Source organism: Capsicum annuum, chromosome 1, assembly GCF_002878395.1.
Source record: "Capsicum annuum cultivar UCD-10X-F1 chromosome 1, UCD10Xv1.1, whole genome shotgun sequence".
Lineage (NCBI taxonomy): Eukaryota > Viridiplantae > Streptophyta > Magnoliopsida > Solanales > Solanaceae > Capsicum > Capsicum annuum.
Window position 1 is genome coordinate 144,616,834 of NC_061111.1, and position 64,492 is coordinate 144,681,325.

Below are 64,492 nucleotides of genomic sequence, written 5' to 3' on the forward strand. Positions count from 1 at the left end.
TTTTTGTTTTGAATGTGGTTTGGTAGGTGACTTAGTTGGTTGAAAATTGTTAAGTCTAGGGACTTTAAAGGAAATTTATTTTGTTTTGAATGTGGTTTGTTTGGTGACTTAGTTGGTTCAAAATGGTTAAGTCTAGGGACTTTGAAGGGGATTTTGTGTTTTGAATGTGGTTTTGTTTTGATACTTAGTTGGTTGAAAATGGTTAAGTGTAGGGACTTTCAAGGAGATTTTTTTTGTTTTGAATGTAGTTTGGTATGTGACTTAATGGTTAAGTCTAGGGACTTTAAAGAGGATTTTTGTGTTTTGAATGTGGTTTGGTAGGTGACTTAGTTGGTTGAAAATGCTTAAGTGTAGGGACTTTCAAGGGGATTTTTTTAATTTTGAATGTGGTTTGGTAGGTGACTTAGTTGGTTCAAAATGGTTAAGTCTAGGGACATTAAAGGTGATTTTTTTGTTTTTAATCTGGTTTGGTAGGTGACTTAGTTGGTTGAAAATGGTTAATTGTAGGGACTTTAAAGGGAATTTTTTTGTTTTGAATGTGGTTTGGTAGTTGACTTAGTTGCTTGAAAATGGTTAAGTCTAGGGACTTTAAAGGGGATTTTTTTGTTTTGAATGTGGTTGGGTAGGTGACTTAGTTGCTTGAAAATGGTTAAGTCTATGGACTTTAAAGGGATTTTTTTTATTTTGAATGTGGTTTGTTAGGTGACTTAGTTGCTTGAAAATGGTTAATTTTTTGCGACTTGATCTAATTAGTTGAATCTGATTGATTGCGTAGATGGAACCTAATTATAGTTGGATATATCAACGGAACAATGATAATAGAATGGGTATTATGGAGGAATTTATTAAAGGTGTCAAAAGATTTATTGAACATGTTAAGACACTTGATATTTGGACACGTTATCGGGTTATTCGTTGTCCTTGTGTTAGATGTGATGGTATAAATCTTTTAAGTGAAGAAGATATAAAGGAACAACTTTATAAAAAGGGGTTTTACGAGGACTTTTTAAGATTGTGTGGTATTCATGGGGGATGTTGCGCAAAATAACTTTGTTGTTGGAGAAAGTAGTAGGTCTGCAGGGCATAATGAATATCAAGATACTAGGATGACGGTGCACGATGCTTTTGATTTTCCACCGAAAAACACTCCAGAACAAGAAAAACAAACAATAGTGGTGTTTAGGTTAAGGGTGATGATGATGTTGATTACTTTGGCATATATACGAGATCTTAGAGCTGGAGTATGCTGGTTTTTCAATAAAAAAAATTATCCTCTTTTGATGTAAGCGGTTTGATCCAAGCACAAGAGGCACAAGAGTACATAGGGAGCATAACATCATTAAAGTAAAGCACAATAGGTCGTATCCTATTTACGATCCATTTGTTCTAGCGCAAAATGATAAACAAGTGTATTATGCTCCTTATTCGTTGTGCAATGACAAGTTTGATTGGTGGGCTGTAATCACAACAAAGCCTATAGGCCGGGTGGAAGTTGAGAATGTGCTGGAGACTGCGTATTAAAATGAAATGCATATTGATCACCAGCTAGTGGACGTTGAATTAGTGAACGGTTTGAATCACCCGAAAAATATATTTGAAGAAGTTAATATTGGGGAAGAAGAGGCTGAGTGAGTAGGAGATAAGGAAACCTCCGAAGAGGGTGAATGGTTTTAGTTGTGTAGGTTGTATTTATTATGTATTGATGTCTTTATGTTTTGTACTATATATTTACCTTTATGTTTTTTGTTTAAGATTGATATGTAATATATTGTTTAAGTTTGTTGTTTCTACTTTTTCATGATTTATATAGTAATAAAAATATTCTTGTCTATATCTCGTATTGTATTAGAGCGATTTAAAATGTGAATTAGTAACTTGAAATTAGTTACTTGGAATGTTTTCTTATATATTCATTTTGTAGGAACTAACTACTTGTTAACTTAACATAATTTAGATGTCAGGCAGAGGTGACAAGGGTAAGGGGAAAGTTGATACTACGAAACCAAAAAAAAATAGACAACCTTCGCCTTATAGACAACCGACAAATATTCATATATCTGAGGGTCGGTTTGCTGATGCGACAGTACGACCTTCATATTCTAGGTCATCTGAGGATTCGATACCTACTCCTACGCATGTGGGGCCACTACATGGGTCTACACCGACTCATTCTACTCCTATGACCGTGCCACCACCAGCACAGTACTATCGAACGGCCGCTGGCCCCTCCAGACATCTACCATCATCGATACCCTCCTGCAACAGTCACGCAGCTTCGCACAGTGATTCTGGTGGATCTATTGGGTTGTTGGATCTTCAGATTGGAGGCACTCCATCTGGTGCTTCAGATCCGCCCACGCCAGTGCATCCACCATCACTTACTAGGAATCCAAGAGACAGAGATGGTTCTGGGTGGATTTATCTTGTTCCAGTTGCGAGAGAGTAAGATTTCTAAATATAATAACGTTACTCATTTTTTCATTACTATATTATTATGCTCTATGAAATTACTGTTTGATCTTGTGTTGTAGGTTTAGGCCAGATGCTGGAGTTGGACAAAAGACGCGAATATGCATTACTCGACACTTCAACGGCTACTGGACTAGCTGACAGATTCTAGAACTTGACAGGGATAGAATGTTTGAAGAATTTAAGGTAAGAATTTAACTTATCAACTACTTATTAACACTTTGTTAGAACAAAAAATTAAATATTATATTTTTGTTGTAGAAATTTTACTGGTGGGATGCTACAAATGCATTTCTTATAAAGAAGAAATTTTTCATAATATGTTGAGCCAAATTTAACGATCTCTTAGATTATGCCCGAAAGAAATTGGTAAAACCTAAGTGGATTCCTGAACCCGCATGACAACTGTATCTTCGCCATGAAGTAGCGCAGAATACCAATTGTTGAAGGAAAAAGGAAAAAAAGTCCGAGCATCATCCAAGGGTGGCTCCCTACATACTGCGGGTGCTAGAAGTACTCTTGCTATGCTGGAAAAAATGATATGTAACTTTTACAATTTCAATCATTTGTTTCTATTTAAATTTTTTTTATTATTTGAACATTGATAATTTTTTTATATGCAGGAAAAAGAAAAGGGTAGGCAAATACCAACTGATGAGCTATTCGAGGAGACTCATATGAAAAAAAAAATCTGACTAATGAAGATGTCTGGATTGAAGCTCGTGCAAAAGCTGTCCACGTAAGAAACAAATTTTGAATTTATGAATCTTTTTCTCAAAGTTGATATTATTCAATTATAACTACTTTAATATTTTTTGACTTTTAGTATTAACTTTACTTTGAATATAGGACGAATATACGCGCCTTGTTGGTGAGTATCGTAGTAGTCAACCTCCTGAAAGTTAGGGCGAACCAATACCCCAACATTTAGAGGAGGAGTTATGGACAAATGTTGTGGGTCCTGCAAATAGAGGCCATTTTTACGGATACCACTCAAAATTTTTGGGCGATAATATTAGGTGTTCGTCCGGCGCTGCATACTCTAACTCTTCAGTTGATAGAGAAACCATTGAAAGACTACAAAATACGATTTCTCAACTCACTGAAGAGCTTTCTGAACAGAGAGAGGTAGAAGAAGACGGAGAAGGCAACAACATCACAAATCAAGATGTTGTAGCAGCAGTTCAGCTCTTTCATTCAAACTGCGGGGGTTATTCCTCCGTGTCCTGGTGATGCAGTTCGGGCTGCAAAAGGTCTAGGCCCCCTAGATGATTTCAAACACGGATGATGATATGGAAGACGAGGACGAATTCGATGACGATGACTTTTAGTTTTTTGATTTTTATATGTGTTGTACTTTGAATTTAGACATTTTGTTATTTGAAACTATTGTTGTAGTTTTTTCATACTCACTTTTGTTGGACATTTTGTATGTGTTGTACACTTTTGAAAGTATTTACATTTAGTTTTTGGTTATTGTTGATGTTGTATTTGATTTGGTTACTGTTGTACTGCATTGTTGTTGTTGCTGCATGCTATATTTGGGTTTTGATTTTTATTTTAAAAAAAAAATCCAGAAAAATCGACCACCTTGTGGTCGATTTTTGAAATTTTTTTTTCAGAAAACCGACCACAAGTGGTTGGTTTTATATTAAATTTAATTAATTAATTTAATAAAAACCGACTACTTGTGGTCGGTTTTCTAAAATTATTTTTTTCAATTTTAATAAAATAATAATGAATTTTAAAAATATATATATATTTTTAAAAAACTACCACTACTTTACCGACCACACATTTTGGTCGATTTTATGGTCTGAAATTGAGGAGAACCGACCACATGTGGTTGATGTTTGTGGTTGATTTTCACCTTTTTTTTTAGTAGTGAGATATCTATGCTAATCTTCCGGTAATCCTCTACATAATGCTATTATTGATGATTGCAAGTTAAAATTAAGAAGGCTAGGAAATCCGGGGGTGTTCCATTGCTATAGGGAGTACAATGGAGTGACGGATGCTTTGGCTAAATGGGGTGCTTCTGAGGATATCCAGTTAGAGGCCACCTTTTTTGTAGTTCCACCAATGTGTGCCCATCTGCATGGGCATACATTGCAGGAACTCATTTTGTTAGAACTGTGAATGCATGTAACTATGGTACTTGTGGGACTCTCCCTCATTTTGTATTTAATCCCGACTAACCTTTGTTGGGAAAACAACTTTTAATTAATATATCCTCTTTTCTACCAAAAAAAGAAGTCATGGTAATTAGATGTAGGATTATGATTTTATGGGCTTACTTTGTGATAAATAATGTATACTTGCATTATTGCACAACTAGTTGTTCTCTCCAGTTAAATAATTACTTATGTGAGAATAATGTCAATCTGATGCTTTGGGGACAACATATTATTAGTTGTTTGTATTATTTTTAGAAGGCCGAAATTTATTTCAAAATTTTATTTAATTTGTAGAACGTAGAGCCAGTTCAGTATTTCATTATTTCATAAGTATTTTAAATCATTGAGTTCAAAATCTATAAATACAAGTCGTCAAATTAATATTTGTAAATATTAGAACTTAGTATTTGAAAATACTAAAATAACTAATAGTACTATAATTTTGAATATGCAAGAAGGGAACTTCACTACCAATTCATTTCAGGGAGAATTAATTATCTCTACTTTGTTATAATTATAGAAACTATGATCTATAATTTTATGGAGTATAAGATATGCAAAAACGACCGTTTGCTTAAATAATTTTTATCTGATTAAGACATTACAATAGTAATAAAAATTTATTAGTGCACAAATAAAATGTATTTGTTTTCAAGCAAGTAAGGTAATACTTGAGTTAAGCTTGTCATGGCTCTCATTCGATTTAAATTTATTTAAAAATTTATGCTAGCATTTCTTTTAATCGGTACAATCTTTTTTTACATTTATAAAAAGTTATATATCTCTCTATAATAGTTCATGAACTCAGATAGTAAAAAATTGGCCTTTTTTTGCTTCTTCGTCAGGCTTTTGAGCAGCTCTTTCAACTGCCGCCCAATCCCTCAACATGGTCAAACCCGAGGACAGTCTGCATCTAATCAAGTCTTTAACCAGAGAATCGGAGAATTTCCATCCTAATAATTAGAATAAATAATTTGCACCATAATCTCAAACTAATCTTATGCATGTAGAGAAAAAAATATTGTATTTCTTAGGTTCATTGACCAGCCTAACCAATATATAGTAATAGTTAAGAGACTGTCTTTTCATGTAATTTTAAGCCACATAAAATTTCTATTCTTTTTTATTAATTATCTAAATTTTTTTATTTTTTTTAAATAGCCGGATACATCTACAAAATCATAAATTTTGAGATACATAATATTATTTTGGCCTAATTAATGTATTATGTGTCTCAATAAATAGTTTCAAAAATGAATTTATCTTAGTAATCAAAATTATGTATCTCAACTTCAGAATTATGTATGAATGCTAATTATATATCCGAGTAAGAATTGAGTAATTAACTTTTACATTCTTAAGTTCAAAATTATGTATTCAAATGCTAATTATGTATTCAAAAACTACAAAATAAAGGATCATTTAGAATTTAGCAAATAATAAAAATAGGAAGTATTAAAAATAAACTTATTGAGATTCATAAAGTTGGACTAGCTCCACTGCTCTAAGTTCAAGAAATTTGGGCTCGCTATAAATTTTGGCCCACAACTGAAATTAATCCTAATAGTTAGCGATTTGGAGGTCCATTGATTCACCTTATGATATAAGCAGAGAACTGGATGATTTTAACAATTTACTTTTAGTGTTTTTAATTGAAATATAATTAACATTTGTAAAATAATTACAATTTAATAAAGTGCCAGACACTTGCTTCTTCTTCTTCTGCAAAGTGACCATGCATGGCAACGCATATGTGTGATCCTGGAATTTGAAAAGTGTTACGTGTATATAGACCTTGATTTTATCTTTGTCGGTAGAAAGATTGATTTCACCATACTCTTCATTCAGGAAAAGCATTTCCCAAAACAAGTTTCAGAAATTTATATCAAATATAAAAGTAAAAAGCTATGATTGAAACATTAAAGAAAAAAAAAGTATCGAAAGTAAAAATAATCAAAGTAAAAGAAATAGTAATAATAGTGATAAAACTGAAGAAAAAAGATAACGACATGCAAAGTTGTTCTTAGATTTTGTGTCAAAATGTCAGAAAGAACATATATTGACACGGCGGATGTACAAATTTACAAGTTAAACAAAGTACTAGTACTATAGAGTAATTTTTTAAGGCTATATAGAAATTAAATCATAAAGTCTAAACTTCTAGAGACAGAAAGAGTTGACATTATTCCTAAATTTAAATTGTATATGCAAAGAAAGGAAAGGAAGAGGAAAAAACTCAAAAAGCCACCAGCAGGAGCTTTGACTTTTCCTTGGTCAAATTTTGTCTACTCCTCTCTTCCTACCTATTGAGCTTCCAATATCATTGTAAACATTCTTTATTCCTTCTCCACATAATAATTTAAATCTGCAATCCCAAGAAAGATATATACATATTTTTTAATTATATGCATGTATATGTATTGATTATACACAAATTGAAACAAGTTCTTTGTTCAATTGTATTGTGCAATTAGAGGCTTTTAGCATAGTGGCAAAGATGTTGGCTTAAAAATTGCTATAGGTGGCAGGTATAATCTCTAGTGTAACATTCTTTTTTTTTTTTTTTTTTTTTAAAATCCCCATATTCCATCCATGGTTGATTGGGTAATTGGAGCCTTGATCAACTTGTTGGGAAGTATTTTCATCAACTTTGGAACCAACCTTCTTAAATTAGGCCATGATGAGAGAAAAAAGCTCTTTGTGCTAAGTAATTTTGGAACTAGGATGAAGCCTATTATATACTTCCAAGCATGGAGAGTTGGTGTTCTGTTTTTCGCAATTGGAAATTGTCTCAATTTTATTTCATTTGGTTATGCTGCTCAATCACTTCTAGCAGCTTTAGGATCTATACAATTCATCTCCAACATCGGTTTCGCCTACTTCATATTGAACAAAATAGTGACAATCAAATTACTGTTAGCCACTGCTTTTGTTGTTGTTGGAAACATTTTCCTTGTAGCCTTTGGTAACCATCAGTCCCCTGTTTACACGGCAGAACAGTTGGCTGAAAACTACGCCAATGTTGTATTTCTCCTTTACTGTCTCGGTTTGGTCTTCGTTGTTGCCTTACATCATTCAATTTACAACATAGGGGAAGGGAAAATGTTGGTTCCATTTTCGTATGCTGTTGTGTCTGGTGCCATTGGATCGTGTTCAGTATTGTTCGCCAAGTCTCTTTCAAACATGTTGAGATTGTCAATGTCATCGAGTGGTGGTGGTTATTCAACACTGCACACGGGGTTCACGTATTCAATGCTCCTGATGTTTCTAAGTACAGGTGGATTTTGGATGGCGAGGTTAAATGAAGGGCTTTCGCGATTTGATGCGATACTTATTGTCCCTATGTTTCAAATTGCTTGGACTTTTTTCTCAATTTGCACTGGATTTGTCTACTTTGAGGAATACAAGGTTTTTGATGCTTTAAGAACAGTGATGTTCGTTCTTGGGATGGTTTCTGTGTTTGTTGGCATTTATTTGCTAGCACCGGATGATGATAAACCATCAAAAGGAGGTGAAGTATTGAAGGATGGTCCTTTAGTACTTCCAAAAACTTCGATTTTTTCCGACGATGTGGAGAGTTTGTTCATGTCATCTGATCAAAACTCCCAAATTAAGGATATGGAGATCATTTGGACGAGTTATGCTGATGAGAACTGCTAATATGATTGGATCAAATTCTCAGTTGATGAGGATGATAAGACAATTCTGGAGACAAATGCAGGGCTGCACCAGGGTAACAACTTGGAGTTGGACTATCAGAGTGCCAATGGCAGACATTGGTATGTGGTGACGGAAAGTGGTGAAGCAAGAAATTTTGTTAAGGGTGTTCAAGATTTCCTATATACGTATGAAAATACTTTTTGATCTATCTATTTTTTATATTTTTATATGTTAGTATAAGTTTTCGACGAAGGATGTTCAACTGGACACTCTTCACCCCATGTGGTTATGCCACTGATGGACATGACAATGGCAGGGGCGGGGCGATATCTCTTTCATTGTAAATTTATATCCTGTACATAATAGCAATTTTTTTGCGAATATAAATTGGTAATTAAATTCCTTTCGACATAAGTGAAGCTTCTACCGTATTGGCAAAAGTAACTTAAAATTTTGTTATAAGTTGCAAATTCAAACTCAGGTATTGCATTATTTTTGCATTTCTGTGAATCTTATTATTAGAATCTCGACTCTACTGCTAACTTTTCTAGGTAACTAACTTTGTATTATTAATCACCAGAATAAGAATTACAAACTGCCAACCAACACAGTTGCCCCTACCTCTGTAGTAAGTAATCAGTTCTTCAGATCAACCAAGATTGCACTAATGGTCTCACAGCTGAGGGAGCCCGGCCATTGCGTATAAAAGCTACTTTTCTACAAATGTGATCCTCAGTTATGGACTTCTGTTCAAAGGCCCTCTGATTTCTTTCACTCCAAATGGCATAGATTGATTCAGCATATACCATTCTAAATGCTTGACTTTCAGACTTCTCCCTTTTGCATTCAGTACTGCCCATTGTATATGATCGCCCCAGGTGATGATTTGATCTCTGCATCCACCTCAGATATCTTCTGCCAGATCTGCATATGATAACTTTTTAGCAGTCCAAAAGTAATTCTCGTGATAATCTTGTCAATTAGAGGATGCCACTGCAGGAGAGTAAGTTTTTTAGTAGATAATTAAATTCCAAGGTACTTGAAAGGCATCTCTCAAACAAGTAAAAACAAGATGCTGAAGGATATCATCTTGTACTTGTTTTTTCACTCCATCAAAATATGCACGGCTTTTATCTAAGTAAGCTTTCAATCCAAAAGCTGAGGAAAACTGTTGAAATGCACCATGGAGTGCTTGGACTGACAGCAAATCCCCTCTAGCAAAGAGCAGCAAATCATCAGCATAAATCAAGTGTGTCAGATTCAGCTTAGCACATTTGGGATGATGCTTGAACAACCTATTCTGTTGCAACTCACTCGAAATTCTGCTTAAATACTCCATACAGATAGCAAAGAGATAAGGAGACATATGATCTCCTTGTCTCAACTCTCTATCAGCTACAAAAGGTTCAGTGTACTCCGCATTAATGCCAATGGAATAACTAACAGCCTGCACACACTCCATGATCCAACCAATTGCTTTAGGAGGAAAATGTAACAGCTCCAGAATTTGTTGCAATAAATCCATTCTACATTATCATGAGCTTTCTGTAGATCTATTTTCAGCATGCATCTAGCAGAGATGTGTTTTCTAGCATAAGCATGAACTAGTTCATGAGCAATAAGAATGTTGTGTGAGATCATTCTGCCAAGTATAAATCCTAGCTATAACTTTCTGCAACCTTCTAGCCAAAACCTTTATAATGATTTTATAGAAGATTGTACAGCATGCAATAGGCTTGTATTCTTTCACTGTCTTAGGACTCACTAATTTAAGGAGCAATGCAACAACTGCTCAATTGATTGGTTTGAACATCTTGCCTGTATGAAAAAAAGCCTTTGCTGCAGTAATCATATTGATAGGCAAAATAGCTTTGAAAAATGTAGCATTATATCATATTGGTTTGTTGCTCATGTATAAAGACAGGTTCATTCTTCATAGTTTGTCTGTTAATTGTTGGAAGCATCTCTGCAGTTGAGCCCATTAAACCTTTATAAAATTGTAGAATTTCTTGCTTGATATCAAAATTTGGATTTTGATATACAATCCAATCTCATTGTAATAGTCATTTATCATACCAATATTTCATTTTAATATCCTGATTTTCTTCACAAACGATTCTTCATGTTATATCTTACTTCTATATAGCATTCTACCTATAACAAAAATGCCATTCATTACAATGGTACATTATTTATAAAATTACCGTAGCTACACCCAAATATTATGCCGTAGAAATTAATATTTTAAAAGAAATATATTATATTATGTATAAAAATAAAATATTAAAATATTATGGCAATCAATTTCTTTTTTCTTTTTCTTTTTTTTTTGGTTTTCCATCCGGTGTCCGATACCCGTATTGGAGTCCGACTAATCCGGATTCGCGCTAGGTAGGGCCCCATACGGGGGGTAGCGCTCCCAACAGAATTTTCTCCGTACCCAGGATCAAACCCTCAACCTCTGGTTAAGGGTGGAGCAACCCTATCTACTGCACCACAACCCATGTTGGTTATGGCAATCAATTTCAATATACAGTACTTCTTAATAATACATTCCTTCTTCTTAATATACAAATCATTAAATTAATTTAACTAAAAACTAGAAAGAGTACATAAATGTAAAAAAGGCAAACATCATTAGCCTTTCGAGGCGGACCCACATGTTAGGATGGAGATGCACGTGGATCCATTACGTTCGAAAAAAGTTTTATATATGTACATCACCCTGAAGAACAATGGTGCATGTTGGGCGCATTGGTTCTAGGTGATGTTTCTATGACATTTTGCTTACGCAATACACCTTTTATTATTGGGCTACTTCACTCATCTATTTATATAGAGTTAAGATTTCTGTAATTTTTAGTTTATTTATTATCTTAAAATTCATATTTGGCCATTTGTATTTTCGTTATTGCTTAAATACGATTTTTGTACTTTAGATTAACTATATATATGACAATATATATGACACTAATGATGATCATTATAAATATTTTTAATATTTTCCTTATACATAATATATTTCTTATAAAATATTAACCCACAATATTTAAATAGATTATTATAGAGGGTAATCTTTCAAAGAATTTATCCTATAAAAAGGATTTTCTCCATACCAAGGTTCGAACCTAATACCTCTGATTAAGGGTGCAGTAATCCCATCACTACATCACAACCCATGTTGGTAATATTGTTACTTATTATTATACTTTTTTTGGTAGAAAACGAACTTTATTTATTTAATAAGGAGCCCGTCTTGTAGGCTCAGTTGTTACAAAAGTCGTAGCATTATAGTATTTGCAACTTGATCGTTGCTAGAAGTAGTAGCATTCATAGCTATTATATTACATATAGTTGAATGATCTGACAAGGTCTTCATTTTTTTAGGTATAAAATCTCCCTGCTTGTCGGAACTCAAAACATCCCATAGGGATGGTGGAGATTCCAAAAAAAAAAAACACCATTAATGCCGAGGAGGTGACATCAAAACCAGTAGTAGATGTTAACAATATCAATATCTAATAACTATTATAAAGAGATTGAATATGTAATTATGTATAAGCTAAATTTTTATTTACTTCTAAACCCAATCCTTTAATGAAGGAATGGGTGATTAGTATTTGGTTCGGTATTTTTAAATTTTGAATTTGATGATTTGATAGTCGATAATTTAAAATATTTATCAAATATCATATTTTAAAACTTTGATTTGGTAATCAAAAAATTAAATTTCAACTTAATATATTTGATAATACCATATTTCTATTTCGTTTAATTAAATTTTTGAAAATCATCCTACTCATTGCGGAGGCAAATGCAAATGTATTTAAGTAATTAGGGTTGGTCCACTTGGACCTTTTGGCTAATACTATTGTAAAGCATAAGTGAAGAAATATATATATATTTATAATCTATAATTTATATTTATATCTATATCTATATCTATATCTATAATATATTAAAAGTGTGAAGAGCCTTAGAAATATTGTTTGAACTTTTTGTCCTTCATTAAAAATCCTTACTTTTGACAAAATCGTCTGTTCGCTATTTTTCCTAATATTTAAGAGTTAAAACTTAATTAAATATATTTATGGTAAAAATTTTCTTTATTAGAAGTCATCAGAATTTCAATATTTTTTCCTAATTTAATAGTTAAAAATTAATTAAATATATTTATAGCAAAATCTTTCTGCTTTAGACAAAAAAAAAAATTCACTTTTTTTTCTTTAATTATTATATTATTATTTTTATAATATGATAAAAATTTAAGGATTCCTAAAAATATGTGGTAACAAGTATTAGGAGAATTGAATAATTAAGGAGTCCTAAAATATATGATAAGAAAAAAAATACAATTTAAAAATTAAGCAATCCTAAAACATATGGTAAGAGTTCCTAAAATATATGATAAGAAAAAAATATAATTTAAAAATTAATAAACCCTAAATAATATGGTAATAGTTCTAAATCAACTTATGATGTAAAATAAACAAGCACTTCTAAAGATATTGAAACGACATTTAAAATTTTCCAAATATTAGGAAGAGTAGTACTGTGTAGTATTACTTAAATTTTATTTACTTTAATATACCAATTTTGTTATAGAATTTAAATTTAAATGTTAAGCACGGGTAGCAATTATTACAAAATTTCGTTTAACTTTTTTTTTTTTTCTATTATACCAGTTTGTTACTTTAGCTTTAAGAGATTGTTAAGGATTAGAATTTATTTAATAATTAATTGATTAGTATTACTTAAACAACCTAGTTACGTTAGAAAAAACACATCTATTCTATTATTTATTATTATTATTATTATTATTAATAATAATAATAATAATAATAATAATAATAATAATAATAATCTATATTTATATCTATACTATACTAAAAATATGAAGGATCTTAGAAATATTCTTTGAACTTTTTGCCCTTCATTAAAAGTTTCTGTTTTAGACAAAATTGTCTTTTCACTATTTTTTAATATTTAAGAATAAAAATTAATTAAATATTTATAGTAAAAACTTTTCCGTATTAGAAGTCATCAAAATTAAAGGCAACTATTATTTTTTTCGTTTAAGAATTCTAAATTAACTAAAATTGATTCTAAGAATAAGAAAAATATAAGAAGTACCGATTTTTTAAAAGTTTTAAGTTTCAAATTATAATTACATTTAAATTTTATTGATTTGATCGCACCATAACTCTTAAAAGTTCTACAAAAATTATAATTTTCAGGTAACATTTATGAGTTCAAATATCTAATACATTCTTGATAATGAATTAATACATTTTTATAAGACAAATAGAAAAAAAAAAGACAAAAAAATACAAAAACTTAAAACTTTCAAATGACTATTTTTGTTCGAAGATACAACTACTAATAGATGAAAGTTTCAAGTTCATGGAAGTAGTAAAAGAAAATTTGTTATATTTTTCTACAAAATATATGTGTTCATATTATTATATTAGTGTGAAAGATCATTGAAAAGTAATTTAAACTTTTTGCACTTCATTAAAAAAAATCGTAATAGATAAAATCGTATAATTTTAAATAATTAAAAATTACACGTGCGAAGCACGTGTGATTAAACTAGTATATATATATATACATACACATATATTTTATATATATAAAGGGTGAACCTTTATTTGATAAATAATTTGATATTTCGTAAATGCTTATGAAATATCTAACAATGTTAATATCTTGTACCAAAATCGAACTGAATATCATATTTTGAAATTTTACTTTCAAATATCGTATCAAATATCGAATTACCGAATATCGAATATCAAATTATTTTATTCGATTTAATAATTTAGTTTTTGATATTTTATGCTCAGCCCCACTTTTACCGACTTCCAACCTAAATCTCTCTCTCTCTTATTTATAAGAGGCAGTTGAGCAGCTGAAGCAAGCAGGAGGCCGACATGCTTGCTTCAGCTGCTTCAACCGCAATTTTACTATATCACCCTCAAATTAATTATTATAAGTTATTTATGTATTAAAAAATTAATAATATTTAATAAAATTAAAATAGATATTTATGACATATCTTCTTCTGCTGCTTCAACCGTAATTTTACTATATCACCCCTAATTAATTATTGTATCTCTAATTAAATACTGTAAGTCATTCACGTATTACAAAATTAATAACATTTAATTAAGAAAAACGTAAAAATACACATTTATAACTGCCAGCTGCTTCAATCGTAATTTTACCGTAAGAGGGAGTTGAGCAGCTGAAGCAGACATGAGGTCGATATGCCTGCTTCAGCTGCTTCAACTAATTTTACTATATCAACCCTAATTAATTATTATAAGTTATTTATGTATTATAAAATTAATAATATTTAATAAAAAAATTAAAGTAGACGTTTATGAGATATCTCCTTCCGCTGCTTCAACAGTAATTCAGCTATATCACTCCTAATTAATTATTGTATCCCCAATTAAATATTGTAATTCATTTACGTATTGTAAAATTAATAATATTTAATTAGAAAAAAGGTAAAATAGACATTTATGACTATTTCAGCTACTTCAATCGTAATTTTACCGTATCAGCAAAGCAAGCATGAGGCTGCTTCAACTTTAATTTTACTATATCATCCTTAATTAATTATTATAAGTTATTTATTTATTAAAAAATTAATAATATTTAATAAAAAATTAAAATAGACATTCATGACATGTCTGTTTCACTTGCTTCAATAGTAATTTTACTTTTATATTCCTAATTAAAAATTATAAATCATTTACATATTAAAAAATTAATAATATTTAATTAGAAAAAAGCAAAATAGACATGTATGATTGTTTCAATCGTAATTTTACTATACCATTGTTAATTAATTATTATACATTTTTATAGTAATTTTTCTATGTCGCTTCTAATTAGTTATTACAAGTCACTTAAGACATGTGTGCTTCATTGCTTTTATCGTGATTTTACTATATCACCCCTAATTAATTATTATGATCGTCTAAGTATTGAAAAATTGATAATATTTCATAAAAAAAATAAAAGAGACATAAAATGATATGCAACATAAAAAATTTGATTGACTATCGAAATTATATTAGTGCACATAAATTGGGATGGGACAGAGGACATAAAATAACGTATATTATTTGAAAATAAAATAAAAAGTATTATAAATCACAATAATTAAAAAACTTAATATCAAAGTATATATGTAAAACAAATTTGATTGACTGTCGAAATTTTATTTGTGCCACATAAGTTAAGACAGGGATAATATTCATATATTATTGAAAAATAATATAAAAGACATTGTAAATCGCATAATTAAAAATTTAAGAAATTTTTAAAATATAAAATATTTGTCTGACTCTCGAAATTATACCAGCATTATTTAAATTGAAACAGAAGAAAAAAATATTATAAATCATAATAATTTAAAATATAAATTATTTTAATAATTTAAATTAAGATAAAAAATATAGTTAGCACGGGTTATCGGTATCTAGTATTTTTTATAAAGAATTAGTACATTACAAAATTAAAATCTCTCAGAATTATTAATGTTTTACTTTCGGAATTATTAATGTTTAAGGATCCTTGGAGAAAAAGAAAGTCTCAATTTTTGTTTCCACAGTGTTCCCAACATGCGTATGCCCTAGATTCACTTCAGAAGACAAAAGATCTATTGATTTATCAAATAAGCCCCTATATTTCATCCTAACACCCAATTAGACCCTCAATAAAAACCGAAAGTGCAAGGGCTTCCACAAAATAAGGAGCCTCCTGTTACTTCTTCCTCCATTAAACTAGAACCTTCCATTGCTAGCTCAAAAAAACAAAGCTTGTGGCTTTGTATCTTTTTCTGTTGGCTTTGACCAATTAGGGTTTTTCTAGGGTTTTAGTATTATAATCAAGAACCCTTTTTTTTTTTTGACTTCCTTTCCAGTGTAGTGAAATGGTCAGGTCCAATGGTGTTCGTCTTGTTCATCGCCTTGCACGCTGCACCTTTTCTTCTGTATTGTCCTCTTTCCCAATCTGTTTTTTGCTATTTCTTGTTTGCAGTTGTATATTGATGTTTGAACAATGTTTGAATTTGTAGGCTGCTGGATCTTTGTTAAAGGGTGGTTGTAGGGGGTACAATACAGCAGTGTGTTATCAATCAAGGGGTTTGTTTTATTTGAATTCTAATTATGGTATGTCTAAATTGGTCTTCTGTTTGTGTGTTTTAGCTTGAAATTGTAGCTATGGATGGGTGTATAGTTTTATTTGCTTAAGTATTAGTATTTTGAATTTGATGATGCTCTTGTGTGAGTTATAGGGAGCAGAGAAAGGGATTGGTTAAGACTTGGATTATTCAAAGGCAATTTTGGTGCCACCAGATCAATTCATGGAACAGGTATTACAAATATTGAGCATCGATGTTCTCATTTTGGCATATGGTATATGGTTTGTGAAAGGGATAAAAGTAGCGGCTTTGCGCTGTTTGTAATGAAAAGGAAAGAGAAGAGTTTTAGATGTTTTTTTATCAGGGGTGACTTTCTTGATAGTCGTAGTTTTATGTCTCTCTAATGCTCGCCCCATTTAATGCTCGTGATGAAATATCTGTTTTCTGTTAGTCTACTACTTTACTTGGAATATGTATTAAATTTGAATGTACTCTATGTTGGAGTTCTTGTGTAAAGCAGCTGAATTGACGGGTAAAATATTTCTGTAAATGGTTCTTACTAGCTAGTTATATCTCAGATTGTTGCCATCCAGGTATAATTTTTACTAGAGGCGTTTGATGTAATTTCTAGGGGTTAGTTTCATTTAGCTGAATAGTTTAATGAAATTTCTGTCCTTTGACTTTTTTTCCTTGTTAATGGAAAAGCATTTGGCATCTATAACCTGAGGAGTACACATTATGCATGTTCATAGAGGCCGGTAAGACAGAAGTAGAAACTGCCACACTTGCGCAGCATTTCTCAGTGTCATTTATAGATGCAAGTCTGCAACTTTTTCCAGGAAGAGGAAACAAAAGTGGTACAGAAGCTCTAGCTAGCAGGAGCAGTCTTGTTTATGCCTCCTACATAGAATGATATTAGACAGATAGATAGGTGTGTGTATAGAGAGGTGAAAAGCTTGTATATAATTGGAAGAGGTAAGCTAACAGCAGAATAGTTTGAATTTACTTTTCTTATGCCAAATGGTGCATTCTAAGTTTCTCCCGGATAGTGGAGGTTAGGTGAAGTTCAGTCGCATTTACTCTTTCCTTCCTATAAATCGAAGATTCTCTTTTTTAATTGTTCTCTAGTTTCCTCTTCAAAATCAATGCACAGCCAGTGTTGAATGAGATCTGTTATTATGTATACTAGTTGGTGGATTATTCTTTCTAAATAAATTATTTAAGTAAATTGTTGAAGTAACAACTTGATACAAAACTTTCCATATCACAAACAATTGTGCCCCCAGGGCTTTGGTCTAGTGGTAAGAGTGCAGTGCATGACGTGTAGAGGGGCTGACCCATTATCCAATTTATATAAACGTTATCAAAAATAAAAGTTGTTGAACAAAATCCTGGTTGAGGATGTTTCATATTGGGATCCTTTCATTATCTTGGTTGCTTAGCCTCCATGGTGTGCTTAGTGGTTACATCTTGCTCTGTTAATAACATCTGTATGACTCATGTACCCATGTGAACGGCTTGTCGGTGTTGCTGGAAGCAAATAATATTTGTATATAGTAGTAAAACGTTATCATCCACCATAAAATGCTTTGCATATGTATTGGTAAAAGTGGTATTTGATTCTAACATTTGATTTCCTGTTCAAATAATTATTACACCATGACGTTCATCTTGGAAATTTTGGTGGTAATCTTTCAAAATGGTAATGAGGGATTTGTAAGAATTAACTTTTGATTCTCCTGTATTTATTTTCCTAATTGATTGCTTCTGAATTTCGACAAACATAACTTTTTCCCTGTTTAACGTTTGTTTAGCCATGAGTTCGAAAGATTTTTATGAGGTTCTTGGCGTCAATCGAAATGCAACTGCCTCTGAAATCAAAAAAGCATATTATGGGGTATGTTTCTGATACCCTTCTACATTAGTTGATATTGCCCTTTAAGTTTTGCAATTATTAGATTGGCTAAATTCTACTCAACTAGGACTTTGTAATGACTCAAGTAGCAAATTGCAATACTTTGTAATTACTCAAGTAGCAACTTGCAATTAAAAGTTTTTGGAGTTGGTATTAATCTTTGTTACTTATTATACATTGTCTTATGCTTAGCTTGCAAAGCGACTGCATCCAGATATGAACAAAGATGATCCAGAAGCCGAAAAAAAGTTTCAAGAAGTTTCAAAGGCTTACGAGGTACTTGTCACTTCTGAGAAGTTTTTTGCTTTTTTAAAAAGTTATTGTTGAATTCATTATTGTATGGAATTTTGGATGACAAATTGTTCGTTCATCTATGTGGCAATTGCAGGTTTTGAAGGATGATAAAACACGTGAACAATATGATCAGGTTTGACATGCCTTATAGGTTACTTTGCACTTAAACCTGGAAGACATTTACTTTTATATTTCTTTTTATTTTCATATTAGGGTTTTATTTTGCCTATAAACGTTCACAACTTTGAGTATATTTCCTCTTGAATGAGAGGCAATCTGATGCATTGTTGAATATGCAGCTTGGCCATGATGCATTTAATAACATGAACAATGGTGGAGGTGGAGGTCCTGGATTTGATCCGTTTGGTGGCTTCAAAAGTCCATTTGAAGACATTTTTAGAAATGCTGATGTAAGGACCAGATTTTGGTCTAGTTCTGATAATTCATTTATCTTTGTCTTGGAAAATTGCTATGGTGATATTCTGTATTTGAATTTTTTTCCTAGCTGTCTTTTAAGGATGGGATTGTACTAATTTGCCTCTGATCTTCTCTTCTACATAAAATTGGTTCTTGAGCTAGATACAAAGTCGAGTAATTTTGCTCTCCCTTCATGAGAGAGGTCCTCTGATGGACAGATATGCCCCTCTGTTCTCTCTTCCGTAGATATCAAGAGATAATTGGTTGAGTTTCTGCGAAACGGTGTCACAGTTGTCATTAGAGTGTGCACATGATTGCCAAAATACATCTGAATTATTTCCCTCCTTTGAGTTGTTCTAGCCTTTCCATGAATTTTAGCCCTGTTTGTAGAAAGCTATTTGGGTCGTTGATGTTTGAGGGAGTTTTTAGAAGGATAGAGTCTACAAAAACAATGTTTGTGAAGAGGTACTTGTTCTGCAGCAAATTAAGTACTACTCCCTCCCTACCAATTTATGTGGCATCATTTGACTGGCAAATGGAGTTAAAGAAAGAGCGGAAGACTTTTGAACTTGTAGTCTAAACAAGTCTTAGACATTTGTGTGGCTGTAAATCTTCTCATTAAGGTTAGAATGAGAAATTAAAGTTGCATTGACAATTTCTTTGGGATGGGATAAAAAGGAAATTGTGCAGCATAAATTGGGACAGAGAGTAATTAATATCATTGGGAATTAAAGAGTGAAAAATAGTTGATGTCATTGTTACCTGTCGAGATGTTTGGTTAGGTACTGTATAAACAGATGCTTTGATAGCTCTCTTTTATATCTTAGGCATCCACTAAAAGCTTAAAATCGTTTTATGCTAAATATGACACAAACGTAGGTGAACCTACTGCCAGTTACTTTGTTATGCCCATTTCTTTTGCATCCTCACTTACAATTCATGAGTTCTAACCACTTTCCGTTTCCTTTGGCGTATATTGGAGATTAGATTTTTGGCAACATCTTTAACAGAGACATGGGAGGAGAGGATGTCAAGGTTTTCTCCTTTTCTGTCTCCTTCATTTGTTGCTGTGGCAGTTTTTATCTATGCACTTCTGCCATTTATCTTTCAACTGTTTTTGTCCCTTATAATGCAGGTTCCGATTGAACTATCCTTCATGGAAGCCGTTCAGGGGTGCTCTAAGACTATTACATTCCAAACAGATTTGCCTTGCACTGCTTGCGGTATATGCAGTTCCAGTGATTTGTTTAGTTTTCTTTTTCCTTGTTTTTTTTGGGTGTGGGGTGTGGGTGTGGAGGAGGGAATCTAAATAGGAGATTGGTATCTCTTAAGTACTGTTATCTATACATGACTATTGAAGTTCCTATGAGTTATCAAAGTCTGGTTATTAACCAGATTAAATAAGTTTTTTTCCTGATAAGGAACTAGATATTAAATAAGTTACTTCTGAGTGTTGTGTGATAGGTTGGACTGTGATAGGTTGGACGGATGATATCTTGCGAATTCGCTTGTAGAAGTTTGTCTAGCCCAACCTATAAAATTTGGTCAAAGTAGTCCACACTTGCTAGCTCATATTAGTGAGGCAAACTCCCCTCTACTTGCTACTTACTGTAGTCTTTTTTTTTTCTCCCTCGTTTCTCTTTTAGGTGGAACTGGTGTGCCTCCTGGCACTAAACCTGAAACTTGTAAGCGCTGCAAAGGTTCTGGTGTGGTGAGCACCTCTTTGCTTATTTTCATTCTTTACTTTCGGCCACATGCATGCTTCTTTGTGTATAATGTTTGCTCCTTTTATCTTGTATTTTCTCCTCTGCAGTCAATCTCTCAAACTGGTCCTTTCACCCTTCAGACCACTTGTCCTTCATGCAAAGGAACAGGGAAAATTGTATCGGTATGACATCTTGTCTAAAAAAAATCAGAGTTTTTAGTTGTGCATGCATATAACTAGTGTTGGTCTTTTCCTTTTTTCCTTTTTGTGGAAAATGGTCATTGTGCTTCGTTTGCTATGTGAATGGATATTGTTATTGTCCTTGACTTCGAAGATGTCATGAACATCACATTAAGGAATCTTTAATTTCACTAACTTCATCCCAGTAGGGCAAGAATAAAGTGTATATTCATTGCATATTCTTAGAAATTTGTTTTGATCTCTCTCTCTCTTCTTCATGACCACTGGTGAATTGTTCTGTACTCCGATAAGAAAAGTTCCTAAATATACATCCTTTACAGGGAAGAGAGTTTCTTCAGCTGGGTGATATTTGGAAGAATATTACTCTAGTTCTTTGTAACAGAAAGAATACTACTCTACTTAATGAATGAAATGTCTGTTCTCTGGTGTTCTATATCCCGTGAGGTGATAGAAGTCTTCCTATCGATACAATGAGCTGTGGGAAATCATTCTTTTCCACTCTTCAGCTGACACTTTTAGTCGTATAGTCATGTAATGCATACATTCGTTCCGTGAGGAGGCCAACAATCACCTTTGGACTCTTAACCACTTCCAGTTGCAGTATTAACTAGCATTTCAAGTTTTACTTTGATGACTTGGTTTTGTTTGATGCATAGTTGTGTTAGAGGTAGAAGCATTGATAGAAATATTCTTGGTCTACAGAGTTTCTGCAAGTCTTGCAAGGGAAACCGTGTATTACGAGGACCAAAGACAGTGAAAGTGGATATCATGCCTGGTATGCTGTTAACCACAGATTAAATCTATGCGTGACTGCCTCAGCAAGTAATTATGAAATACCTGATTGACATAACCTATCTTGTTCAGTTGTTGTCCGCTCATTATTGATTTTGCAACTTAAGTCGGTGTAACCATGGCGTAGTTGGGACTTGTGCGCCACAATTACCCTTTTGCCCTATTTCATAAATATGCGAAACCAAAATGGGGAAAATAATGTCAGATGAAAGCATCTTATTGTTAAAATATGTATGTGGTTGTTGCGATTTAGTTTCACTAATATCTTCTTCTTTCACCAACGGACGCTCATACCATCCTTTTAACATTGGAGCTGCTATATACCACAAGGGAACTGTCTTATTTGAACAATTTTTGCCTTCACTATTTTTCTGTATTGCTATTACATGATGTTTAATGGTTCTTTGCCTCCTGAAAAACCGAAGAAACAGATGAAACCTGTCATCCATTTGATTTGACAAATACAAACCACAAAAACACGCATGTACCCAAGTGTCTTGTCCATAAACATACACATGTACAGTTATTCTTGTCTATGTACAGATCAATTCAAGGAGGGGAAACCCATATATGCTGTAGCAAGGAACAATATTATGTTGTGGCTTATGCCTGTGCATGCCTCTTGATATTTTACTTCACTCATTATCTTTTATCAACAGGAGTAGACACCGATGAGACACTCAAGGTGTATGGAAGTGGTGGAGCAGATCCTGAAGGCAATCGACCTGGAGATCTTTACGTTGTTTTTAAGGTTCAGTTGAAAGCTTCCATGGTCATTTTGGTGTCAGGTTTCTTCTATCCTCAAATTTGATTCATGTTATTCATAGAGGCCTCTGGCATTCTTTTTCCAGGTCAGAGAAGATCCTGTTTTCCGTAGAGAGGGCTCTGATATTCATGTAGATGCTGTTTTGAGTATCACCCAGGTACTATTTCCATAACCAACTATAAGCTCAGCCACTCAAAAAATGTTTCGGTGCCGTAAATTAAGGAATATAGAGCAACTAAACTTTAGTTAACTATTTCCTAGCGAATCTTGATCAGATATTTGCTTACTGTTTTTGGTGTTATTTTTGGCATTGAAATTATCACCCTCTATTATTTCCTAGCATTTTGCCTTCAAATCTTACTTTGTGATGCTAATAATCTTTTAAACCTTTCAAATTCCCATTTACCTCTAAACAAAAAGATTATGGTCTTACCTAAGTTCTTGAAGTAGATTGACGTGATTTAAAGAAGCCTACCTTGGTCACTTGAGTTTTAGGATGTTAGTGGCTTACTAATTTGTTTGTGTTCCATGACACAGTAGTGCAGGTAACATTGATTGGAAACTCTATGTACTTAGTGGGTAGAGTATACCAGATGAAACATTTTGCATTAATATTATATGCATCTAGTTGATTTGAGAAATTTTATCACATTAACATCTACTGGAAGTTCAGGATCAGAAAGCATTTTGCATCATTTTGGGACATCTGGTAGCGCTGTTGTCAACCTGAGCCCACATATTTTTGCCATTTTGTTGTTTCTTTTCATGTTTCCTACCTGTGAGTTTGTGAATCTTTGCTGGTAATATGGTTAGATTCTGATGAATACTTTAACTGCAGGCAATCTTGGGAGGAACAATCCAAGTCCCAACTCTGACGGGAGATGTTGTTGTTAAGGTACTAAAATACTACTAATCATGGTTAATCTTTGTCCTTGTTGCCATTCTCAAAAAAAAAAAAAAGGTTAATCTTTGTCCTCTGTTTTCCTTCTTAGTATGTTAATAGTTTGAGCTTAGGCACTTTGATTGTCCTTACAACTTGGTAAAAGTGAGATGCTTCTCCAGCAGGCTTGAGAGTTGAGGAAACACATTGGAAATGGAGAGAAAATGTGATTCCACATGATAAATATTCCCCGTTAACATATTTTAGCATGTCTAATTCTCATTCTAAAAGGCGATGTTCAGATAACACGAAGGTAATAAATATGTTTGGGCAATGCTGGTTTTATGATTGTTGGGCTTAGGGTTGAAAATGGAAGGAAGAAATGAACAATAGGGGGCTTCTTAGAGGCTATTGGGAGGCAATGTTGAAAATTTAATGCGTCGAAAGAACTTTTGGATCAGAGATAGATCCTCTAGAGACTAGGCTTACCCAACAAAAAAAAATGGCTTAGTGCTTGAATTTTCTTGCATTACCAGGAATTTTATGAATTGAAAAGTGAGCAGCATGATATTATCATGAAATATAAATGCTAAAGCACATCCTAACTCCTTCAAAGGATATAAACTGATAGGAGAAAAAACTTCATTTTGCCAAAGTTCTAGCAAGGATCCGCCAAAATAGTCAATTTGTTTCAAGTTTAGTGAAGAATCTTCTGACATAGTGGTTATTTGACCTCTATGACAGCAACGGCCAAAATACCACTTGGCCAGAAAGTTCCCAGAGATGGAAATTTAAGGCAAAGAAGTAGATGAAATATTCTGCACTGGAAATAGGTAAATTAGGCAGCTCCATTCTTGTAGATCTGTATCCAGATAGTTATTAATTCCTTTTGTATTTGGTCAAGGGTATTCCGTTCGTGCTACTGTAATTGCCACATACTACTTGGTCAGAAAGTTTCCAAACACAAAAAGTTTATGGCATAAATTACATTCTATTTTCTGCAGTATGACTTGGTTAAAGCAATTATCGTGCTTGTTCAATCTGCATTAGATAGTACGTATCAGTTTTTGAGTCTTCAAATCATTCTTACCCTGCATTTTCTGAGTTCTGAGAAGTAGTTCCTGGTTTGTTTCTAGTAGGCAATGGTCACTGCTAGAATGTTTTAAGGTTTTTTATATGGGACAGTTTGCTTTTTTTGACATAAGAAACGTAGGAGGAATTAAGTTTACTGTTTGGTCCTTTGATTATTGATATTGATGTGCGCAAATTTTGACATCCTGTTGTTTATAGGTTCGCGCTGGCACTCAACCTGGTCAAAAGGTCGTCCTCAAAAAGAAAGGTAACAACTTGAAATTACCTTGTTTAATGTGGATTTTTAATTTTTTCTTCTGGATTACTTCTTTTGATGAATGCTCAAATTTACTAGAACTTCAGTTATTTTGGATGGTTACCAATATCATCAAGTCACAGTCTGATGTGTGTAATAAACAAATATCGACATAGTTCACAAGGCCTGCCAGCTTCTCAAATCATTTTTCTTTAGTCTGCACCGAGTTTGTGACCTTGTTCAACTCTCGAGACATTATGAACTTTCTTGTTCAAGCATATAATATTTCTCTGTGCTTATGCAGGAATAAAAGGACGGAATTCCTACTCATTTGGAGATCAGTTTGTCCACTTCAATGTCAGCATTCCCACGTAAGTGCCCTTTGTGTAAAATGTGGAAGTGAGTGTCAATTACTGCACTTTTTACTATCCTAGACTCTTTTCTAAGCCTGATCTTGAGAAAATCAGGAGATTTTGTAGTTTGGTGGCCTCTTAAATTAATTCTTAATACATCTTTACTGGAGAAGGGTACACCCGTGAAGCTACCCTGTATATTCTTCGATCCAATGATTAAATTTGCAACTTGGGTGCAGAAACTTGACACCAAGACAGCGTCAATTGATTGAGGAGTTCGCCAAGGAAGAGCAAGGGGAATACGATAAAGGGGCTGCAGCAGGAGCCTCAAGGTGAGGGCACAATACACGAGGTAGGTTAGGGGGATATAGGCGCGAGTTAAAGTATGTACTATCAAATATTCTTTCTCATGAGCTGGGAAACTTAGCCAGAGCAATTTTGGGGAGTGATCATCGCCATTTTATCCGTTTCCTTTTAACATTCGGGCGAGGGTTTAATTGTTGCTTGAAGGAAGGGACTGGTTGGTTATAGCATCGTTATTGTGACATCAAGATAATGTAGCATTTGATCTGCAACTTAGTGTTGTATATAAATATGAAACAAATAAATGTTTCTGGAGGACAGTGAAATACTTCCATGACGTTGATCCTCAAATTTAATTTTGTTTAAAAAAAGTTTATGATTAATTAGGCTTATTACGAATTTAATATTTCTAGCATATGCTAAAACAAACGCGTTTATTTTCACACTTCCCACTTTCTAGTGGGCCGAATTTCACATTATTTCTCCTCTTTGGTCTAAAAGAAGCTACATATGCTAAACAAATTAGTAGTAGTATCAGGACGATCATTGTGATGTGCTATGAGCATGTTAATACAAAAATGGCTTGTATGTCCAGTTCTACCATCACTTAATGGTGGTGTATTAATACAAAAATAGCTCATATGGCCAGTTCTACCAATTCTATTGAACACAGAAAATGATGTTGACACTTTAATTAAAGGATGTGTTTGGGCCAAACATATGCAAGTCTTGTCAGCTAGCAAAATGGTATAGTAGCAAAAGTTGTTGGAGAAACAGAAATTTGGAAAACATCAGCATCGATGAGGCTGGCACTTTAATGGGATATTCAATTTGCGATAATGATGGTGGATAAACCTGATAATGATCTTGTCCCCAACGGTAAGGTATTGGGCATTCCGAACGAGATAAGAGAATCTTATTTTTTCTCTTTTGCTCTGTTGATTGAAGAAATAATTTGTCTTTTGTTCTGTTGATTGAACAAATAATTGGAAAATCGAAAGAAGTATAAAAACGAGTAATAACCGTCGGTAGAAAAGTGGTACGATGAGCTTCAACATTTTATTCATTCGTTTGGATTTGATTGTGTGGTAGCTCTGTAGTTCGGGCCAAAATAATTTACGTCAATTGTAGTAGTTCTGAGTGCTAAATACATTTCATTAATAGTTTGCAGGATTTCGCTTTCATGCTTGGCTAGTAAGTCGGCTAAATTGATTTTTCTCCCGTACAAGCATGTTACTTCCTTCGTTAAAAATAATTGAGCTTCTTATTTTATACTGGAATCTTGAGCCGGCGTTCTATCGGAAACAACCTCTCTACTTCTTCAGAGGTAGCGGTATGGACTGCGTACATCTTACCCTCCCCAGACCCTACTGTGTGGAAATGCACTGGGCTTCTTGTTGTTGTTGTTATTTTATACTGGAAAAATAGCATGACGAAACCCACTTCCTATGATGAGATTTTCCCATCTCCATTTATGTTGGAACACATATTCTACTCCTCACTGATTCCTGATTCATCGCACTTTAGTCAGAAGAGCAGAAATTCTACAATAGTTTACTAAGTGCATGCTTGTTGCTGTAAGTTACAACTAATCATTTTGTGGTTAAAAAATTATCACTTTTGAGTCAAACTTTATATAGTTGCGATAAACAGAAAGGAGAAAAGATTGAAGTGGCAATTCTACAATAGTCCTGCTGATGCTTTGGTGTGTATTAGTAGTTTCAGTCAAGCGTCCTGATTAATCAATCTTGCCCCTAATTGTGGGCATTCTGGTAAGTATAATTTAAGCTGCTGCAACTTGATTTAGCACTAAACAAATTATCAAATTTATGTATGGTGATTAAGGAAGTATGATGTTTTTACACCTGGATTCTATTCACATGTTCTGATATCAGAATGAGCAAAAATGGAACTTTTTAACTCTTGAAAGGAAGACATGCAAATAAAGACATAGTGTTGTTCTAGTGGCAGTAGTATGACTTCCACAGTTCACTTTGATTATCCACCGGTATAAGGAACTTACCGAAGGACCCCGTTGCGAAGCTCGCTCTACCTAGGGAGTCCGTTTAATATAACGCAAAAACTGCTATAAACATAATCATCAAACTCATTTGCTATGGAATGGCATCTTTCGTTTTTCAAGTGAATTCACCGCTTCTGAGATAATTCTGGGATGATCATCCACCAATTGCTATTCCTCCTCAATCAACATGACTCACCTGAGCTACAGCTAAATATCCTTCATTGTTGTGGCTGTGAGGGTGGTCTACTGGAAAGATCACACGTTCTGCATGGGCTTAAAAGGGTGTTCAAAAATTTGGGACGTGGACACGAATGTTGGAGAGCTCAATTCCCTTGAGGTTACAATCAACAAAGGAACTATCTTATACACTTCCAGAATATGGATTAGAGTGGAAGTGCTTTAGAAAGAGACTTCTCAACAAGTTGAGATACACATGACTAGTCATAATTGCCTGTTTACGTTTAGAAATAGGAATAGGCATATGAAAAGCCTGATCAGGGAAGGAAAGTTTGTGAGATGTAAAAGAAAGAGTGGGGGGGAGTGCAGGGTTTGATTATCTTATTGGGAATCAAAGAAACGAGTGATGTTGCCATTAAATCAAAAGCTATACTGATATGATGTAATGTTTAATGTAATACCACAGTAACTCCTCCGTACAGTGAGTAAAACTTTGTGTTAAACAAGTGATTATGAATGAGATATGAGAACAACGTTGAGCGAAAGTGACGATGGCAACTTTGCGGCATCGCGCAGACACCAGAATATAGCTTTTGATTCTTCATGATTAAAGAGAGAAAATAAAATGTTCCAAGTTACTTTTACACAAGCAATGACAAATAATTTAATATTGTTAGCCCATTTAGCCACATGAACCTTACCACAGAAGATCAGTTAAAAAAAAGGGAGGAAAATGTCACTTTCTTCACCATTTAAATTGTAAAGCAGTCTTAGGGGCCACATTTTTAGAAAAGAATTCACAGAGAAAATATATGCAGATAAGAATAAGATTTCGTTCTCTAATTAGTTCTCAAACTTTGTATTAGGCCATAACAAGCATCACAAGATTTTGAAGTCAGAATACGTGAAGCACAAGCCATATTTTACCGAAAATGAGGTTCCCCAGACTGAGACTTAAAAGTTTTATCCAATGTATAGTGGGATCTAATTTATGGGGCTTACCAAATTACCTTCCACTATATATGTAAGGCTGGAACATTTTAGTGTAACATGAGATTCTAATTAGCTCATTTAAATAAGAAAAGTTTGATCTGCATAAATGTATCTCACTTAAGCTGGAAAGTACGTCGATCTTTCCCATATTTAAGGGAATACAAAAGAACATTTTTCTTCTTAGGAATGACCACAAACAAAAATGGGATTTCTAGGAAGTGTCAGAGCTGATGATCTGAAGATCAACTTCACAACAACCAAGAACATTACTTAAATCTCACAAAGCCACCTCAATATCGGAACATATTTTCATTCCAACGATAAATAAGTAACAAACGGATAATTAAGTTTAACCTGCAACAAAAAATTGGCCAAGAAAGAGCACCTTCAAACTGAAATAGGTGGGCAGCTTCACCCACTAGATCATTACATAACCATCACAAGCGAAAGGGGATGAATAAAGAGAGTCAAAAATTTTAGGATGACATCAACACCCAAACAGATGAGGACATCCCTATATAACATTATTCAAAACACCAAATCGACAGATACTAAACCTATCTTCTCAAACTAGGCCTACAAGTTATGTCATCTCAGCAATAATCAAGATGAGAGGAACTACAGCTCGAATGCTCAAATCTCCACGAGAGACTTATTGTAAGAATTGGAGTACCAGTGTAAGCGCTCACCCGTACAATGAGTACCTGAAGCATGAGGCGGCCCGCAAGCTAAAATCCATGATATGCTCGAACAAGGCATTGCCACTTTGTTAGTACACCCAGCAATATTTGCTTCAAGATGCAGCTTTCACTTTTGATTTTTGTTTCTTGGCATCCAATGCCCCCAAACCTGTCCCTAAACCAACAGGAGTTTGATCTTGTTCCCTTGCTTTGGATTGATCTGCTTGGGCATCTCCAGGTCCATTAGAAGAATAACTGTTTGCTTCTCTCTTTTCTTCATTAGTTCCATTAGGATTTGCAGCATCCGGTTTTGCGCCAGAGTTTATTACATTGAGTAGCTGAGTAAGAGGGGGTAAATTTGATGCAGGAACACCACTAGGGCGAACAAGAAGACCCCTTGCTGCAGCTTTTTTCCGTACTTCAGCAGCAGCTCGTGCAGCTCTTTCATCAACTCCTCTTCCCCGAGGAAGCCCATCACCAAGTACCGCAGAACTTAATGATTGGTTCATTCCACCAATACCACCACCTCCAGCAGCAGCTTGAAATGCATGTAACAAGCTGGGATGAGCCTGCAACATTCAACTCAATACTGTGAACATTCAATTTCTCATTGACAAACTTTAAAACAAATCCAAGCGTTGCATTTCTGCCTCAAGATGAAGCTTTATAGCAAGAAAATATCTCAGAGATAATTTAATGATCCCTTCAAACAATCATAAAGGGTACAAAACTGTTGGGAAAAAGGTACCTTCAAAATATCATAAGCCTTCTGTGCAGAAGCCACATTCAAAGATTGACCTTTCTGCTTTTGCACATTCATCTGTTAAGGATTTCCATATTGCAAAAGAACATAAAGGAATGATAAGGTTGTAACAAGGAATTAGAGGTCATCAGGCTTGAGAGTAATTTATACCTGCAGCTCACGCATCTTAAATGTTTTCATCCAGTTCTGAGAATCACGTGTCCTTGAATCCTCCTCTCCAAGCTGTTTGGCTAGTATGTCGTAAGTTTTCTTTTCATGCTGTTGATAAAAATTAATGAAAAATGGTTAAAACAGTAACTTTCATTTTCTTAGCACAAGAAACCATCCGGTTCAAGTACATGCCTGGTGCGAGAGCTTGAAAGCACCCATACAGTTGAACGCAATTGCCAGAGCATGATAACAAACAGCAGTCTGAATATGTTCCTCCCCGAGCAACCGTTCATTCTTTTTCAATGCTTCTTGGAGATAACGAAGTGCTGTATCCATCTTTCCGATATCTTGGTACATCATCGCAACATTTATAAATGTTGCAGCAACATCCGGATGATCAGGACCCGATGACAAGCCAAGCAGAAGCAAGGCCCGCGACATGTGCCTCAATGCAAGTTCTGTTTGGTTAAGACCATGATAGAAAAGAGCCATGTTTCCATAACTGCAGTAATATTACCAAAGTCACGTTACTAGACATATATTGATCCTGAAATACAGGCTTTCGGCTTCAAAATCAACACTAGTAAGACAATAGGCAACACATAGCAAAAGAAAGAAATAGAGTTTGAAGACAAAAGAAAAGTGCCTGTGCGCAGTGTCAGGGTGGTCCAGTCCAAGGCATCTTTCATTTATGATAAGTTCCTTATGCTGTTGCATAATAGCACCAGCCATATCTCCAGCATGATATAGAACCATAGCAAGGTAACTGGAAGAGAAAAATTATATAGAAGGGCAAAGAATAAATAAGACAAAAAAGCCAATGAAAGAAAAAGACAGAAAATAGAATAACCAAAGACTGCAATGCATAAGCATTCCCTCACAAAAAGAATGAAGTGGTAGAGCACAAGACTACTTACCGACAACAATTGGCAACTTCACGGTGCATTGGACCCGTCACCTACATTTTTAAAATTATTGCAATTAGAACTGAATAATAAAAGACCTTAAAAGCATTGTTGAGCAAAATAAGCAGTAATATACCTGCTGAAGTATTGTGAATGCTTCAGAAAATAAAGTGTAGGCCTCACTAAGCAAACCCTGAAATGTTTGAGGATGTTATTCCACCTAGATCAGCTCCAAACAAAACAGTAAAACAAAAGAAGAAAAAGATTGACAGCTAGTCTCTCAAAATATTCACTACTAACATGAGAATCTCTATTTCCTTCACCAATTGAAACAGTTTCTTTCTTTATCAAGTAAACATTCAATTGAAAAAGTTAATACCTCAGCTAATTGAGCCTTCCCTGTTTCCACGAGGTCCTTAGCTTCTGAACTAACTGGAATAGAATGCTTCACAACTGGTTGGAGATTCATAATATCTGATGCTTGAAAAGGTGCAGCAGAGACAAGGTCATATTTACGAGCTGCAACGGTTACACCTACCTGTTAAAAGAAAAATTCTAGGAGTTATTTGAAAATGTTGAAAGTAGAATTCCATGCCTAACGTGGGGCAATAGATGAGAAAAGACATCAACTAACTGGACAATTATTTACCCCCCTTAACAACTTTCAAGTAAATTAAATTCACCCCCTATGCTGACGTGGCAAAAAAAAAGCGAGTGAAAATTTTTTTTTTTAAAAAAGGGCCCACTTTATTATTATTATTATTATATTTATATATATATATAAAAAATCCCTCCTTCACCCATCCCACCCGCCAACACCCCATCCCACTCCTCCCTTCAACTGCCATATCTGCCACCACCACCATCACTCATTTCGTGAATTTGACAACAAAAAAATGAGATTTCTGTATTTGTTGTTGAATCTACAACAAAATTTCTTAAGTGCTTAAGTAATTGTTGATTTCTTGATTTGTAATTGTTGTAGATTCAACACGCAAGCATCAAAACCCCCACTGATAGTCATCTTTGATTGTGTTTTTTTTTCAGGATAATTTGGTAAAATAAAATTGGTACTGTAGAATTAATAAACTTATCTAAGCCTTGCATGCTTTTTTATGTTGGAAATGATTGGTTTGGATGTTTGGTTGTTGATTTTAGAGAATTTGGTGTTGATTTGATCGAATTTATCAGGTGGGTTGAGTTTTTTATCACTATTTTAAGGTATTTTTCAATGGTGGTAATGGCGAAAATTTCCTGGAAAATCTGATGTGTGTGTGCAGGTGTTGTTGTGTGGGGGTGGATGGAGTGTGTGGGGGATGTGTGCAGGTGTGGCAGTGTAGGGGGTGTGTGTGCAGGTGTGGGCGTGGACACGGTGGGGGGGGGGGGGGGGGGGGGGGGGGGATGAAGAAGATGGAAAAGGGGGGGGGGCGTATTTTTTTAATTTAAAATATTTTATATATTTTTAAAAATATGTAAATATATATTTATATATATATATATAATATAAAAAAAATACTTTATTTACGTGGCGCTGATGTATCAAGCGAGTGTGATGCACTCTCCGTTATGAGAGTGGTATTATATATTAAGGGGTGAAATTAATTCATTTTAAAGATATTAAGAGGAGTAAATAAATAGAATATTAGTTTAAGTGCTAAAGTAAGTTTTGGCGACAAGTTTGGGGGGGTTTCATGTATTATCTCGGCAATAGATTAATCTATTGTGCAAGAAAAGCACAACCAACAGAATTTAAAGGGAAGTCTATTATCAAATAGAGCTCATATTACTTATCTCTAGGTAAAATAAGATGAAAAAAATGCTTAACTAATCTTTAGCTCAAATACTAACAGGGAAAGTTTATCTGAAATTTTTTTTATCAACCACAATATCCCAGCAAGGACAAGTTAATAACCTCCTGTCATCTCTACCATTGAGGTATGATGATCTCCATCTAACGGTTTATATTCAAATAAATTTCTAAATATATTTAAACATAGAGACAACAATGTTAATAGAGGTGTCGAATAACGCACAAATCTTTCACTGTGCCTCACCGCCCATATCAATATTTGCTTATCTAGAAGGAAATTTTTACTTCTTCAATTTGAGGTCTTGAGAAGTCGAACACTCAAAAGAACAGAGACAACTGTTTAACCACAACTTCACTTGTCACCTCACCAAGAAAACTGATGTCACAAAAAACCAGTCCACGCTACAACAATAAATAAAATGCTGGCTGTCTCTAAAGCAGGAAACTATAGGGGGAAAGACTTCTAGCAGACTACCTTTCGATGGTCCACAAAGAGTCAACTCTCAAAATACAACTAAATAGTCACAAACAAGTTCCCGTTTTTGCTTAGCAGGGAAGTTTCGAGTCAGTAGTCACAATAAAATAAATAAGATGGGTGCTTTTCACCATATGAATCCTAGCGACCTAAATATATGAATTATGAGATGGACCATAGCCACTTCAAAATGATGATAATGACACCAGTCAATCAAGTAGTACAGAACTGTATCCTATCTCATAGCCAGGGGCAGCGGGTCGCGTTTTAAATTAATTAAGTAGATAGACGAAAGAATTAAATGGATAAGGAGTAGATGAGTAAGTGTCGTTACACCAGGGAAAGGGGAAAATAGCTATAGTAAGAAATGCGTAATCACAACTAAAACTAAGAATTCTGCATAGTAGATTCCTAGATGAAAGATACCTTCCGACAGAGATTGCGTACAACTGGAATTTTCTTTACCAACACTTTTGCATCCTCGGGCAACTCAAACTGAAGAGAGAGAGAGAGAAAAAATCAACCTTAACTGATAAGTTAAAACATCTGGGCAAACAACTGGAAGGAAGTTCTAAAAAGAAAATGATACCTGATACTTGAGATTCGTAAATTCTTGGATGTCAGACCACAAACTGTCAGAGGTGATACTCAGATAGGAGGACTGCTTCTTTTTGGCAGATACTACATTTTTTCGCTTTCCTTGTCCCTTGGATAACTTTTGCTGGTTGCCAATGTGGTCCTATGAAATGTGTTTCATAGAGGTAATTTTATAAAAACCATTACCATTTACTCTTAGTTGAGAAACAATGTAGAATGTATCAGCCCAACAAGCTTAAATGATTCTGGAAAATGCTTGCTCTATATAGGCAACATAAATTTTCAGACAATTAAACTAATGATCTGCATATGCTTCCTCAAATATCAGCATACAAATGAATAATATTGGCCAAGCAAGGGAATGCTATAGAACTGTATAAAAAAGAGAAAAAAAAGTGTCCCGCCCTAATAGCTCAGGCTTTTACATGAGGTGGTATGCATAATTCAACATGGTATTATAGCTGATAGAAATTTTAAACTCAAGATTCTCTCACTCAACAACAATATTTTCAGTGATGGCTGAAGCAAAAGAATCACATCAGCACTTGAGGGGTGCGTTGTAAACCTAAAGCAAATTAATAAAACTATTCCCCTAATTTGATAGGTTAAGCTTTTAGATGAGGTGATACACTCAATTCAACAGAAATTCCTCATGATATCTTACTATAGGAAGTAGCAGTAAGTCATGACAATAAGCTGCCTCTCTACCTTCTTTTGGTTTTTAGAACTGTTGGCACCACCTTTATTAGATACTGTTTGAATATTTCCAAACAAACAGTTGTAAAAATGTGAGATTGTGTTTGCAAGATCATGGTCCTCAGCATCCCTCAGCAAATCCTGCATGTCCATCAGATCAAATTGTAAGTAATCCCAAAATCCACAACCTATGGATTAAAATTCAATTTCTTTAGTTCCGTGCTATGTTGCTAGGACTCTCCAAAAATGTCAACGGGTGCGTGCCGGATTCTCCAAAAGTAGTGTATTTTTGGAGAATCCGACGCGAGTGCGGCATCAAAAGTGAAGAGTCCGCCAAACGTAGGTTCCGTGCATCAAGATTATCAGAGTAAGATATCACATGTGCTCCAGCTTACACATCAAGTGGTTAAGCGTAAATGACTATTTTGAAACCGGCAGAGCATAAAAAGCCCCTCTGTTGATTAAAGAGAGCTTTTGCCCCAATCAATTAAGAAACAAAGGCGGGTGAAAAGAATTTTCCACTTCACTATTCTATTGATAATGCTAAGCAAAAATGTTGAGACATGGACGAGAAACAAAAAAATTGATCCTCTGAGAGAACTACAAAAATTGTTGTTCAATACCAACTGGGGAAGCATGTTCTCAAGTGGGACTATACTAGTCAAAGCATAAGACAAAGTGCATTCACAATTCAATCTCATAAAGGCCTTTAAAGTAGCAACGACTAACTTTTTCTTTATCAATAGCATTCAAAAACTTATAATAATCTGAAGAACACGATCAATCACCTTGAGGATGTGCTTTGCACATCTGACAACAATCTCGTTGGAACAAAGATCCCATAAATGAGGCAAGTTCCTGGTCCCCTCAGCCACCTAGAAAACAGAGGACAAGACAAAGCCAGGGTTACTACTTTAACTGATATTAAACTTCCGTTTGTGCTACAAAGTTTCTTATATTTGTTGGAAAAATCTAAGCAATATAACAGTTGGATGAGCTTGTTAGGAGATCCTTACTATTCCTAGATAACGCAAATTAATTCCATGTGCATGGAGTGCCTCAGTTAAAGTTTGTCCATCCATGGGTGAAACTTCAAGTGTGCAGAGATCTTGAATAAACTTCGGGAGTACAGCGTCTTTCAGATACAAACTCACTTTCTTCACAAGTTCTTGGTCAGCAGCTATCTCCTGATCAAGTTGTGGGAAAGGACCATATAAATATAGAACACCTTCTTAAGCAAACAAGCAACGAATGATAATCAAAAGCAAAAAAATCACCTCTTCACTCCCAGCCAACTTGAAATCTGTAAAGACGTTAGGATTGAAAAGTATGTCATCGGTATCTTTTCTTCCTGAGTGAAAACAGCAGTTGTTGCCAGCATCCTTCACACTTTTCTCACCCTAAATAAGAACCAAAAGAGGTTATCCATACTGTAATAAAGCAGGAAACCACTAATTTAAAAGTTAAATTACAAAAATACCCTTCTTATTAACTAAAATATAACAACACACCAAGTGAAACGCTACAAGTATTAACTTCAATACCTTATTCATAAAAAATTTAGAAAAAAAAACAAAATGCCCGCATACTTAAATACCCTTTCACAACAGTAGCAACCATTTGGATGCCACATAACCCATTTTTCTATGCGTATAATTTCTGTTTATGCAAGGGTACTACACCGAAAATTTGTTGTTCTTCTCTAAATTACTAGTGTTCTATGTCTTCATTAATCTATTGAAGGTTTCTTTATCTTAAAATTTCTCTTTATTTGATTTACTAACCCCAAAAAAGAAAAACTAATTTAAGGGAGAGAAATAATCAGCACATAATTAAAAAATATATGGCTGCCATGATAGTACCTTCTCTGTATAACTTCAGCTGGTGATGATACTATGCAACTTTTTTTATTTTGATGAAGAAAGAATATTAATAACAAAAAGAATTAACTAGCCCATATACAAGATGTATACCAAAAAGAAGAAAAGCTTACACAAGTACGTGACTTTCTATGAATGCCACCCAATCATCTATACACGAGTACATGACGATGCTATGCAACTTTACAAAGCTTTCAAGGATAATGTAGAGTTTTTGAGTTTCTCTTTATTATATTTTGATATTAAGTTTTGAGTTTTGATTGATTAAATATATATGCTTATTGTTCATTTGAAAAAATTGAAACCCTTCTAATTATGCATTACATATCCAGATTCTAATGCAATTTATAAGATAACACAATAAATCAACACATAAGAAATTATTATTGTACTGTGTAGCTACCCAAACTATACCTCTTTAGACGTTCTTATTTAGGGGCTAGCATGCTCTATTTTGTATGACTTCTGGCAGTGACTTTCTCTGGTAGTGTGTAATGTGCAAATTCCCCTTGTTATGAATTTCCTTTTCAATTTATATTTCTGCCTAACACTACATGCTTCTTGAATATACATAAAATGTAAGGGAAACATATACAATCAAGTTGTTATCCAGAAGAAGCTACAACAACTAAAACTGCTAAACAAAGGAAGAGGAGGTTTACAAGTTAAAGGAACCAATTATAATTTCCTGTGAATTACTACAGGAATGTGTGGGGGTGATGCCGGAGGATTTCGCTAGGTATTTGATTATTAATAGATGCTATAAAAGTTTCACGAGAAAATTCGTAAGGTAAATTTAAAGTTATTCAAATAATGCAAGGACCTGTAGAAATTACATTACGGAAAGATAAAAATGCTTGCTACACATGTTTAGTGTGACAGAATGCACTTCACGCAACGAAAATTTCATATTTGTACTTCTTTGATAGCCTTATAACTAGTTTTTATTATTGATATCTAAGCTTTTTTTTTAAATTTAGCAAGGCAATTCAGCTGGAGTTAAAACTTTCCTTTATTTATTTTTTTGAGAAATAAAACTTTCCTTTATTTATATGTTTATTGTGCATAAAAGTGCTTTAAGTTCCTTCCTGCTTATAGCAATCAATTCTTAATTCTAATGACAAATGTATAGAATTATTAATTACAAAGATGTGATACGTTAGTATCTCACGTAATATTTATTTATATACTATATTATTAGTGTATGTACCACGCTTAATGGTTTTTTTTTTGAAAAAAAGGGGCAATTATATGTTCCATTGTAATGTTTCAATTGCTTTGTCATGACTCACACTCTATTTACATTCATATAATTTTTATCTTAGCACTTAATTTAAATATCTTAATTGTAAGTAGTATTTTTATGTGATTTTAATAAGTCGTTTGTTCCCTCTGCAACTGAGAATGAAGCTATAGATCATCTAAATTTTTGATGTGATTGATCAGCAAATGTATGGAACAAACTTCTAAGATGGCAGAGCTTACAAAGACAAGCTCAGGGGTGGCATGAAAAATTGAAATGGACAATCACAAATGATAGAGGCAAATCCATAGCAGCTCAAATATATAGGATGAACTTAGTGGGATGCCTCTACTAGGTACAGCTGCAGAGGAACCTTCACATTTTGAGTTGTACATAAACACATGCTACGTAAGTATAACAATGATGTATTCAGAATGCAGTTCACGTTTTATACCCTGTACTCCCAAAATAAAGTCTATCATCATAGTTTTCTTCATGTAAATGATTTTTTAAATACGTTCTAACACTTCCTCCGTTTCAATTAGTTCGTCTTACTTTCCTTTTTAGTCTGTTTAAAAAAAAAGAAACTTTCATTTTTTGGCAACTTTTTAATTCTAACTTGCACATGACATGTTTAAGACAACTCAAAGTATATTTTGGTACATTCTACATATCTTTTAATTTAAAACCACAAGATCCAAGTCTTCTTTACTTTCTTAAATTATGTGTCACGTCACCCCAATTGAAAAGAAGGGAGCACTATTTTACAAAATCAGATACTACATGACTCAACATACACGTGCAACGCACGTATTGAGAGACTAGTATATCATATATAGATGAATGCGAGAGCATGAAGAAATAAATTACTTCTTGACAGAAAAATCATTTGCATTAATTGCCTCTTGAGAGAAAAATGTATTTGAAGTTCTTTTTCCTTTAAAAAGAGTTCATAGAATCTCCAGATAAATATCCTCCACCATCATAATAGTACCACAATTTGCATAATCCAACACTAATTGTTCTGTTTAAATTATTTGTGAACATGATGTTAAATTCTAGTTTCAGAAGGAACTCACAAGGTACAAGAAACAGATGAATAAAATAGAGCACCTTTGGAAATCAGAAGACACGTGACGGAAAATGACAAATCAAAGTAAACAAGAGAAGAGACTGAGAAGAGAAAATGCTCACAAGACTAGCGACATGCAATCAAAGCACGAAATATAAAATCAGGAAGAGTAGAAAGCAATTATGAATTGGAGGTGATGTCATTAACAATTGAAGGTGAGATCATAAAGTAGAACGTCTAGATCTCATCAAGCAAATTATTAAAGAAATGTATTTTGACAAGCGTCTTGTTAAAAAATATTAAGAGGGCATTTGCCCATGAAAACAAAAGAAAGAAAGAACTTTATTTGGAATTTTCGAAGTTGGAGTTGTGTTTGGCCATACTTTTTACAATGTATACTTAAAATTTAAATGTATTTTTCAAAAAACATGAAATATAATTTAAATGGGGTTATGCTATAACAATAAAAAAAATTAGGAATTTTTTGAAGAAAAAAGAATATCTTAAAAAGCGAAAACAAGGTTGAGGCTGTCTTCCAAATCCCAAATACAACTTCAAGTAGTACTTGGAATTTTCATGGTCAAACGTTGATTTCAAACAAAGTGAAAAAAAAATCTGCAAAAACTGAAAATTTTACGTGGCCAAACAGGCCCTAAAAATTATATTATCCAACATAAATACAGTCACGGGTAAATTGGTATCTTATATCCAACAGTTATGCAATTAAAGTAATTATTACTGCAAGGAACTGGCTTTCAAAAATGCATCCCCTATCATATAACTAGACACGAAAAAGTATTCAGTAGGACAGACTTCATTTAAGCAGGAGTCTTGCTACCTCATTGCTTTTGACTTCGGTCGGGGCAACAACATCGTTTGTTGGTAATTCTTCAGTGTTATTTACAGTTGTACAATCAGAGGCCACTGGTACCTCCCCTTCTGACTCGCACTTGGATTTTGACCTCTCAGCAACTTCAGCCTTAAGGGAAAGAGAATGAAGAACCAAATAAAATTAGAAAGTATAAAATGTCAGAAATCAGATCCCAAGAGTAAAAGCAAGCACCAACCCCCAAAAAAACAGATTTGGAGATACAGAATTAATATAAGAACCAAAATAAATTGAAACTTGAATACGAAAGAAAACTTGTCATAGAACAAGCAGGACTAACTTGGCAAAATGCAGTGATCAACTCAGGTCGCAAAATACAAAATCTGGAACCTGGACCAGTATAATTTGCATCACGAGGAGTGACTCTCATCAAGTCCAACAGATAATGCCTGAAAACCACAATCTCAATAAAATCATAAAACTTCTCCAACTAAACTTGGTTAAGCCAAAAACAAGCATATTATTGGGGAAAAAAGGACAGTCGCATATTATTGAGAAAAAAACACATGCATTAATGTGTTGTAGCTACGGTTCTTTTTTTAGAATGCTGCGACTTGCTCTCTATAGTATTTTTCCATAACTCCTTCACTCTTGTATAGATTCTTTTTTAGACCTGCTTTGAATTTTTTTTATCTTGAGCCAAGTGTCTATCAGAAACAACCTTTCTACCTCCCAAGGTAGGGGTAAGGTTCATGTACACAATACCCTCCCCGGACCCCACTTCTGGGATTACGGTGGGTATGTTGTTGTTGTACACATATATGCATTACACTGCAACTAATGAAGTCCAGTATCAAATAAAAATTCCAACATTTTCCCCAAGTTATACACCTAAACAATATGAAATTAACAAGCTTGGATGAGTGTGTTATATGCATATTTAGTTGGACTTCAATCATACGAATCCTATGAATTAACAGAACACTACATCACCAATTAACCAAAATTAGCTTTCATCAAAAACGAAAAGCGCAAAAAAGCTCTAAGGTCTGGCAGGGCTTAAAGCGCAAATAAAAGTGTGGTTTTAATGAAAAAGGCGCAAAGGGAGAAAAAATGCAAATATTTATGTTTAGTCCAAGAATAATAATTTTAAGCATTAATAACAAATATATGAACAAAGAAATTGAAAAGCAATATGATAAAGTGAGCTATCAATTGTTTAGTGTCGCCTCTACAGAAGAGACTCATTGGCAAGGAAAAGTAGGCCTTGGAAACTTGATGACTGACAGTGAAGCGCACATAAAGTGAGGCGAAGCACTCAATCTGTTTTGAGCCTCATTTTAGGGCTGAAGCGTGCTTTAAGAGCGCCTTTGAATGCTGATCAAAAGACAAGGAGTCCCCTCTCCTCACTACTTGAGTAACGAAGCGTCAAATAGTAATCACCTGTCATCACTACCAACAATGCCCTTGCATTCCACCGGTGCAGCTAATTTAAATTCATTTCCAGATCCGTCAAGGACAGTATGTTCCTTCAAGTGCAGACGTTTTGCAGCTTCTAGCACCTAAGACAAATAAAGCTCGATGAAATTTCGGATCCACGAGAGAAGCAGATATAAAGTTCAAATGACTAACAAGATAAATCAAGAATGATAAAAAGGAAAAAATAATATCACCCGTCATTACAATTTACTTTGAAGTATCACACCCCTGTGACAAACATAATTCTTTACCATCTAAATTATCAGGAATTAAGGCAGACCCCCCCCCCCCCCCATCCACCCAGAAGAAAAGGGAATAAAAATGATAAGGCACAAAAGGAAAATAATGAAAAATCCAGCAAGACATATTGATAATGATCTCCACAACAATCATGTCCAATTGAGCACAATCCAAGAATTGAAGTCATTATAACAATATATAGGACCAAATCGATTGTTAAAGAATCGTGACAAACCCAGCGAATAATCCTAACAGACCTTATACTTTCCACACCTATGGCAACACCAGAGAGGCATACACATCCTAAATTGTTTTGCAAACCATACAAGGAAAAAAAGGAGGTGAACCAAAAGTTTACAGTCCGCTCCTACCTTGGAATGAAACTCGTCGCTCCAGCAGATTTTCTTGCCATTATCAACAGAACCGTATAAGAGGGAATCTGATTTGTCACCTTGAAGGATACCAGGTAAAACACTCTACCGAAGAAAACAGAAAAAAGGTTATAAACTTTTAATAAAATAAGCAGAATAATGCATCTAAACAGTAAGCCTTGCATCTGAAAGTAACATTAGAAGATTTAAATTAAATACAACCATCAGGAAGAGTGCCTATCCAAAAAGACCCATACAAGCTTATTACTAATCAGAAATGCAACAATAGTATGTCTAAAAACCCTGTTTATGTCACAATTAATTTTTACAAGTACCGTTCACTCATAAATCTCCAAATGATCAAATTTCGTGACCTAATTGTGTTATACTCTGTGCCATTTCAATACACTTACCTTTTTAGCCTATCCCAGAAAGAATGACACCTCTCTTTTTGAAAACTATTTAACCTTTTGACATGACTTGTAGGGAGCTGAGACCTACTTGATAGCTCATTCTTTTACAAAAAGAGAGAAAAAGCAGAGACATGAGGAACTCTCACCACTCATTAAAAGGATAAGTTGGGTTCGTCGTATATATTAGGCTTACATGACAAAAGTCCTCATTAATTTCTTTAGTTTACTGCCCAGTCAAATGCCTTCACACTAAATGGGACCTAGTACGTATAATATTTAATCCAGGACAAATGTCAAGACAGAGTGAAGCCACCATTAATATAGTAGTTCCAACTTCAAAGTCAGATGCATGAAAAACTGAACTTGGAAAATTCAGAAGATGGTTTCCAGTGGAAAACTCATGTTCATTAGCACTCTGATATTCATGTCCAGACTTGTCTAAAGCATTAAACTACAGCACATAACTAAATATTGGTCACTGCAAGTTCAATAAGCACCTGGGCCACCACTCTATGTCCTCTATAATCAATTATCGCCATAGCAAGGTTGTATAGTCCAGGGACATCAGCTTCCTGATATGCTTTTGTGCCTTTCAAGTCATTATTTGCACTTGCATAAGTGGCTTGCTCACTTTCAGCCAACTGAGTTTCACCAGACACTCCAGGAAGACAATCCGAGTTGATGTTTGCAGCTTCTACAACTAAGCCGCCGTGCTCATCTCCATTAGAAACTTTGGAGACACCCTGTGATAAATTATTGGTGGTCTTCTCTGACAAATTACGTAATAAGCCTGTGCCCTCAACTTTAGAATCAGCCACCTGTTTCCTAGACAGTTGCTCAAGATCCGCATCAACAGCAAAGCTGAAGAATATATTATTGTGAACGTACCTAAATCCATACACAACAAGTGTCAGGCAAAAGTGGCAACAAATAACAGAACTCTTTTGGTAGTCTAAACAACATTCGCCAGCAAGGATAATGAAGAAACAGAGATTAAATCCTTAACATGTTCCAAAAAAGGAAGTATGCATGTCTCTCCCTCACGGATATTCTCCACCAGGGGCAGGAATGACGGATCACATTGTCACAGCTCAGAGCAACAGCGAAGGACAATAACCTCTCAGTGATCTGCCCACTCTACACCTGCCTTCTCACCATGATCAACTCCAAATAACTTTGTGACTGTTTCTCCATGAAGTGGCTAGGCTAAATGGGCTAAAAGGATCTGAGACTACGGATTTCAGCTTAAGCTGGTAATCAACTCAATTGCCCATATTCTGGGGTATTTGGTGATTAATATGTCAACTGACAGGCCAAAACAGACCATTAAAAAGATTCGGTCAGTTTGGGATAACAGTAACCCAAATTTATCGGGGGGAATGATGGAAATGATTATGTAATTCGTGTACTAGGGGAACCAAAAGAAAGAGGTGCACTTGCCAAATGGGACTAAGGCAACCGTTTTGCTGCCTGTTGTCTCTAAAATAACGTATTTTCTTATAGTTACACGTATGCATTCCTACAATCTCCTTTTGTTCCGATTACCTTGCTCCCCCTTGTTTTGTTTTCCACTTTCAGTGAAGAACTAATTTCAAGGAACTATAAAGCAAATTTGATATTCGACCAATGAACTTGTACAAGGCATAATAACGACTATCACAGTGCAAGAATTGTGATTGACATATTTCACCCAGGCTGAGGCTAGTTACCTGAAGGCCTTGAGTTGGTAGTTCAGTTAAGGTTTATTATTTAACACGCTTCTTCTACGCATCCCATTTCAACCTGCCATTTGACAAACTTTATGTGGAACTAAGGAATATCGGTTGAAACCTAGTTTCATCCTCAGCCCCCAACCCCACCCCAACCCCAACCCCAACCCCAACCCCCCTTATTTTATTTACTGAATTTCAACTTCTCATGCACTATATTTACAATGATAAAGGTCAAAATATACTATATCTGAAGTTATATCCATCAGCGGAGTTAGTTTTAAGTTAAAATACGTCACCAGGAAATTATTAGTGCTGATCTCCAGCTGAATACTTACATATGAAAGCATTCTGGATCAGTTGGATTAATCGGGGGGATACACCTGTTGATAACTCCAACAGCACCACTAATTGCAGCATCTACAAAGTCCGAACTGACTTTGTACAAGGCCCTATCTCGCAGTATCCTGTGATAAAAAAAGAGCAAGACACATGAAAAGAGGCAGACCTGCCTTCATAGAGAGACTTAGGAAAGTGTTGCAGACATAAGTAGAATCTACTGTGAACTCAATTAATTCACTCTAGAATACTGTACAAGCTGATTTAGTCCATCGAGATGCACCTTTCCTGGGGGTTTGTATGGGGGAATTCCCGACAAGATTGCAACTCTTCATTCCAATCCCTTTGCATGCCAATCAGCTCACTTCCAAAAGAAAGTGTAAGTGCATTCTCTGCCCGTGCCGCATCACGTTTGTGATCTGACACCAGAGAATCCACAAGGAATTAAAACTAGTGAGGAAAATAATAATAAAAAGAAAGGTAATTGTAAGAGAATGTAGAGTAACAGTTTTTAAGGTATCAGCCATTATTATAAAACCATTTTCATATACAAGTCCCTCGTTGTAACAGAGGAACTGGGGAATAGTGCTCCCTCCGTCCCATCTTATATGATGGCTTGACATGAGGCAGTTTAAAATGTCAATAACTTATGGGTTGAATTAGTGGTACTGGATATATTATGTAATCTATTGGTGGTACAAAAGAGAACTAAAATAACACCTGAAAAGTTAATTCAGCAGAAAATGCATCATTCAAGTTCAAATTTGAAAATTTAAATGAATTTGAATTCATTTAATTGATTTGTTTAAGTTGTCAAATCACATAGAACAACATTTTGAGCAGAATAGTATCAAACATGTTGGGACATCCCACGGAAAGAGTTGAGGAAGTTGTACGAATGAAAAGGATACTTCTTCAAGATTGAGATATAAACATAAATTTGGCCATCTGAAAGTTCCTGGAACTATTCTACACCGCAACTACAGCAGAAAGAATGTGTGACCCATTTTTGGCATCTATGTGACCCAGCATCCAGAAAACCAATGTATGTATACAACAGACACCAACATGAAATAGAAATAAGCCAAAGGTTAGAGTGCAAGAAAAAAAACTTACCAGGGATAGGATATGACCCAAGCCAAGAATTTGGTGGCAGCATAGATTGAACATTTTCAAAAGGATGTGCAGCAGCCTTCCGCTCCAATATCTCACGAAAAGCTTCATTGCAAGATAAAATCCTTTATTACGTAAAACAAGAGCATTGACATTTGAACTCCTGTTCTTTCTTCTCTCTCTCTCTTTTTTTTTTTTTTTTTTGGGGGGGGGGGGGGGGGGGGGGATAAGTTTCTACTATTTTACTACCTTTCTTAAATCTGGAGCTGATCTTTTGCAAGAGCCCAATAAGAGTGGTTGCTTCTGAACCAGTTTTGCTTGGCCTCGGATCAAGAACAGTCGTCGTGCTGGAATTGACATAAAAAGTTTTGGTTGTTCCAGTAATACAGTACTTATTTCCTTCCAGTGTAACTAAATCCAAATAAATCAAGTCCCCAGAGAGCCTGGATTTAAGAGAAACCATAGTCACCATGTCAGAATGAGCTTTCCTGAGAGAAAATTAGTTGGATTATAATAAGTAAATAATGATTAGAAACCTTCTATAGCTAGGAGGAGGATTAAACGAAGAGAACACAATGCTCTCAGCACATTTAATTTCCTTTGAAGGTGCTGACAACAAACTAGAGACTGAACCAGAAACATCCTCCACAAAACCCAAGTTTTCAAGCTCTGGTACATCCGCCTTCACAGGCTCTAAACATAAAAAGCCAGAAATCTTTGTTATACCAATCCAATTGAAAAGGCTGTCAAATTAGTAAACAACACAAATATCAGCAAGAAAGCAAAGAAAAATAAATGAACAGCTTACCTCCGGATTTAGCAACATTACTTCCTATTTCATGCTGCAGTGCAAGTGACGTTGATAGCGAGGAGTGCAATGTGGAAAGAGAGAGCAATTCTCGAGTGCGGTGAACATGAGCCCTTATGGATCGATCATCATACAATGCTGCACAATCAGGTTTAAGTTAAAGGAAACATTTAATAAGCTTGTTGATAATTGCTAGAATTAATAACTCGTAGTCCACATAAATAAGCCACACCTGGTAACATCTCCAGGAAGCAATCTCCTGTGGTGATATCAGCAACTTCAGAGATTTCATTATAATCTTCCAGATGATGAACAGAGCCATCCTTTATATGCAGCGATAGATCATAGCATGTAACAAAGCACGTCTCTGGAGCATCAAGAAGAAACTGCCGCACATCCATAACAGAATCCCCCGGACTCAACTGCAAACACGTACCCATCAGAAACTCAAAATTAGACCCAATGGCACCACAAATATTTAACTATAAGTTGGTCCTGAATGCCTAAAGATAAACATCTACACATAAGAAATGCGGGATAATAAATGACAAGTGCAGAAAATCAAAAACAAAGAGAAAGTGACTTCTCAATGATTAACAATCCAGATATAAAATAAAAAAACAAAGAGAAAGAACCGCTTTTCAATGATTGACAACCCCGATATAAAATATATGAAGTGTTTGAGCGCGATGGTACATACTAATAAGACCTCACATGTCCGCAATGAAAGAATTTTTGCCACTCTTCTAATCTGAAGGATGATGGCATCCCCAAAGAAAAATGATAAAGAAAAAACAAGTTCTCCAACAGAACCATCAATAAAAATAGAAAACCAAGACAAATCTTACTTGTAGTTCTAGCTTATCCCCTCCTTGGGTTTTGACGGAAACAGGATAAAGATGGATGTCACCTGCAAAATGGATTGAAGCAGAAAGGCTCTTCATTTCCTCCAATTTTTAAGTTAGAAAAAAATTTAGACAATCAAACAAAAGTCATACAAGAATGTAAGACAGTTATCTTCAATTTATTTTTTGTTTTGATCAGGCAAAATATTTCATTGAAAATAATGAGGCCAACATGGTCGCATACAAGAGGTATACCAAAAAGGAGACACCTAAAAATATTGGAGAGACACCTACACCCAGTTATCTTCAATTAATATGAGCAAGTGAAACTGGAAGAGAAACTAGACTCAGTAAGTATGAGTTTGATGTATGTGGCATCTACATGACCAACAAATACATAGGAAGAAAGACAGAGACAGTTCGACAAAAATAATATACATGTGAAAAGGTGTCATAATGAGGCTAGTATTGTATGTTTCTCTACAACATATGACAGAGATCTAGAATAAAACATCAAATATTTCATGGAGCATGACAGAAGGAGGCACATAGAGTATGTAATTCAATAGCTACTCTAATAAGTGATATCTTTAATTTCAAGTATTATCTAACAGTCTAACTGATATACATGATGATGTAAGTGTTACTGTTTGCCGCATATGCTTAATCAGATTATTGAAGGGGCCATGAAAACTTATCTAGCAAGAATATAGTGAATGAATCTAACTGACATACATGGTGACATAAGTGTTACTGTTTGCCGCATATGCTTTATCAGATTATTAAAGGGGTCAATCCAGCAAGAATATAGTGAATGAACATAGAAAACAGAACGCATTCACATATTACACAAATAGACCACGTGGCCCATCTATTGACAACTTGATCCCTGCAAGATTGAAACTTTTCAGTTTTTCTCTTTTTTTTATTGTTCTTTTTTGGATAAGTTGAAAGCTAAAATAACAGATGAGGGCTAGTCTCCTGTTTCTAGTAAACTTTTGATGCATCCATGAGGTTCCGAACAGTACAGATGACTGTGTTAAGTTTATATACAACTAATATTAGGAAGTTCCAACCACATGAATAGCTGAAACGAAAAAGGCAGATACTGATACCAATAGCAGCATAGTTCCAAACAAGTAAGCCACAAATTTATAGAACCAGCACTAATCTCTTATTTGGAAAAAGAGAGGAGACATAGCCGATATTAAAGGGAAAATGTCTAGACTCTAAACTCAACTGGCCAGCAAATAATTAGGAAAAATGGTTAACGTTCTAAATCCAAATGTACCAGGTAGGAATTACCTAGCTTTTTATTATCTCTACTGGAATTTGAATCTTGGTCTCCCAGACCCACTGCATTGACCACTCGGTCATACTCGAGGGTGAACTGAGGTATTTACACATTTAAATTAAAATGTTGCCAAGGTTCACCTTGCTTTGCCTCGTGTGTGGAAGCCTCATTTCCAGACTCCTTTGCCTCCGTCTTGGCATCGGTTTGTGCAGTCACATCCCTGGTTCCATTATCTTCCGCGTGCGCTGCAGTATCATTCACATGAGCATCAGATGGAGCTGCTGGGGCTGCTTGCTCTGAAGAACTGGTAGAATTTTGAACTGCCTTCCGATTCTTCCCTTTGTTCGATTTCCCAGCCATTTTTATCCCCTGAAATATACATAACAAGTAGTCTGAGCTAAGAATCAAACGAAAATTTCTTTCTCGAGCACTTTAAAACCTGATAAAATGATTATAATTTACCTTCATATGAAAAACTACAAACTCCTAAAATCTGACTACAAACAACAAAACATTAAACCAAAAAAAAGCACTTGAAAGTAACTCAATCTACAAGTATTTTTCAAATTGAAACAGCCTCATTAGTTAGATAAAATGTTCAAAATAATTACTAACTCAATCCACATAATGAACTAATAACATGATTTTCTAACTGGTAATATAAAAATCAAAACTTTTCAAGTTAAAAATGAAGAAATAGTAAGAACACGTTCAATATAACAACTAGAAAAAAAAAATCACAATCAGCAATAATATTCGAAGTGCTAATTCACCCAAACATGTGTATTTAATATTAAAGAACTGCAAAAGGATACCGTATTTGGCTGAATTAGGGATAAATAACAAGCAAATGAAAAATAGGAACATACAAATTGAGTTGCGCGTATAGAAGAAAGAAGAACGTTTAGGGTACAGCTGCCAGGTAGTGGTTCTTCTATTCAGCCCAATTACTACCCACTCTTGTATTGGGCTTCTTTCTTTTTTTTAGTGGTTTGTACATATTTACCCATTTTCCTTTTAAAAAAACGGAAAAGGTTCAAAAATATCCTGAACTAACTGAAATGGATTAAAAATATCCCTCATTAATTTTTGGCTCAAAAATACCCCTCTCCTTAACTTAATTCCACCAAGCATGTCACCTAGGTAAAAAAAAATCACGTGATCATGTCACGTCACCGTCCACGTTTCAAAAGTGTGGATAACCATTTTTTCAAACATAACCACATTTGCAACTATAACCATATTTCATCATTCCATTTCCGCTACCCCCTCCTTTCCGTCGCCATAGGTAATTCTCCGATGAGGGTAATTCAATCAATTCACTCTTTAAATCCGATCCATTTCAATCTACAGTTAACAAACTCAATGAATTCTTCTCAACAATAACATCCAATTTTTCTTCTTTTTCTTTTTCAGGATCTGAAAAGAGAAAGAACAAAGTGAAAGATATAGGTGAAAGATACTTGAAATTGGATAACAGATGCAAACTACATAGTATTTATCTAGATTAATATGCATAAATGGATTTAGGCAATATTCTTTACTTGCATACCCATTTGCACGACTGAATTGTTCGTCAGTAAGATGAGAGCGGAATTCCCTGTAAATTTCAGAATCTCTGTCGTTCTTGTGTTGTTGAATAAAGGAAGTTATATATCCATTCAAAACATAAACAAGTAAAAACTCACTTATTTTTACAAAAAATGTTTTCTTTCGTCGTACCAACCACGCACTAAATGAAAATAGGACCCTAGATAAATTATGCAATTTTCTCAAATGGGCATTGGTTCCTTCAGCCCAATTACATTTATGAAAATGGAATTTTTATTTTGAATGCTAGAAATCATGAAGTTAAAATTGGTGATCAAGATTGGGAATTTAGGAGCATTCAAACTGAAGAAATTGAATGAGAAAGAAAATATGAAGAAAAAATTGAAGTTCGTGAAAAGAAATTATTTCATATTTTTCAATTCAAAAGTTTGTTCTTTGAGTTGAGGTAGGGAAGAAAATGTATTATGAGTAATTTAAGTTGCCTTCAGCCTAAATGCATTACAACTAACCAATAGCAGGCTGGATAAATTCATTCGGGAATTGTCGTTTAAGTATATTGGCTCCAACAAATCTATCGAGTAGCAGGCTGGATAAATTTCAATGTTTCAAGGTGTTATGAACAGTTTACAGTGTAGTTTGCATCGGTTATCCAATTCCAAGCATCTTTAACCTATATTTTTTACTCTGTTCTTTCTTTTTTCAGGTCCTGAAGAAGAAGAAGTAGGAAAATCAAATGTTATTATTGAGAAGAATTCATTGGTTTTGTTAACTGTGGATTGAAATAGATTGGATTTAAAGAGTGAATTGATTGAATTACCCTCATCGAGGAATCACCGGCGGCGACGGAATGAAAGAGGTGGCGGAAATGGGATGATGAAATGTGGTTATATTTGCAAATGTGGCTATGTTTGAAAAGGTGGTTATCTACACTTTTGACACGTGGACGGTGACATGGCATGGCCACGTGGCTTTTTTTACTTAGGTGGCATGCTTGGTGGAATTCAGTTAAGGGGAGGGGTATTTTTGAGCTAAATATTTAACGGAGGGGTATTTTTGTGCCAAAAACTAACGAGGGGTATTTTTAATCCATTTTAGATAGTTCAGTGGTATTTTTTAACCTTTTCCGAAATATATATAATGATGATAAATATGTGTTAGCTTATGGGATTGAGTAAGTATATGTGTTAGAATGATGTATCATGTGAACTGTTTTTTGTTTTATAAATGATTTTTTGGAAAAGAAAAATTGTTAAGAATTGTTAATGAAATGACACTTGAAAAAGACAGTTAAAATCATAAAGTGTAATTCAAATAAATATTTTAGATTATTTTGACAATGTACTAGCTTAGCTTGTTATTTGATTTGAAATGTTTATATTTATCAATATCTATATTTTTTAGAGCAAAATAATTTAAAATATCATTTGTTGAATATTTAAAATTTCCAATTTTCGTTTAAGACGACATGAATTTTGATAAGACAATTGCACTATCATCTTTTGAAAAGAGCTACAATAGTTCTTTGAAAATGCCTCGGCTTTCAGAATCATGCTATGCCAATAGCTCGCTTCATTGTGCCGTTATATTTGCACAAGAGGCTCTTTACCGCTGATAAATTATTGAAGTGGGAAATTTCATTGGACTCAAATGAACACTTTGTCACCAATTGGATAAATTAATTGAACATCTTTTTACGGGATGCTCATTTACACAATTACTTTGGGACATAATACTTAGGTGGTTACAAAGTACATGACATGGACCATATCAGCTGGTAAAGGCAAATTACAACAAGCATTCCTCTTTAGATTGGTGTTTGCAGAAATCATTTATGACATATCGAGTGAGAGAAATTTGAGAGTGTTTCAGCAACAACATAGAGAGGTGGATATATAACTTGTGAGATAGCCTACGTGTGCAATGTGCGAGCTCCTCCTCGATATACAAAGTTGTTGCATAATTTTATTTTATGAGTTATGGTAAACAGATGTATTTGGTAGTGTTTTTGTTAGGTAAACTACTCTGCTTTGTTTGTTTTATTTGAGATAACAAGTTGTGTCTAAGTTTGACTATGAATTTGTAAGAGACATTCTCTTTGTGATTAACAACACGGATTAATTACTAAAAAAAATGATCCAAGTAATTGATAAAAGACTTTAACATTTATTTTTGTTCAAATAGATTAGATTGACTATAAATTTCACAATAAGATAAAAAGATACTTTATGAATATAAATACTATGTTTTTTTTTATCAAACATAATTGAGAGTTATTGGTGTTTACCATTTTGTTTGCATATGAATTTATAGTTATTACTATAAAATCACATATATCGACTTGAATATAGACTGTATTTAATCATAAAAAGTTATCAAGTGTCTTTGTGAAAGAGTATTATTGTGTTGTAATGTAACGACTCGTTCAGTCATTTTGAGCACTAGATTTAGATGACGAGTAATTTAGATGATTAATAGAAGTATGATTTTATTTTAAATTAAGAGTGGACCCCACCCACTACTTCTCTATTGGCCAGATATTAATCTAGAGTATTAATTAATATGGGGAGTAATCTGTTCTCTCAATTTTCTTTCAACTTAAAAGGAGGAGAAGAAAACAAAAATCAGGACAAAGTGCATCGAGTAAATTGAAGATATTGGCTTCAGGTAGTAACTTTTCTAAGTCGTAATCTTGTTTCTTGTTTTACGTGAGAGGCTAAAAGGGGTAGTATTTATTCTCTTTGTTGATATCAATTCCTTGTGGGGTGAAAATCAAAGAAATTGTTAAAATAAAATAAAGAAAAAAAGAGAGGAAGAAATCAAGTTAGTGACGTGCTGGAAGTTATGAATATTAAAGTGGGTAGATTGAATAATGATGGAGAGAATAGGTTATGGTTTAATTGGAGTATAGACTCGACTTAACTGTGTGTATACTCCTAAATTGGATACTTGTGGATTGATATTCAGACATGCTTGAAATTGTTGATGTTTGAATTGTTGATTCGTGTATAAATGTTTATTGAAAATTTACTTGATGGAATTATTTTATGACTTTAAGTGTACTTGTAAACTTGGTACATTGTGTTGTATGCTGTGAGATTGTGTAAATTGATATTGATAATGCTTGTTTATGTTTATGTTGGATCGGGTACCATGCCGGTACGGATATGTTTATGTTGGATCGGGCACTACGCCGGTTCGGATATGTAAATGTTGGATCAGGTACTACGCTGGTTCGGATATGTAAATATTGGATCGGGTACCACGCTGGTATGGTATATGAACATAGATTGTTCCCTGCAGGTCATGACTATTTAGGCAAAAATAAGTCCCATAGCATGTGAGTACATACTTGTGTTGATTTTGTGGATGTTTACCGTATGGTTGATACTCTTGATAGTTATGAGGCTTATTTGTGAGCACTGCTGACCTGTTATTGTTGTATTGTTGATTAATTGAGAATTTATTATGTGATGATGTCTGTCTACTTATTTTTTTAATTATGTTGTGTACATCCTATTGAGTTGAGTTAGCCTATGATGTCTACCAGTGCATAGACACGATCTCACCTCTAGAGTTGATAGCAGATTTTGATCCGAAGGGTGAGCACTTCGTCTTCAGGCTTCCACGGGTATCTTATTTGTTATTGTCCATCTTTCAGGCAATGAAACATTCCTTATTTACTTTATTTGGAGATCTTTTTAGACATAATTTTGTTAGTAGTTCTTATACGACGACTTTCGGATCTTGAAGATTTTAGTAAGTATTTTATTTGACTTCAGTATTAATAAAGATTAGTCCTGAATTATTATTATTATGTTGATTTTATGATATCATTATCTTAATATTGACTAAGTGATTGGGTAAAGGTTCGATTTAGATGGTTCTCTCACAGGAAGATTAGTGTGGGTGCCAATCATGGCCCTTTGGGTTGTGATATATAATAGAGAAAAGACATCATTTCCCCCCCCGAACTTGTCACCTCAACTTACTTTAGCACTTAAACTAAACTTTCGTTTATTGACCCCTATTAACATCCTTAAAGTGAATTAATTTAAACCATAATGCTGACGTGACATTTTTTAAAAGAAAAAGAAAAAAACACGTGATTTTTTTTTTTTTTTAAAATGGTCCCACTTTTATATAATATATATATATATATATCCAAATCACACCAAACTTCTCTTATATATCCAAATTACACAATTTCTTATCATATATATCCAAATCATACCCTTTCTTCTCCAATGCCACCCACCCCTCACCCCTTTCTTCTCCAATGCCACCCACCCCTCACCCCTCACCTCATACCCCTACATCCCCACACCCCTTCCTTTTATTTTTTTCTTACAATTCCACCCCTACCTCCACCCGTGCCCTTTTTTTTATTTTTTTCCTTACACCTTCACCCCTACCCCATCCAATCCCCTTTCTCCTTCTTCAAACCCACCATCTTCATTGTTATTAGATTTCATCAATTTTATAAGAAAAAAATCTGTATAAAAATTTGATTGTTGATGCAAGTTTTGATTTGAATCAACAAACAAATTTGGATGTTTGGTTTGGATGCAAGCTTTGATTTGAAGGGGCAACTTGATCTTTATAGATTACAAAATTCGTAATTTATAAATATAAATTTGGATGTTTGGTTTAATCCATAAATTTAAATTTCGTATCTAAATTTGGATGTTTGATTTGAATTTCATAAGCTTTGTTTGACGGAATGATTGAATGATTTTGTTTAACGGAATGAATTTGCCGAAAGTGAAACTTTTGATTTTATGAGAAAATTTGAATGATTGTTTGTGCTCTAAAAAAAAAAAGAAAAACAAGTGCAGGGGTGGGGGCTGGAAGAGGAGGCAGGCGGTGGGACACTAGAAAAGAATGAGGGGGAGAGGGGCTGCGTTAATTGCAGGGTAGGGGGTGGTGGTGGTGGGTGTGTGGGTGTGAAGAAGAAAGAAAATGGGGGTGGGGGTGCCTTTTTTATTTAATATATATAATTATATATATATATAAATAAATAAATATATATATATATAAGTATATTTTTTATTTATTTTTTTAATATATAAAAATAATATGTTGGGGATTATTTTTTTTTTTTAGAAAAATAGTAATTTCTTATGTAGCTCCGACGTGGTGTTGATGTGTAGGCGAGTGTAACACACTCTCCGTTGTGAGAGTGGTATTCAGTCTTGAGGGGTGAAAATAATTCACTTTAAAGATGTTAAGGGGGGTAAATAAATAAAAGCTTAGTTTACGTGTTAAAGTAAGTTGAGGCGACAAGTTCGGGAGGGGGAGGGGGATGTCTTTTCTCTATATAATAATATGAACAAATCTATTTATACTATGTTTCTATAAGATGATATGAATAATTATATATATGATACTTATTGTTAAGTTGATCATCTAATTGATCTTGCATTTTGTATCGATATTGTATCGTGCTATCTATAAGAAGTAAGAATTTGAATATGACTTACATCCAAGGAATCGAAACGTGATTATAGTGACTTAATTCAATTGAATGATATTCATATGATTTCAATCATGATTTGTATGAATGAATTTTCAATATGTCATTGATTTTACATCGCGTTAGGTATTTTACTTCAAATGTTAATAAATTTGTTTTGATATAATTATTCATTGTTTTATATTAAATGTTGGTTAAACTTGATTTCCTCACAAAGTTATACCTCAACTTTAAGTTAAGTAGGCGTTTGGCCATAAAAACTAAAAAAAAAAAAAGTTGAAGTTGGAGTTGTATTTGGCCATGTGTTTTTGAAAGATGTTTTTAGACTTTTGAAAAATCTTTTTAAAATTTATTTTATGCCTCAAACTTTTAAAAACTATCAAAATAGGCCAACTAATTTATCTATTGATTTAAATTTTGTTTTTCAATTGATTAAGACATTGTTAAAGTTCCAATCAGTAAATCTAGAGATGAAGATTCAAATACGAGCAAATGGATTTAATGTCTCAAGAAATTACTTGGTGACAAGCTCACCCATTGGACTATCTCAAGCTCACCTATTGACCAGATGGCAACAGGATTCAAAAGAGCAACAAGACTTTAATGTAAGAGTGGGATGGAAGGTCGAGAAAGAAAAATTCATAAACCAATCTGTACATCAGAACTTCACAATCCTTCTGATGCTAACACGTGAGGCATTTTCATTCATAGAGATATCACATTTTCAAACTTGTCAAAAATTTCATTGTTGTACTAGATCCAATCCCATTACTAACATGTTCGCAACAAACATTGGCTCACCACAATATTAAGCAATAAAGATTATACAACACATGCAACCAACTTTACCTTGCCAGTAAGAAACAAGTAAAGGAAATAACCATCACCGTATGCACAAAAGGAACTGCACAATTTTTGACAATCACATATGAACTATTTTACATGGAAAAGGAGACATAAGATGTCTCTAGCGCTTGGATTTTCAGTATACAAGAGCCATCTTTATCTTAATGCAAAGATGGACCAATTTGTTTATAGTCATCTTAGGAAAAATATCCAACCCGAGCTTTTCCGTAGTAAGATAAACGACTGCCATCTACTTTCATGTCCAGTTGTCACACCACCCTCTTGAACTCTTCAATTTGCAGCAGGCCATGATTAGCCACCATAGTCATCCATACAAGTTTGTAATCATAAAATAACGATGAGTCGCCCTATTTGACGGCACATAAGCCCCAACTTGATCTTATCCTGAAAAAGGAAGAAAAGGATCTGAATAATAAACGTAGTAAATAGCTAATATGAACAGGACTAATAATGAAATGTAGTAAACAACTAATACTCAACACAAAGAACACTTTATCTAAATCAAGGCTATGAAAAGATCTGTGAAAATACCACTCACATTTATCTCAAGTTTGCCGCAGAAGTTAAATTTCTGTTTCTTGGTGACTTGAAATTACATATGAATTTCAGGACGGGAAGGATTTGGTCTTATGAGATTACTCGCTTCAGCAATATAAGGTCCATTATTGCCTGTAGAAACTGTAGACGGAACAGTTCAGCCGATTAACCTTATTAAAGCAACAGAAATTAACATGCTATTCAAAAACAAAATGGAAGTATATTTCCTACTAGAATACTTCTATCTCGAGTTTTCTCTTAATTTATCTGCAGATCTGCATACACTATACTGCTTGATTATAAGCACTCAACCCAGAATAAAGTAAACCATTTTGTGTTGGTAAAATTCAACGGATCAAACCGTAGATACAACTCACAAAATAGTACATTTTTGCTATTTAAAGTACTACATAGTTCTCTTCATACGTAGGAAAAGAAAAATTTTGAGTTCTAGTTATCAACCTTGACGTTTTTCAACATCCATTGGAATTGCTCGACTACTTTCACCAATAACTTGCTGCGCAATCATAGTAAAAAAAAATTGATAAGAAAATAGCTCATGAAGCTCGCCTTGACCAACAATCCGCACTATTGAGCTCGTTGAAACACACATAATTATTTAGGTAATGAGAATAAAAGTATAAGTTGAAATATAACATATCATTGAGATAAGAAGCCATTAATCATAGCTAAAATGAATCCTGAAAATAGGACAAGCTAAGAAAGATACCCAATGTTGTGGTTTATTAGTTTTTGCCCATTGGTACTTCAGGATGGTCCAATCAAATTTGTAATCAAATTCATATCCTGCATGACACAGAGATGCAACATCAAATTAACTCCTGCAGACAAAAATCAATACACTTAACCCAAAGGATATTTATAAAAGAACCATGGTATCGTTCAAAGACTTGATAAAGCTTAACATTACACATACCTTGACGGGTAAAAAATTCAGAAGAAAGTGTTTCAAGAATCCATAATCAAGTCATTGATCAAATATTAACGAATGACAGTAATGGAAGTACGAAGCAAACTTAACGGGATGAGAGTTCCATAAAACCTTCACCACTAAATAATACAAAGAGTCAGAATAAGAATCTTCAATTTAGTGAAAAATATGCAAATAATTTATAAGTGAAAGCTGATATAACGAAAGCCCTTCTATCTTGCAGACTAAGGTAGATGGCTGGTGTATCAATTCTTTTCGGAACAACGAAAAATTCTACCATACCAACAGCACAAGTTATATAGCCATAACTGAAACATCTCAACCAAGTAGACACAAAATCTCCAAACACTACAGTATATAATCATTGCTTAATACTATCAGATTGCTCAACGAGAGATTCTCAAAAAGCACATCAGCCAAAGAATTCTCCATCCATAACCCTCTGCCAATTGACATCAATACATTGAAAAGAAAAGGAAGTAGAAGTTTAAGAAAAAATCCCACCTGTTAAGACTCATGACTCTGTTTAAGCTAAGAAATTCTGATGTCTCTTTCCGTTGAGATATCAAGTCACAAAAATATTGGCAACCATTGAAAAAAAATACTACAGTATTAAGCAATATGCTTATGCTTTCATCGCCATATAATGAAACAACAATTATTTTTGTTCATATAATGAAACAACAACTACTCATTCATTTTTTTACTCTGTGCCTGCTCAAATAGGTTCATAAAAAGAGTTAATTATAAATAAAAAAAAAAAAAAAAAAAGTAACCATCAAAAGGCAGTTGTTACTCTTTAGTTAGGAGATCACATATTAGGAGATAACGTAAGGATCTTCAAGTGAAAATTCACCCAACACTCTTTAAGTTACTCTTTAATGTAATCCTCCCACATTGCGTGAATAATTTCATCTCGTCGGGAATGCATTTCTCTATCAGCTGCGAGAGAAGACAAAGCAACATTGATTATCCCAGTCAGTTGTTCACTGGGTTCGTCAACAACTATATCATTTTCATAATTTATAAATATTTTATTATTGCTTTGATGTTCCCGCAAAAAGTTGTGCACGACGGCACAAGTAATTATAATCCTAATATGCGCTTTTATCATTATTGTTCATGCCTTGTCGTAATATTCTAAATCTAGTTTTTCATGCTCCAAATGTTCTCTCAATCATATTGTGTAGATATGAATGTCTATAATTTAATAACTCTTTGCCATTTTTAGGCTTTTTTTCACTCCCTTTATAGTCCTGCAAATGATACTGTATTTCTTTGTATGGAGCTAAAAACCCTTTCGTGTTTCGCAGACCGGCATCAACAACATAATATTTATCTATCATAATAAATTAAATAAAATTAATGTACTTCAAGTTATGTTGAAGATAATGATGTAAGATTTATCTATCATAAAATATACTGTGTGGTGAAAAAGAAAAATTTGCCTCGGGGTCAACAATCGCATCCTCAAGTACTCTATTATCATGTGCAGTACCTTTCTATCCAGCTACAATAAAGGTGAGTCATATATCAAAATAACATGCACATAAGACATTTTGTGAAGTGAATCCCTTACGGTTACGATATACTTGTTGCTTATCCCTTTGCACCTCCACTTGTACATATATCTCATGAATTGCATCAATACAATCCTACCAAACAGTATCATAAAATTTTTAAAGCTAAACAAATATGATAACTTCTCCAAAAAAGAGATTTAAATTTTACCTTAAAGTAAGGCCAAAAATGACTACTTTGCTGAATCTCTGGATGTATGCTCAATATATTTTTTGGACATATAATTATTGGTGCCAATTGACTAATTGCTTTAGTGACTCTTCTAACGTGTTGGTTAATTGTCTCGAGGGAATGTTGAAAACATTCACTTGCCGACCGTTGACTATCGTTACGTGCAATAATAGTAAGAAAAATAGCTACAGACTCCTCAACTGAAACATGCGACGTTCGTTGGTTGGTTGGTAACAAGTTGTTTTGTTTTATCATGTTGATTAGTAGACAAAATAATTTAGGATAGAAATGTGTAGTGTCATACATACGCATGTGATGCCCATGAAGAAGATCAATAACCCATGTCATACTGGGCCTAGATGTATGTTGCGGTGTGCGAGATAATAATCTATGTTCTTGAGAAATCTGTTCACACTAATCACAAACTGCAATGCATAAGATACAGTCTTCAATATCGATGTCAGACTCGATGCCGTTACTGGATATGCTCATATCTTTCACTAAACACTTACAAACAACCTACAAATTGTGAAGGAACACAATATTAATACAATAGTATAGGACCATATAACCTAACAAATAGTTTATAGGAGCATAATATCAAATGAAACTCAATATCATATGGATACATTACTACAAATCGAGCACTTAAGTGAAATTTTCATAGAGAATCGATACACATAGATAAACATTATGTCTATAAAAAGTTAGTGTTTCATTGCAATAGACTACAACGCAAACAATTGCAACCCCTAGTTTCTTAAATTTATTCCAAGCCTTTAATTCATTGAATTTGCCATTTTCAGCCATATGGACAAACATCTTCCTAAAGTTGGGGTCACACAAGTGAGGCACAGCTAGAGAAAATTTCTTTTCCTCGATGTCAAATTTATTCATGATATATTTAGTTGGGAAATGATAATTTGCTCTGAGTAGATATCTATCTCAACTTTTTTTGTCGCTTGCGCCTATTCCTGCTTTTATTTTGCTTCAGCTCGCTCTCTTTTCCACTTCAAGTGTTCCTCAAGAGATTCATGTATATTGTTCATAGTCGTAGCATGACCCTTTTTACTGCGTATAGATGTGCCACCATCAGTTGTCATAGATGGATTAGTCATAGTACACTTTCCAGTCCTAGTACCACTACTTATGACACGCATAGGCCCAATACCATCAGAATCGTCATCACAAGAAAAAAGACTCTTTATGCACTCTAGTAGGTTCATTTGATCATTGTGGAGAATTAGGCGCAATACTATAAACCACGTGTTTTTCTGGTGCAAATAATTTTTCAAATATCTCTTACAATAATTCAAAGTGTTCAAATCCCTTGTATCTGAACTTGCTTAACTTTACATTTCTTTCTTTCTTTTGTTGTACAATATTGAAAAGAAAATATTAGTTCAATATACATAAATATAACATACATAATTTAACTCATCTAGATAACTAACCGATAAATGCGCCGTCCAAATATCAGATAGACAAGTGACTGTGTTAGTGACAGGATCCCAACCATATCCAGAGCAATTTAGAAGTAACTCCTTGAAATTTTTCGTGTCGGTCCTTAGTCTGTTGTGTTTGAACTTGATTTGTTGTTTATCAAAAATGTCTTTCTTTTCGAATTTGCTCCAAAACTCATCTATGATTCCCCTCCAACGTGGAGCATTAATGGTAGAACCATTAAATCCATAATTTCTTGCATCATCATGTAGGATATAGATCAGAATAGATGTATCATCACCTGTCCATTTGTCGGCATTTGAACCACGTGGTTTGCTCATTCTTTTACGTTTCTATTGTATAACAATAATAAAATAATCGAACGCATAAAAATCTTCATATTCGAACAACATATAACTAAAAACACAGCTTATATAAGCTGAACATCATAAAAAGAGTTAGGATTTATATGTTACTCTGTTAACCAATTGAGGTGTTGCCACAGTGTTTTCGTCTGATATTTCAAAATCAGCTTCATGATTTATTTGCATTACAGAACTTTATTAAAAAATAATCCTAACTTCATTAGTTGTAACAAGCTGATAGAAGTTGATTGAACAAAAAACTGAAAATCACATAATTGGAAAGCAACTGAAAAAATAATCAACACATACCCAAACATAGAAAAATCTCAATATAGGAATAGCAAATCTAAAATTCGATGACAAATCAAGCAGAAAAGAGTACCGTCAAATATGTTGCCGCAAGTTGTTGGTGTTGACAACAAAAATAACCGATTGAAAGTTCCTTCAGATTTTGAGGAAAAAAGAAAAATGTGAAGGAACCTCAAAATTGAGCCGAAAGAAGTAACCTCAACTTCAATTTTTTGAGGAAAGTAGAAACTTTCTTCAAAATCTTCAAATTTGAACCGAAAAAATTGAAGTTGAAAGTACCTTCAATTTTGTAGATTTTTATAGCCGAAAGTAGAAAGAAGTAGTTGAAGAAGTAAATTGATATTCAGATCGTCTTCAATTTGAAGACTTTTACGGTGAAAGAAAAGTACGAATAGTAGGCATTTGTTTGTGGTTGTTGGCGGTGGATATGTGCAGTTAATAAGCTTTGTGTAATATTACAGTGAAAGAAAAGTATAAATAACAGTTGGCATTTGTTTATGGTTGTTGGCTGTGGATATGTGCAGTTAATAAGGGCTTTGTTTAATATTAAAAAAATTAAGATTATATGTAATAATAATAAAAATTGAAATTGAAAAAAAGTGAAAACAACAAAAAGTTATTTTTCACTTTTCAGAAAACAATTTTGAAATTATTTTTGGAATATCTATGACCAAACATCACAAATCCTATAAAGTGAAAAAAAAATCAGAAAAAGTGAATAATTTATATGGTCAAACGGCCTCTAAGAATCAATAACATGCATCATGATTTATAAGCCCATTTTACTACGATACGTGCTAGATAAAATAATTAATTTATACATAAAAATTATGATTTAGATTCAGAAGCGAATGGGGTCATATAAAACAAAATTTGTAAGTTGTAAATATGTAGCTCATGAATGAGTATTATAATTCATTTTAAAGAAAAATTGAGAAACATAAAAAAATAAATAACATTATTATCGTATAAATATCATGATCGTGTACATACTGTACACTTAAAAAATTGTCAGCCTTTATTGTGAATCATTAAAAGGCAAAAATCAAACAAAATATGAGATCTTGCCTATAGTAAATTTGATCATGACTAATTGACTATTATGATAATAACATTTCCTGTGAAATAAATATTCTATAATATAGATGGATAATAATAAGTATGAGCATGAAAGATTACTCATGTTCAATGCGATCTGTACTATATGAATTGTATTTTTTGAATTACATACTATAGTAAATAAGAAATTTACTAATGATTTTGTTAATTCATATAATTGGTTGATTGATTTTGATTACAATGCGATGTGAGAAATAACTGAGAATTGAAACAGATATATGCTAAAGAATCTAAAGATTCTTTAATTTAAGATTTTTTTTTATGACACATGTTTCTGCTCAAAAAAATTATTAGATCATCAACAATAAAAATTGAGATTGATTCTCTTGCATTCAGAACATATACATTGTTATATACAAAAAATCGTTCATCCTTTATATGTCCTATTTTAATTTTATATGATTTTTATAGATGTTGTAATAAAGTAATCATATGTATGCTTGTTGTAGACTCATAATGTGATTTTCAAAAGATTATTTATTTATTGAGGAGATACAAATATATCATAATGTTCTATAAAAGAAATTGTAACCTCTACATCTTCAAATCATGCTTCTATAATAGTCATTCATAAAATGAATTGTTATTGCGTAATAATAATGTTGCTTGCATAACTCAACTAAAAAAATGATATATCAAAGGAGGCAAAATGAGAATATTTCTTCCCCCTAAAAAAAATTCGCACATGATCTTCAACAAAATGGTGAGATAGATGTTTAATAGACCCATTCGAGTGATAATCTTGCATATTATTCAACAAGGTATTGCCAACCTGGATATTTGAAAAGTTGAGATAAGATTGAAATGCATCATTTTTGAGATATCAAGTAAAGTATTCATTAGAGAGAGTAAAGTTCACATTGTACTGTTTTTTCTTATTTAAAATTTTGTTCTAATTGATTTTTTTTGGTAAAGTTTTTAATGAGACAATATTAAGATGTGTTACAAGATGTTTGTATCTTTTTGCACTAAAATTTTTTATCCACAAGTTTTTTTTCTTAGTAAAAGTTTAACGAAATACAATAGAGAGAAGTATACATTACCCTCCTGAATTTGTCACGTTTTATTCATGGTACACCTGAACTTTGACTTGTGCTAAGTACCCCTCCAAACTTGTTGTTTTAGTAAATTGTGTGACCCTTTTTTGTTGACTGTCCACAACGTGTAATACACGCGCGGACACGTGGAAAAAAGTGCTGACGTGGCTGTCCAGGTAGATAAATATCATCCACTTCCTTATATTTATCCTATATTAAAAAATAACTCACTTCTACCTTTAATTATCCGATTTCTCTCTAAAAAAAATTATATTTTTCACTTTTTCTCTACTCCCAAATAGTGAAAGGTTGAATTTTCGTCGATCAAGTAAGCTATTATCTCAAAAATTATATTTTTTTGTGTGTTAAAAATATGAAATTATTTTTTTTCGGTTAGTGTTTCATAGTATTTTTCGATTAGTGTTTCGATTAGAATTTTGAGGAGACTCACATGCACAAACACGTTTCTTAATATAATTAATGGAGTAAGAAATCACAATTTAAGTTAGAGGTTACAAATATCGAATCAATAAAATGGTTATTGATTTATTGTTATTGGGTTAATGATTTTTTTAATGATTTTGTGAAAAAAATGATTGGTTTATTGTTTTGATTTTAATTTTTTATATTGGGTTATTGGGTAAACAGATAACCCAATAAGTTTATGCTAAATTATTATTTTACACCCCATACATACATACATACATATATATATATATATACATACATACATATATATATATATATATATATATACATACATACA

The 64,492-nt window shown here is 33.8% G+C and overlaps 3 protein-coding genes across 8 annotated transcripts; 2 read left to right on the forward strand and 1 right to left on the reverse strand.

Moving 5' to 3' along the window:
* The first annotated feature begins 6,931 nt into the window (after positions 1-6,931).
* On the forward strand, positions 6,932-8,714 carry LOC107856247 (probable magnesium transporter NIPA8). The gene has a single exon (XM_016701242.2). It carries the CDS (start codon positions 7,239-7,241, stop codon positions 8,304-8,306), a length of 1,068 nt encoding a protein of 355 aa, XP_016556728.2. The 5' UTR covers positions 6,932-7,238; the 3' UTR covers positions 8,307-8,714.
* Positions 8,715-16,052: 7,338 nt separating this feature from the next.
* Positions 16,053-25,768, forward strand: LOC107838870 (chaperone protein dnaJ GFA2, mitochondrial). The gene is made up of 18 exons (XM_047397179.1): positions 16,053-16,314; positions 16,399-16,492; positions 16,618-16,695; positions 18,279-18,361; positions 18,572-18,655; positions 18,768-18,806; positions 18,973-19,083; positions 20,078-20,125; positions 20,226-20,313; positions 20,737-20,801; positions 20,904-20,978; positions 21,699-21,771; positions 22,448-22,539; positions 22,640-22,711; positions 23,393-23,449; positions 24,725-24,773; positions 25,066-25,132; positions 25,354-25,768. The coding sequence occupies exons 1-18, from the start codon at positions 16,255-16,257 to the stop codon at positions 25,448-25,450; spliced, it is 1,332 nt and encodes a 443-aa protein (XP_047253135.1). The 5' UTR covers positions 16,053-16,254; the 3' UTR covers positions 25,451-25,768.
* A 3,209-nt stretch (positions 25,769-28,977) lies between these two features.
* LOC107852591 (clustered mitochondria protein) lies at positions 28,978-49,301 on the reverse strand. 6 transcript variants are annotated; one of them, XM_047397181.1, is made up of 30 exons: positions 49,191-49,301; positions 48,462-48,690; positions 48,333-48,383; positions 47,031-47,092; positions 46,415-46,604; positions 46,183-46,320; positions 45,911-46,067; positions 45,624-45,817; positions 45,378-45,479; positions 44,545-44,680; positions 44,261-44,389; positions 42,711-43,101; positions 41,801-41,905; positions 41,154-41,272; positions 40,051-40,159; positions 39,720-39,860; positions 35,964-36,086; positions 35,703-35,873; positions 35,475-35,561; positions 34,699-34,827; positions 33,983-34,132; positions 33,820-33,888; positions 31,488-31,646; positions 31,245-31,301; positions 31,121-31,161; positions 30,850-30,969; positions 30,396-30,705; positions 30,204-30,311; positions 30,039-30,110; positions 28,978-29,859 (listed from the first exon to the last, which is right to left on the reverse strand). In XM_047397181.1, exons 2-30 carry the CDS (start codon positions 48,679-48,681, stop codon positions 29,404-29,406), a joined length of 4,296 nt encoding a protein of 1,431 aa, XP_047253137.1. In that variant the 5' UTR covers positions 48,682-48,690; positions 49,191-49,301; the 3' UTR covers positions 28,978-29,403. The 6 variants fall into 6 exon arrangements, with proteins under 6 accessions (XP_047253137.1, XP_047253138.1, XP_047253136.1 ...); XM_047397182.1 differs by having other exon boundaries at positions 30,039-30,092; positions 49,137-49,287; XM_047397180.1 differs by having other exon boundaries at positions 49,137-49,287.
* Between the last annotated feature and the right edge of the window lie 15,191 nt (positions 49,302-64,492).

Bases quoted from the DNA above. Each gene is read 5' to 3' on its own strand.
- LOC107856247 (XM_016701242.2), top strand. From the start codon at position 7,239: ATGGTTGATTGGGTAATTGGAGCCTTGATCAACTTGTTGGGAAGTATT.
- LOC107838870 (XM_047397179.1), top strand. From the start codon at position 16,255: ATGGTCAGGTCCAATGGTGTTCGTCTTGTTCATCGCCTTGCACGCTGC. The intron at 22,712-23,392 runs GTACTATTTCCA...CTTTAACTGCAG, and splicing joins CTGTTTTGAGTATCACCCAG to GCAATCTTGGGAGGAACAAT. The intron at 24,774-25,065 runs GTAACAACTTGA...GTGCTTATGCAG, and splicing joins GGTCGTCCTCAAAAAGAAAG to GAATAAAAGGACGGAATTCC.
- LOC107852591 (XM_047397181.1), bottom strand. From the start codon at position 48,681: ATGGCTGGGAAATCGAACAAAGGGAAGAATCGGAAGGCAGTTCAAAAT. The intron at 44,681-45,377 runs GTAAGTTTTTTT...CTCTGGTGTCAG, and splicing joins TGGGTCATATCCTATCCCTG to ATCACAAACGTGATGCGGCA. The intron at 36,087-39,719 runs GTAGCAAGACTC...GTTCTTATTTAG, and splicing joins CCGAAGTCAAAAGCAATGAG to GGTGAGAAAAGTGTGAAGGA.